This window comes from Parambassis ranga, chromosome 9, assembly GCF_900634625.1.
Source record: "Parambassis ranga chromosome 9, fParRan2.1, whole genome shotgun sequence".
In the NCBI taxonomy this organism is placed as follows: Eukaryota; Metazoa; Chordata; class Actinopteri; family Ambassidae; genus Parambassis; species Parambassis ranga.
Window position 1 is genome coordinate 11,036,268 of NC_041030.1, and position 71,575 is coordinate 11,107,842.

The 71,575-nt window shown below is 40.7% G+C and overlaps 3 protein-coding genes across 7 annotated transcripts in view; 1 reads left to right on the forward strand and 2 right to left on the reverse strand.

Moving 5' to 3' along the window:
• Positions 1 to 343: 343 nt before the first annotated feature.
• On the forward strand, positions 344 to 22,232 carry rasa1a (RAS p21 protein activator (GTPase activating protein) 1a). 3 transcript variants are annotated; one of them, XM_028413524.1, is made up of 26 exons: positions 344 to 1,593; positions 13,264 to 13,416; positions 14,449 to 14,584; positions 15,473 to 15,543; positions 16,145 to 16,262; positions 16,489 to 16,520; positions 16,868 to 16,920; positions 17,056 to 17,206; positions 17,326 to 17,404; positions 17,502 to 17,625; positions 17,734 to 17,890; positions 18,015 to 18,102; positions 18,601 to 18,636; positions 18,710 to 18,790; positions 18,906 to 19,063; positions 19,210 to 19,286; positions 19,398 to 19,570; positions 19,665 to 19,824; positions 19,912 to 20,054; positions 20,163 to 20,278; positions 20,386 to 20,472; positions 20,593 to 20,660; positions 20,739 to 20,827; positions 20,908 to 20,985; positions 21,067 to 21,201; positions 21,300 to 22,232. In XM_028413524.1, exons 1-26 carry the CDS (start codon positions 1,058 to 1,060, stop codon positions 21,381 to 21,383), a joined length of 3,183 nt encoding a protein of 1,060 aa, XP_028269325.1. In that variant the 5' UTR covers positions 344 to 1,057; the 3' UTR covers positions 21,384 to 22,232. The 3 variants fall into 3 exon arrangements, with proteins under 3 accessions (XP_028269325.1, XP_028269326.1, XP_028269328.1); XM_028413525.1 differs by having other exon boundaries at positions 18,601 to 18,624; XM_028413527.1 differs by lacking the exon at positions 18,601 to 18,636 and having other exon boundaries at positions 1,058 to 1,593; positions 21,300 to 21,383.
• Positions 22,233 to 22,341: 109 nt separating this feature from the next.
• On the reverse strand, positions 22,342 to 26,879 carry ccnh (cyclin H). 3 transcript variants are annotated; one of them, XM_028413528.1, is made up of 10 exons: positions 26,713 to 26,879; positions 26,505 to 26,629; positions 26,296 to 26,418; positions 26,139 to 26,212; positions 25,752 to 25,965; positions 25,492 to 25,655; positions 25,328 to 25,398; positions 25,104 to 25,209; positions 22,630 to 22,693; positions 22,342 to 22,535 (listed from the first exon to the last, which is right to left on the reverse strand). In XM_028413528.1, the coding sequence occupies exons 2-10, from the start codon at positions 26,619 to 26,621 to the stop codon at positions 22,509 to 22,511; spliced, it is 960 nt and encodes a 319-aa protein (XP_028269329.1). In that variant the 5' UTR covers positions 26,622 to 26,629; positions 26,713 to 26,879; the 3' UTR covers positions 22,342 to 22,508. The 3 variants fall into 3 exon arrangements, with proteins under 3 accessions (XP_028269329.1, XP_028269330.1, XP_028269331.1); XM_028413529.1 differs by having other exon boundaries at positions 26,505 to 26,640; XM_028413530.1 differs by lacking the exons at positions 22,342 to 22,535; positions 22,630 to 22,693 and adding an exon at positions 22,726 to 23,050.
• Positions 26,880 to 61,112: 34,233 nt separating this feature from the next.
• tmem161b (transmembrane protein 161B) overlaps positions 61,113 to 71,575 on the reverse strand; it is a 15,238-nt gene continuing 4,775 nt past the window's right edge. The window contains exons 2-12 of the mRNA XM_028414843.1: positions 71,093 to 71,196; positions 69,889 to 69,969; positions 68,449 to 68,546; positions 68,155 to 68,311; positions 66,694 to 66,845; positions 66,528 to 66,588; positions 66,272 to 66,412; positions 65,360 to 65,473; positions 64,316 to 64,490; positions 63,870 to 63,966; positions 61,113 to 63,779 (exon numbers count right to left, since the gene is read on the reverse strand). Coding sequence (XP_028270644.1) covers positions 63,484 to 63,779; positions 63,870 to 63,966; positions 64,316 to 64,490; positions 65,360 to 65,473; positions 66,272 to 66,412; positions 66,528 to 66,588; positions 66,694 to 66,845; positions 68,155 to 68,311; positions 68,449 to 68,546; positions 69,889 to 69,969; positions 71,093 to 71,196 — 1,476 coding nt within the window. The 3' untranslated portion in view covers positions 61,113 to 63,483. The remainder of the gene's footprint in view (positions 63,780 to 63,869; positions 63,967 to 64,315; positions 64,491 to 65,359; positions 65,474 to 66,271; positions 66,413 to 66,527; positions 66,589 to 66,693; positions 66,846 to 68,154; positions 68,312 to 68,448; positions 68,547 to 69,888; positions 69,970 to 71,092; positions 71,197 to 71,575) is intronic.

Genomic DNA, 71,575 nt, shown 5'->3' on the forward strand with positions numbered 1-71,575 from the left:
ATTTTTAGCTAAATCAATAATTATGCTTTTATATAAAATACATAGATTTAAAAGTGTGCTAACCTAAGAAAATGACTGCAAGGGTGGAAAGACTAACTAATATCAATATGATTATATAGAATAATTAAGTTGGTTTTGATGAAGCTGCCTATCTGACAGTCATAATCTACATAATGTGTCTACAATGAAAAATCATTTGTAATATCACTTTTTAAAAGCAAATAAAACGCACCATATAACAGAGGAAAACCTTCTTACTCGGGGTCTGATCGAAGATGTCATGGATTAAAGCTGTGCCGCTCTGTGCTCAGTTAGCCGTGTCTGCTCGGTGGCTGGAGAGGAGTGGGAGAGGGAGGGAGAACGAGCAGCGCAGCAGCGGGCAAGCCACCAGCCCTGAAACCCAGAAATAAAGGCGAACTTAGCTTGTATACGCAAGAAATTTTTACTTTGCTTTACGACACGGTAGTTCGCACAGAACAACACAGCGCTCCGTGGATATAAGAATTAAGGCTGGGTCGTTTGTGGACTCTACTCGAGAAGGCTCGAAACTCAAAAGGAAAGAAAACAACAACACTGGAAAAAAGACGAGGATTACACACAACAGTGACAATAAAACAACACTCCTCGACAAGTGGTCTGCCTGAAGCCGAGGGTGAAGTCCGAACACAAAAACACAGGAAATATTGGTGAACTGATTTTGTATTTGAAATACAATGATTGTTAATTTTCAAATAGCCTTTATGTGTGAACTTTAAACTCAGGAAACAATGAAGACATAGCGAGCAACAACTCATCAAGTGTCTCGGAGCTGCTAGCCGTCCTGCTAGCGTTAGCTTGGCTATCCTGTAGCAAGCGAATGCGAGGTAAAGCTAACGCCTCTAGTGCAGCCAAGTAAGCTAAGTTAGCTGTCGGCTAACGTTAGCTGGCTAGCTAAACGCGTTTTTGAGAAACTTTTGGTGTTGTTTCCCCTGAGCTCAAACACTGAAGGATTATTGCGGGAACAGAGGGGAAGGGCAGGTTCCCTTCTGGACTTTTCTCCTCTACGTATTTTTCTAATATGATGGCTGCGGAGGTCAGCAGTGAGGATACGGGATCGGTCACGGCAGGGGCAGGGGTGGCAGGCGGAGGAGGCCCTGAGACGGCCCCTTTCCCTTACTATTCCAAGCCGAGTAGAGTGCGAGTCCCTGATTTGGGACAATCGCCAGCACCAGCCCTCCGCCAACATTCAAACACCTCTCCGGACTCACTTCCCGACGTGAGCATGATCTATCCCGTGTCTGGTGGGGAAATGATCGGATCAGTGCTGTCCGCAGCAAGGAGTGGCGGAGCAGGAGGTGGACATTCAGTGTTTCAAGGAACAAGCTCAGGGACAGTGTGCTGCTCTCCTACTTCGGAGGGTCCAGCTAGTCGGATTTCACCCACATCAACAGGCCCGGATGGGCCCACTGTCTTCCCCCCACTGCCACCTCCTCCTCCACCCCCTCCAGGCTGTGGGGGGCTCGGCGGCACCATGGATGAAAGCGACATGCAGGATGGGCCGGAATACGAGGAAGAAGAGGTGGTGTTCCCCCTCTCTGCACCTCCCACAAACCAGTAAGTATACTACAAATAAAACTACGCCTTCCTCACTGACACCTAGAATTTAACATTTTCAAGCATCCTGTACTTTTTGCTGGGCTCACTTCCTTCCTGCTCTTCAGCACTTGAGGTTTTAACAGTGTTGCTTATAGTAGGTGGTAACTTGTGTTTCTTACAGCTGTCCTCAGTTATGATCTGTGTTCACAGCCCAGGGCTATTGTTTTTCAAAGTGTAGATTTCTGTAACCACCAACCAAAAGTTCTTGCAATGAAACTGAAGCAATCCTAGTACAAGACTATTAAATTATATTGAATCTTTTGCAGATTTGCAAACGCTTGTTATGTTCATTTAGAAATGCACAGTTGAACTTGAATTAGCAGGAGAAACTGACAATGCAACAAGTCCTGGATAAAACAGAGGCTTAAATTGCCATGCATAACACGCTTTTTGTTTATGAAAAGGTGTGCATTAAAGACGCTTCAAATCTAATGTGGGTTTGTATCAACAAAACTGTGCATCCCATACTTTATGTTGGGTGGTGTCTGTTCAAGAAAATATTCTTAACACCCAATAGAAGTGTTTATTCTGAAGTCTTCCACCATAAAGAGTGTCAGTTTCATGTTTAGCAAATAAACATGTGGAATAGTTTGATGGCAAGTCATCAGTGACCTGCTCTAACTTCAGCCTGGGTAAAGCTAGTGCATGCCATTTATGCCAACAACCTCTTTTTTGTACCTTTTCTGTTGTATCCAAAACCTGTTTTGTCATGCCTGCATCATGTGCTTAGATTACAACTGTTCACATCTGCACGGAGATTAGCTTGATTTTGTGCACTGTGGACAGCTGCATAGACAGTCTTAATGTTCAGGGGATGCAGTAACAACAAATTCCTAAAAAAATCAAAAGCTCATTTTGATGCAGTGTGTTCCTGAAATATGTCATTTTTAGTGACGTGCTTCATCATGCTGCGTGGGAAGTGGAAATGTGTCTAAAAATGTGTTTCTGGTTTCAACATATTTGCAGTTCTAAGAGATATTATTTAATATGTCTTATGAGTTGCATGTTCTGTTTGTGATTAAAGTGAAACAGGATATTTTTTTTATTACTTTTTTGTTGTTGTTGCAGCATGGAGAATGCACTCTAAGCTTTGAGTGAATTTCATCTGTAATTATAGGTATTTTTATGAATTGATCAGACATGCACACTAGCACATGTCCAGACCTGTGTGTCTGCTGGTTTTGTAATAACCTAAATACAGCCCTTCCATTTGTTACAGTCTCATTAGAGAACTGCTGAGCTTTGTCATTTCTGGCCCATACTGTGAGATATGAAGGGACTGGGCTTGGAGTGTGGATTCAGCTCTTATTTTAGGAGCCACTCTATATCTCCCTGTCAGATTACTGAGTAAGTGGAGGGCCAGCATTTCACCGGTCTAGCCTGTTTAGTAACAAATGACCTAAAATGAAGTTAAATTCAAGTTTTTACAAGTACTGTGAAATTAGTAGTTTACCATTATGAGTTTGTCCATCTCAGTTTATCAGTTTACAGTGTGGCCAATGAAGCAGTGAACCATTTGTCACTTGTGAATAAATGGTTTTCTATGGTTTGCCTGTTTATGCTAGTTACTAACTTTACGTTTTAGTAGTAGCATTAATGAACCTACTCTATTTCTCACTCTGGCCTATGCTCTGATAAGTTACTCAACCAAGTTGTGCAAGGTACCTTAGCAAGAAAAACTTTTCCTCTATTGGGTTTGTGGTTTTGGTGAATTGCTTGTATTGGTAAAGAATGCACTGGAAATATTGACCACAGTACTTGTAAGTTCCTGCTTAATATTGGAGTATGTGAAGTGCATGGTTTGATAAACTTGGTGCAAGTCTGGTTTTAAGGCATTTATGGACATTGAATTATGTCATTTCAAGCTGAAGGATGTTGACATGTAGTGACACAATTCTGCTCTTAAATACTTTATATTTTGTTGTTACACTTTTAAAGTATTACCTATGTACTTTATATGGTTGGGTGATATGATAAAATGTTCCAATGGTTTGGTGTCAATCCATCAAACGGTGATTGCCAGTGGATGCCTGGCGTGAAGAATCCACAAGCAGTGGAGATTTAACAGTATTTGAAAAGACTCTGATCAGATAAAGGACACCTGCATGCAGCGTGTAAATGATCAAAACAAGGGGATATACATAATTAAAGTGCGCAATGTCACTTCTTTAGTGTAGTTTATCAAGTTGATTTACGAATTGACAAGTCTATTTCAGCGCTAATCAATCAGACAGTGATCACCAAAAACAGCTTAATTGTTATTAATCAGCTGCACTATTGTTCCATTTCACAACCAGTGTACTTGTTACTAACCTTATTGCTTCTTACTAGGCACTTGTTAGTAGGGTATTTTTATTACTAGACATTTAGATAGATGGGTAATTTATTGACGCATCATACAAACTGTGTGTACTATATACACACAGTACTAGAAACAATAAGCAAATATACAGAGTATGTTTATAGGCATTGCTAGTCATATTAGTATGTGCTGTTATGTTGCCCTTTAGATCTAGCCTTGTCTCATCATAGTGCAATTACAAAGAACAAATGACATTGATAAAAATGCCACCTCAGGGGCACGTTCAAATGGCATGCCTTAGGCAGTGCTGGATCACCTCCACACTTTTCTGTGTGAAAAGTGCTGAGGATGAACATGTGCTTGTACAGTCTGACATACACTTTTCTTAAAATGGCCAATTTCTCTCGTACAATTGGTTGATAAACTTTGCAGATGTGCATGGGCATAGACCTAAGTGCATGTGCAGCTGTTGGAAAGGGTCTGTTACTTCTTCAGGATGTGCCACTGACACATTGTGATTGTGAAGACTTATCTAGTCATGCCCTGCATGTGATATCTACCCTATTAACTGTAATTGTGGCAAATGCATCAGAACTGTAGTGTTGTATCTGTGTGATACAAATAATGGAAACACCTATTCCCTGTGTTTGCCTCATATACTATATGCCAGTGACAAATTCACTGTTGTCAGCTCCAGGCGCTATATTCACAGCTGACTGCCCTAACTACCCTGTCCCTTTTGGCTGTGTAGTTATCTTGTATTCTTTGTGTAATCAGGGTCCAAGACTTATCTTTTGTTCCCTGAGTTATTTTAGCATCATGCAAAGTGCATTTTCCAAGAATGATCATAGAAAACTTAGACACTTTTCGCGGTAGTATGCTAGGTGTGCACACATTTGCAAATATCAAAAAGCAGTGATTCACACAACACATTGGTGTGTCATTCAGAGACAATGGCTGCTACAGTGTGACAATAATTTCACCAGTAGTTGATGGCAACTCTAGCAAAAGGTGAGAGTGCAGATGTCAGGTAGCTCCAGCACTGTGTTCCTGCCACCTTTAGAGACGTCTGGCCCGGAGCCTGAGCTTAAACAAACAGCGCATTGGGAAATGAGTCGTTGATTTTGAGTTTCCACGAAGATTAGAGGGGATTTTAAGTCATAAAGCGTTTCCCTGAGGACGTGGTGGTAAGAGGAAGGAAAAAAAGGGAAAAGAAAGTTGGATTTGAAGATCAGTGGTCGTGGGAATGAGTTTACCAGATTTGGTAGCTGGCTATGGAAACATCTGGTAATTGTGCTGTTAATTTTGAACGAGCTCTACCTAATTGACCTTTGTAAAGGGTGGTAGAGACAGTGGAGTTTTGAAATGGCACAAGGATAGTGCCACATTGTTTTATTAGGTTACTCCCTAAAGAAGGTTGTTCCTTCTATCCAAAATCTTACAGCACTTTTGTTTTATAACAAAGCAGTTTTATTAATGAGACTGGATCAGTCAGTACACAGTTTAACTGACTTGTGAGTCCATCAATTAGAATTAAGTCTGTGATTTCCATTGACACATTTTAAATCACTGTAGTACTTCTAGCTGAAATGCTATGTAGTGTAGCCAGTATTACACTGTAATTGCACTTTGCCCCACAGTACTCCTTCGGCCTCCTAACCATTATAGGGGAGAATGTAGAATTGGTTTACTAGAGCCTCTGATTGAAATACCACTTTACCACATTGATAAAGCAAAGCCTATAGTTTACATGCATTTCCAATGGGTTACACAATGTCCTGTCATGCCCTTCTGATACCCACAATGCTTTGCCTTTTCTCTCCTGCATCCTGTTTTCAAGACTTCTCAGCCAGTCATTGTGGCCTTAACAGGATCCTCAGAAGCATTTCAGTTGTGTTTGACAATACCCAGGATCTCTCTCAGAATGACTTTTGTCTTTAGTAAGGTTTTTTGAATGATTGGCTGTGGAGTTTGAATAGTGCTGTCAAAGTTCCAGGTAAGCCTAAATGCAGTAGTACTTCAGACACCTACACTAAATGCATAATAAAAAGATTAATTTTAACATTTTACTATAGGAATGAACATGTCGGCAGATTTCGCATGTTCCTCTTTTATAGCATTGCAGTGCCTTAGTAAGAAGAAATTTCGTGTTATAGAAAAGATCTATGTCCCTGCATATAGAAATCAGAAGCCCAGGAGGAATATTATGGGTAGATGACAGTAAAGCCTATTATCACTGATGTAATGATGTTATTTCAGGGAGGCTGATTCACAGCAGGAAAGTCGAGATGTCGGCTTCGGTCCATGCGTGTCTTGCTGGGCCTTAATGGGTGGCATGATGGCTGGTTAGCATTGTGAATAAGCAAGGCTAAGAATGCATGACTTTTCACCATCTCTCCATCAGCATGGTGTTTGTTTTCAACATAAAGCCCTGATTGACGTAACAAGTTATGATCGTTCATCATGAGTAAAGTGCATCATTGTCCTGAATCTGAATTCTATTCAAAAACTATTTCATGCTTTGAATGCCTTATCATATTTTTTGATGCAGTTGGTTAAGTTGACAGCTTTGTTTTTTCTTTCATTCATTGTTTCCATTTATGTAAAAATAAGGGTGCACCAATCAATTGGTTGCAGATCATAATCGGCTGGAGATCTTCTGTCATTTGAGTAATTGGTTGTCCCCAAAAAGGCTGATCAGAGGAGCCAGTGTAGTGACGCAGTAGAAGCCCCTGTTATACTGAAAACGTTGCAGTGTGAAAACATGTGACTGCACTGCTCAGAGAACCTATTTATGACTCATTCTGGCCAAGGGACGGGGCTGACTGCTCACTACAGCAGCTTCATATCACTCTTCTCCTGCCAGCCTGCTTAAAGTTTAACTGTGGCAAACTGTTAGTGTGTAGGCTCCTATCACTCAAGTCTATTTTGTGGCGTGATTAAACCCTGACCAGCAGTAGTCCTCAATTCATGACAAACATCTTTTAAAGCCAGGAGAAAAGGACTCATGAAGAGTCAGAAGGGTAAAGATAATAGTGGTGTAAGGGAACATGCAAGATGCATGATTAGCATTTCTGTAGACCCTCAAAGGGAATGCATCTAAAAGTATCACTGTTTAAATTCTTAATCTATTATTATTATTTTAATTATTATTTAAAGTATAAATTGAATCATTGTGCTTCTCTACAGCCTCAGATAATCCTGCCAATAAGGTATTTGTATCAGTTTTGTTGATTTTGTAACAATTAAGCTGGTTTGTATCCTAGGCTTGCCAGCACCTGTTACATCAGAGAGATAGACAGATAAAAGACTAAAAAGACTAACCCAACAAAGAACAGGAAAGACACATTTGATCAGGTAGTTGTTGGTGAAGTAACTTTCATGTTATGCAGCCATATTGGTCTCAGATCTAGAACAGCACCATTATTATTCTCAGCTCTCCTTGTATTTTCCATCCAATGTGGAAATTTGAACATGCAAACACAGGAAATGGATCACTAACTTGCCCTTTTTTTAACATTTTTTTAATTTACAAAAAGAAAGCCAGGGTTTGCAACCAGTTTTGCATGCCAGACGTGCATTTTGATCTTTAAACATGGTTAAAGACAGGTGCATGTAAACTTGTGCTATGGGTGACAAGGTTGTCCTGGTCATTTCTATTATGTAAGTCTGTGTAATCGAGTGCTAAAGGGTAGCATATGAATGTGTATTCATACTGTTGTCTGTGTGTGTGCAGATATGCCACTCCCTACCCTTGCTGTCCCAGTGCTTGAAAAACCAATAGGCAGCATGCTCATGATGCGTGTTTTTATGAGAGAGAAAGAGGAGAGATTTAGAGAAAGTCAGAGGATGAAGTGGGAGCAAAGACCACAGGAGTACAGTCTGCCTCAGCAGCAGAAAGATCAGCTTGTGAGAAGAGCTTCTAAAGGATAATAGTATCAGACATGATCATCCATTTCTCATCAAATTAGTTCATGCATGTGAGTTAGTCTGTATCTCTGGGTCCTCCTATTTATCTCACTTTCATGGATGTTGCTCATTGACCCAAAGTACGGAAAATGACTGTATCAGTGCTGCAACACGGTTGCATTGTCATGCCTTATACGGATATAGAGCTGCCTTTGCTCTGCTTTCCACCTCGGAGCTCACAGTTTTTGCCTGGCCAGCAGCAGTATTGGTGGAGTGGGTGCACCTTGTGAGACCACGGGACACAGGAGGGAGATGCAGCAGAGGGTGAACTCGGCGTAAGTGGGGCATCTAATCACCCTGCAACTGTTTCTGTTTCATTCTTACCAAAGATGGTCTGATAGAAACAGCTGGCAATTCTGATTTTCAACTTTTTGTATTTAGTTCTGTTTTAGTAGTTAACCAAAAAAAAAATACATAAACAAAATCGTGATTCTTGTGGAAAATATTTCACAATAATATGCTATGAGTTATGTCAGTACATCAAACAAAATCATTTTTCAAAGAAATGCTTGTGCTTAGTAAATTTAAAAAGCAGAAGATGGCAGAGTGTTTTTATGCACAATAATAGTTACAAGGTCCTGAATCAGAGTTTGTGGTAAGCTTTATTTGCTGACATATGAGCAAAACTGTAACACGGATATTCTGACTGCTGAAGTTGGACGTTATGCGATCTGCCAGTGGTTCTGCTGGGAAAACTCGTCTCTCAGTTGTTGGAACTACAGAACACTCAGTCCAGTCGGATTCTACAGCAGTGTTACAAAGTGATGCTTCTTTTAGTTTATAAGTGCTGAGTATGTTAAAGCCTTTTCCCCACCAAAGTGCAGGTTTAAAGTGGGAAGCCACTATGTGAAAGTTTTATGCTCTGAGCTTTGCTAAGTGTCAAAACTGGAGAGACATTGATGCGTCCACAGAATTTGTCACCTGCGCAGTGCTCATACTGTAGACTCATGCAGAGTGTTTTTTGACTATTATTTAAACATCAGCTGCCTTCAGTATTTATTTCTATATTGGATTGTTATGTGACAGTACGTGTTTGTTAAATAAGCAGCAAAAACAGAATAGACTGATAGGTTTGCAGCTGTGTGAGGCACAGTTTTTATTTAACTTAATTGCACCACTTTGTGGTAATGTAATTGCATAGACTGGCAATGTGATTACAGCAGTGATTAGATTAATCATGCTTAAGAATAATCACATGTCGTGTGCAGTTCGTTAATGTAATGCATACATTATGTATGAGCCTTTTCTGTGATATGTTTCATCCAGTTCTGACCTTTCAGTTTGAATATCGCAAGGAATTCACTGTCGATCTCTCACTGTTTTGCTCATGTTTACTGGATATTCTTATACAAGCACCAACAACTGTTTAATTCTAAACACAAATTCAACTGACACAGATAGGTCATGAAAGGTATGTGTAAGGTATGTTAACAAAGCCTAATAACACTGTCTTTATTCAACCTTAGTTGGACGTCTGTGGGGCGTTTGTGTGTATAAAATATGTTGCACCCAGTGCCCCCTATAGCCCCACTGAGGTGCATCGCTAATGTACAGTAATGCAATGTTTCATTACTTTTTGATACTAATGTGGGCTGACAGTATGTCTGTGGAGATGTTTGAGTATGACTGCATCCATCAAGACAGAAGGAGATGAAGAAATGAGATGTGAGCTGGAGAGAAAGCTCATCCAAGGAGGCTAATGAGAGACAGACAGACTGGCAGAGAGACAGTTTCAACTCACTCCAGTCTCAGCAATCTGTGTCTGTCCTGTTAGTCTTCATGCCCCCAGAGACTTGACTCCTGCAACAGAAAAAAATGTAAAAACATTTTGTCAGATGGTCATGCCCCGTGGTAACACTAAATCCTTACATGGATGGGCATACATTGTAAAGACCGTGTATAGTAGTTGAATTTATCATATATTATTAGAACTTTAAGGAATGGATAATATGCAGTCTATTCACTAAGGCTTGCTAAATGATTAAGTCCTTCTCAATATACATTGGGTATCCCTGTTTTTTTTTTTAAACAATTTTGCTTGAATGATTTCGGTCAGTGGAGTATTCAGTGACCTCCTTTTGAGCTCAATTTTTCAGACGTGCTCTATTTTAGAAATAGGTCCACCTTCAGATGGCATGCTTTTCATTTATATGGTAAACATTGACTTGTATAAAAGTTATTCAGTTCAGACTTTTGTTATTATGCTGTCCTAAAATATACCTATGAGTTGAGTGCACATTAATAGCCCAAACAAGCATCATTAGTTGTTTAGCCTGGAGTTTGTTTACATGGCCATATTTACGGTACATCATCAAATCGTGTCTGTACAAAACTAAACTTCCCATTAACCCATTAAACATTTTAGAGTGGGAAGCAGAGGCTTATGAAAAGACACTGTTTATCTGTGTTAAATGAGAAAACCATCGTGTCCTTCCTGAAGCTTTATGGTCATGCCGGTTGTATTTTTTTCATGATAAAAGTGGTGAGACAGTATGTTGAAGGACTTGTGATGCAATATAAGGCATTCAGCCATGTATTTTGTCATAGTGCCCACTGCCCAATTTACTAGGTGCGGGCATGTTAGCAGTAACACATTGTGATTGTTTTTAACAGGATGGCACAGTTGAGTAAACTGTCCCCACAGTTCACTTTCACATTATTTGCTAACGGCCTTGGGTACTTTTATCATGATGATGTGACAAAATGTGTGTCTCATGTGGGGAAAAGGGTGAGTTGATTTTGTGGGTGACACCTGCACACATCTCAGCAGTTTGAAATATGCAGTGCTGTAGTGTTGTTATTAACATGTAGTTACATAGTCAGTCAGGAGAGTGTCCGGAATACCTTGCATTACCATAAGTGATGAGCTGAATGCCCACCCCAAGTTTGAGCCTCGGCTGTAAAAAGACGTCATTGCACTACTGTTCATGTACTGACATGACGGGGCATTCCTGAAACTAACAATAGCACTGTATCTTATCACCACTGCCATGGCCGAGGCTCATACTCTGTTTATCTTAACACCCTTCTTGCCTCATTTATCCTTTCATACCCCATGCCATTACAGATGGTGAAATTTAAGAATTAGGTGTATAAGATATCACACCTATCAGCAGTGAAAAATAGTTTCTTAAATTACTTCTAAATTGATTAAACCCCTTTTATAGTATGGTCTAGTTCAAATTCAGATCTTAATTCTGTTTGCGCTGTTTGTGATCTGAAAGCAGCCAGACTAACCACAGTATTTTGTGAAAGTAGACCTGTGGTTGCAGCATGTATTCTAAAGCAAAACTATTGATATACCCATGCGGTGTCTGTGAGCTGACGGGGAAGTGATCTCATAATAGTATTACACGGTATATAACAAACACATTCTTGAATGAGGGGATTTTACCCTTCTCTATCAGACAATATGCTTCCCTGTCTGTATGTTAACCTATAGATAGATGTTAGACACCCATTTTGTATACTTTAGACAGCAACAGCTAGCAGCCAAGAAAAGGCTAGCAGATGCAGCTCGTTGACATGTTTACCAAAGCCTGTCCTGCAGCAACATTACCAGCACACTGTCAGCACAATGCACAGCCTCAAGTTGTTCAATCAGTTTAAATCAGCATTTTGTTGAATCGGCCTGCTTTCCTTCTGTAATTATGCATAATTTTAGCCAAGTAGGTTGCAAGTTTATTATAGTCAGTTGACTGAGCCACAGTCTTAGAAAAAGTAAGGACAGTTTAATTTGTTTGCCTTATAACTATGTGCAAACATGAATGAAATCACTCACAAGTGTTAACATCAGAAATGTCTTAAATCAGTCCTCGCTCATCAGAAGGGGAAGGTGACATAAACAGAGCAGGAAACCAGAATCATACAGTAGACCCGCTTGTCACAATCTATTGTCTTGCTGTCAATTGTGATCTGTGCAATGCTTTGCTCTGCTTTGCAGCAAAACATAATGGACAGCAATGGACGTTTTAAATTGTTTTTCATTGTGTATTGTATCTTATGATTTAAGAGTCTATCTTTACCTGGCTCCCCATTAGTGACACTGGTAATGGTATCCAGTTTATACGTCAGTTTTTAGGTTCACCGTTCACCGTTCTTGGCTTCACTCTTAAACTGTTCTCAATTGCCCTCTTCAGTTCTCTTATCTCCAAAGCCCTCCTCATGGACACTCTCCCTCTTCTCTTCAGCAAGCCTTCTCCAGCGTATTGCACGATAGCAGACCGCATCATGTTTCCTTTGCAAGTACAGACCTGTACTCCCCTAAACCAGATGGGAGCCATTTAGGTCTCCTGTGCAAAGACCTACTGCAGCACCTCATTCATCCTCTCACCACTATATAATTTTTCCAGTCTCTGTCCACTGTTGTGAGAAGCACCAGTGGCCTATATTTGGAAAAGCATGTTAATTTTTTACCCCAGCTGGCAAAGCCTTGTCAAATACAGCCTTGCTTACTAAAATTTTAACCAATACTGTTCCTAGTCATCTGTATAATTCAGAAAGCAAGCCTTAAATGGAGCGGGGTAGCTCAAAAAAGTGAGTGCCTTTCCTTTTTGGATTTGTTCTTAGAATGTTGGCTTGATGTAGGGGCTAGGCGAAAAAACGTATCAATTAAAAATCATTTACTGTTGCTTGTCCGTCATTGCTTGTTAGGGTGAACCCTGTGTACAGACTGTGGGCCTGATTGTAAGAGCTCACCAGTGTTTGGCATGCTTCAAGTGAAACTGGAGCAGGCACAGGGCGACACTCCCTTCTTTAAAAAAGAGCCTCAGTCCAGTTTGTTTGTCCGTCAGCATTCGAATTTAATATTTTCTGCTTTGCTTTATTTACTGCTTACAGTTTTAGAACCGATGGAATACCGATGTAAAACATGGCTTAATTTATCAAGGTCAAAATGGCAGAATGCTTCATGTATGTACTTGCTGTGTAGGTCATCTATGTTGATGTATCATAACATTTGTCACAATTTTCCTGTTTGTTAAAAAGCACTCTTATTTTTTATTTTTAAAAATGAGTCTTTAAATTGAACAACATACTGTGTTTTTGGAAAAGAAACTATTTAAGCATAGTTTTGCCCAGCACTACAGTGTCATCATTCAAGCAGCTGAATTTATAGTGCATTGACTGTTCAAGAGTAATGTATGCTTCCCTGCTTACTGAGCCCATGACTTTAGAAAACAGCTCCTTTCAGCTGCACCTAATATAGCAGGGATTTTTCACAAGACATGTTTTGTTCATACAACTCACAGCGATACGTTTTCATGCTATTTGTGTTCATAATGTGTGTGTAGTGGCATACCTCGTCATCAGTCTCTCACCCACTTGTAATTATTTTCTTATTGTCTGTTCTCTCTCAGGTGGTACCATGGTAAGCTTGACCGAACCATTGCAGAGGAGCGTCTGCGCCAGGCCCGAACTCCTGGCAGCTACCTCATCAGGGAGAGTGACCGCCGGCCCGGTTCCTTTGTCCTGTCTTTCCTCAGTATGACCAATGTGGTCAACCACTTCAGGTACATGCAACAAGCAGAAATGTGTTAGACTTGTTTAATAAATTTAGTTAAAAGCACACAGCAGTATGCTATAATTTAGCAGTCATTTTAGCTGAGATTTACATAAAATTGAAAAGTCTCAGCTAACTTGTCTAGCATGGTATTCCCATCACCCTTCAGCTTTGTGGGTATAATGGTTGGCACAGTCTCCCATCTCTCATAATAGGCAGCAGCAAGGCATTCTTAAGATAACAAGCAAATATTACAACCCATTTGCCTCTTAACCAAAATGACACAAAGGCACAAACTGCTAATATTGGGCAACATCCTCATAAATGTGTCAGAGTTTTGAAGTGATGCTTGACACTGTAAGATATAGTTCCTAAGCAGCTGTCAACCTATTCCAAACTAATTTAACCTACAGATATAACAGTTATTCAGAAATGATGAAAAACCTGACAGCAGTAGTCATTAGGATTCATACCAATTTGTACACGTTTTAACCCATGACTGTGTGTTTGACTGTGTGCGATGCAGAAGACTTTTTTGATGTCATGAAAGAAAAAAAACAGGTCAGTTGTTAAACAGCAACAGCCTCTGGTATTTTTCAGGCTTATAGTCAATGTCATATTTAGCATGATTCAACCACTCAACATCAACTGTTTCCCCCTTCGAAGATATTACCACTCATTTTTATTTTCAGGTTTTTAACTGAATTACAAATTGCAAATGTCCGCTTTGATTCAGTGAGACAGCCCTGCGTTACTGAGTTCCTTTAGGTTATGCACTGAAGTGGCTCAGATGTGATTCTTTTTTTCTTTGAAAACGTGACTCACATCTGAGATTTTTTAGTGTGAACACACAAAATTTAATTCATGTCCAAGCCATGGCTATGTGTCCACTGTCAGAATGAGTGAGATGTGCTGTAATAAATAGAAAAGTCTTTAGATTGATATTTATTATTCTCAAGCTTTTAGAGTAGTGGTCTAAACCTTTAGACATGCTATTGACTGTCTGAACAATTAACATTTTTTGTGCTGCTGTTTTCAACAGGATAATCGCCATGTGTGGGGACTATTACATTGGTGGGCGGCGGTTCTCTTCTCTGTCAGACCTGATTGGTTACTACAGCTATGTGTCTTGTCTACTAAAAGGAGAGAAACTGCAATCACCAGTGGCGCCTCCAGAGGTAAGAGTGACTCCCTACTTGGAGTATGAAGAAAATGTTTTCAATGATGAATCTTAAATTGGATTGGATTGTTTGGATCTTCTTCCTGTCGCCAGATTTAGCGAAAATGTGGGCAGGCTGGCAACACTGTGGCGCTGTAAACTGATGTATGATTGGCGCTGTGGCTCATCTGTCACAGGGAGCAAAACATTCTAAATTATAGCACATTATTTGTTATTTACATTTTTAACGATTTATGGATATCATCTCAACCCGGCCCCCCAGGGGTTATGTGGCCACAACCCACAGTGATTGACTAAAAAAAATCAGTCAAATGATTTTTTAAATTTTTTTTTGGCTTTAATCCCTGATTTTCTTAAATATGCCTTTTATGTCTAAATCATGACCAAAGGAATCAGCAGCATTCTGTGCTGATTTGGAAATGAAATTAAAATGACTATAAAAGCTTTCATCCTTTCTGTGCACTAAAAACGTGACATTCAGGAGCACAGTATGCATGATAAAACCTAATCTCCTAAAATGTCCCAGTAGAACTACTTTGATCTGACAAAATGCATGAAAGTTGAAACGTGTGGAAATACGTACCTTTCGGAGATAACCTGAAGTCAACCTTGATTCTTTTATTGAGCCACTGGCTCATTCCACATAAGAGTATTTTCACATCTTCCCCTTTTCATATTTTTTTCTTTTTGCCTTCCGGCAGTATTCAGAATGGTTTAAGCCTGCGCTAATGCTAATTATGTTTTTTAGCTGAGTGTTATATCTCCCAGTGGGAGTTTTTGTAGAATACTTGATTTTGTAAGATAATTAGGGGGTTAGCATGAATGTGGTTCTGGAAGGGCATGGCAAAAAACGGGTTTTTTATTCTTTGTGTGCATATTTTCACAGCCTGTAGAAGACAGGAGGAGAGTCAGGGCCATACTTCCATACACCAAAGTGCCAGATACTGATGAGATCAGGTAAGCATCTGCATGTATATTTCTTGTCTTACACTTGTGGAATGACCTGTTTATTTTTTTTTTTTACAAATTCATTGTATTAAAGGGGCTTTTATAAATAGCATCTATAATCATACTGATCTAAATGAGCACTTGCCTTAAAAATAGAGTAATTTCCTATATTACTAAAACACAGCAGCCTGGAAAGCACATCATCTGAAAAGCAGTCTTGCCCCTGTTATTAAGCTGCAGTAGGCACACTTACTGATGATCCCAGCTATCCCCACCATCCTAAATCTGATAAACATCTGTCTGAAGTCGACCTCAATGCCGAGCCTACAATGGAGCCCCAGGCTTAACTGAATAGATAGACGTGCATATACACAGAATGTTATGAATCAGAGGAGACACCTGCTGGCGCTGCTTTGGTATTAAAATGTAGGCTAAATAAAAATGGGTCTACTCGTTTGGCTCATCCCAAGTCCCCTAATACTATGGTCAAGATAAGAGTACTTTTACAGTGGGATGGAGAGAGAATTGTCATTTTTATTATACAATCTTTACAGTGTTGCATTAAATAAAGCCTTTCCTTTTGATCATGTGTTGATATTTTATCCCTTAGCTTCCTGAAAGGGGACATGTTTATCGTTCACAATGAACTGGATGATGGCTGGATGTGGGTGACCAATGTCCGCACAGAGGAGCAAGGGCTCATTGTGGAGGATCTGGTAGAGGAAGTGGTAAGTACAACACAACACAACATTTAAATGATGTTTATCAAAGTAAATGCTATTAAATAAAGATAAAATTGATAATGGCATCAGTATGCTACAGTGCATGTAGTGTAAATCAGGATATAGTATATGGGCCCCAACTATGTTGGGTATGTGGATATACAACATAACTACCCAGAAAGTTGCAGCCTCGTGTTAATTGATGCCATGATTTTTTGTTTGTTTTTACCAGGGCCGAGAGGAGGATCCACATGAGGGAAAAGTGTAAGCTGCGTTGCACTGAATTGTCTTTGTGTCTAATCAGATCAGAAATTCATATCCATACATTTTCATCACATTGATTACATTGTGGGACACAGCACCTTATTACATGTGAAAATGGTTACACCATTATACTTGAAGCAGCCTGTCACTACAGGATCATGTCTACCTTGTTAGTTCAGCTTTGTTTTTGGCATTCTCAGCCTGCTTTGCTTTGTCCTTAAGACATACATAATGTTTAGACATTTGCCTGAACAGACAAAATAGCATGACATCATATTGTTACTATATGAGTCATCATTTCCCCTTTCCTTATCATGTCCTTCTGTTGTCTCTCGGATCCTTTACAGCTGGTATCATGGAAAGATCACCAAGCAAGAGGCCTACAACCTCCTCATGACAGGTACCATTTCTCTTTACCTTTCATTATGCCAAAGTGATTAATCACTGGAGACATTACCAATGATTATTTGTCAGAAATACATGGTGAACATCAGAGTTCATTTATCAAAACCTGTCCCTCACTGTGATTTCATAGTTGGCCAGGTGTGCAGTTTCCTAGTCCGGCCATCAGACAACACACCTGGAGACTACTCCCTATTTTTTCGCACCAATGAAAACATCCAAAGGTTTAAGATCTCCCCCACCCCCAACAATCAGTACATGATGGGAGGGAGGTACTACAACAGGTACGTCTGCCAATGTGCCGGCCTTCAATTGTAGCATCGTAGCCAAATCATATAGTTTTATTTTAGGTTTGGAGTTGCTGATGTGCTAAATCTTGTCTGCTTTCTTTTGTCTCTGGCAGTGTTGATGACATCATCGATCATTACAAAAAAGAACAGATTGTTGAAGGCTACAATCTGAAAGATCCAGTTTCAGTGCAGGTAGGTGCAGAATTGTGTAGTGTTATTGCTGAGCTCGGTTGATGTACAATTTCCTTTCCTTTTGCTTTTGTGGTAATGATTAACCTGTTTACTGTAGCACCAGGAACAAGTACTTACTGACACAGTGGATGGGAGAGAAATTTATAACACTATCAGACGGAAAACAAAAGACGCTTTCTACAAAAATATTGTCAAGAAAGGCTACCTCCTCTTCAACAAAGGTACATTAACATCTGTCTTTTATGGCACTTCTAATATCACCTTTTAGTAGATACTCGTTATGTGGTCAGGTAAAGTTCTAAACTTCATCTGGTCTTTCTCACCCACAGGCAAAGGCAAACGGTGGAAGAACCTATACTTCATCTTAGAGGGTAACGATGCACAGCTCATTTATTTTGAGAGTGAGAAGAGAGCCACCAAACCCAAAGGGCTGATCGACCTAAGCGTGTGCTCTGTGTATGGTGTGCATGACAGTCTGTTTGGCAGGTGGGGGAGTCTAAATTTTCTTATTATATACTCTGAAATATTCTGTCACCCAACACTTCGCCTACAGCAAATTGTAAATGTTAAAAAGTCATTTAAAATCATCTTTTTTAATTTTTTTTTTCAGGCCAAACTGTTTCCAGATTGTTGTCCAGCACTTTAGTGAGGAGCAATACATATTTTACTTTGCGGGAGAGGCTCCAGAGCAGGCACAGGTAATCACTGGCAACAGTTTTATAAAGCAAGTCACAATAACATGAACATTAGTTCAAAAACAACACCTTCGTTCTTAAAGAAAGAAACAATGTAATTTTGTTTTTGTTTTGTTTCAATTCAATAGTTTGATATTATATACACTCTAAACTACCAGGGGTCAAAGCTCAGTTACTGCTCATCTATACCTAAGGTTTGGTTCAATCAATATGACTCGACGTATGCCAGTAAAAATATGATAAATGTTTGCTGGATCACACTTCAGTTTGACCTCATGGGGGCAGTATTGCCTTACTCTCACAGTGTCTAAACCCTGTACAACAACACAGGGGGTCTCTGACTCATTGTATTACTATAGTGCTGTGGCTGGGTTTGTTTGCAGCAGCATATTAGCTGTCCTAGGAGACCTTAAAAGGGGGAATCTTGCATAGTATATTTATTGTAGGAGCTGTATAGCTACAGAACAGAGAAGCTCTAACTGTCATTTTCATCCTGTACAGAAAGAAGTACTGCAGGCACACACCGTATGTGTTACAGTCAGTGTTACAAGCTTTTAGAGTGAGAGATAATGTGTCTTTCAGATGTTTTGACCATGTCCTGTTTTTGCAGGATTGGATGAAATGCCTTCAAACTTTCTGTAGTAACCTAAGGAAAACCACTCAACCCACCTCCAACAAGAGGCTTAGACAGGTGTGTATATCCCTACATACTGTGTTTTTGCTTTGTATAGCACATATACAGCAATGTGTGTGTCTCATTTCCTTTGAGATTTACCCATCACAAACATATACTGATGTTCTTTCAGGTGAGCAGCCTGGTGCTTTATGTGGAGGAGGCCCACAAGCTGCCGGTGAAGTACTTCACTAATCCCTACTGTAACATCTACCTGAACAGTGTCCAGGTTGCTAAAACGCACCCAAGGGAGGGACAGAACCCCGTTTTCACTGAGGAGTTCATCTTTGAGTAAGTCTTTTTCCTCATTTGGAGTTTCATTACTGCTCAGAATTGTATATTATCCTCAGCTTTATTGCTATTATATTTTCTGCTTGTACTTGTACTGCTTTCTACTTGTCTGCAGAGTTATAAAATGTGTCCATCTGTTATTTCAGTGACTTGTCCAGTGATATCAACAGATTTGAAATCAGTCTAAGCAACAAAACAAAAAAGAGCAAAGAAAGTGACATCTGTAAGTACATTGTTAAACTTTAAAACCAATGTTAACTCTCCAATCCTGCATTCACCATCATCTTATCTTTTTTTCTGTTTTCTTCAACATCTCAATCTTTCTCCCCTTCAGTGTTCATGCGTTGCCAGCTAAACCGTCTGCAGAAGGGCCAAATGATTGATGAGTGGTTCCCTCTCAGCTCCCATGTCCCTCTGAAGGGCATCGAGCCGGGCTCCTTACGTGTTCGTGCTCGATACTCAATGGAGAAGATCATGCCCGAAGAGGAGTACAGTGAATTCAAGGAGGTCTGATCCACAGTCAAGTGGCTTTGATTGCTGTGTCTGTTACTATCTGCTCTGCCGTTGTCTTAATCTCCACCATATTGTGTGTCCACTGCAGATGATCTTGCAGAAAGAATTCCATGTCATCTACGCTTTGGCCCATGTGTGTGGTCAGGACCGCACCTTACTGGCAAGCCTCCTCTTACGTATCTTCAGGCACGAGAAGGCTGAAGCCCCCCTTCTCAGGACGCTCAATGACAGAGAGATTAACATGGAGGGTAAGAAACACAAAGAGTTCAGCTTATTGTTTTCTGCATCTCAGTGTTGAAATACATTTGGATAACTTTTTTCTGCACTATAACCAGATGAGGCCACAACATTGTTCAGAGCGACCACACTTGCCAGCACGCTGATGGAGCAGTATATGAAGGCCACGGCCACGCCCTTTGTCCACCACGCTCTTAAAGATACCATCCTTAAGATCATGGAGAGCAAACAGTCCTGTGAGGTAAAGACCAACTTCATCTCATTATGGAAACATACAGCTATTATAGTCTCAAACATACATTATAAATTTGAATTAATTCATTTTCATGTTCGTCCTTTTTCTCTAAAGTTGAATCCTTCCAAACTGGAAAAGAACGAGGATGTGAATCTGAACCTGGATCATCTCCTCAACATACTGTCTGAGCTGGTGGAGAAGATCTTTCTGGCTGCTGAGATCCTGCCACCGTAAGCTTACATAAGTTGTCTGTAAATGTAGCAGCTTTTGAAACGGAGAGTAATAAAATCCAAAAGTATGTGAAATCCATGACATGTTTCTGTGACGACCCCTCCAGGACACTGAGGTTCATCTATGGCTGCCTGCAGAAGTCTGTGCAACAGAAATGGCCCACTAACACCACCATGCGAACAAGAGTTGTAAGGTAAAAATGAAGGACCTGTTTTCTTGTGAGAGCTTCAAGCTTTTTCTGCATTTATTACCTTTTAATGTTAGCATGTTACTTATTATGCTGACACACTCAAGGGATTTTTCTTTTTTATAGTGGCTTTGTCTTTCTACGGCTGATCTGCCCCGCCATCCTCAACCCCAGAATGTTCAACATCATAGCCGGTAAGCATCTGCTAAAAAGCACGCACCTGAATCTTTCCCTTAACCTTGTTACAATGTGCGCATCATTTCTGTTGGCAGACCCCCCTTCTTCAACAGCAGGCAGGACCCTCACACTGGTGGCTAAGTCTGTCCAGAATCTGGCTAACCTGGTTGAATTTGGTGCCAAGGTAGGAACCCTTCCTGATATTCAGGTCAAGTATTGTTTTCAAAGATGTGTTGATATTTAGCAGCTGGCTCTCCTGAACAGGAACCCTACATGGAGGGCGTAAACCCTTTCATCAAAAACAACAAACATAGGATGATCATGTTTCTTGACGAGTTAGGGGTGAGTCACATTTCAGAGTCTGAATCAATGTTAGTGCAGCTTTAATGGGGAGTTTATAACAAGTGTCACCTGTGTTTCTAGAACGTCCCTGACCTCCCTGAAGCCACAGAGCACTTTAGGATGGACCTGTCCCGAAACCTAGCTGCGCTGCATGAGATCTGTGCCACACACTCAGATGAGCTGCGGACGCTGAGCAATGAGAGGGGCGCACAGCAGGTCAGAGACCAACAACATCACAGCAGTAGACTCAGAGGACAGTATATGCTGTCCTGTTTTTGAAGACTTCATTCATTTTTCCTTTTTCTTTTCTGCAGCACGTGTTGAAAAAGCTGCTGGCCATCACAGAGCTCCTTCAGCAGAAGCAGGCTCAGTATGCCATGTCCAACAGCAACAGGTAGTACTGCACTCCTCTTCTCCTCCCATCCTCCCATCCCCGCGCCAAGTCTCTTCCACCAGAGTGCAGCCCAGTGCAACCCATCCACCACCCTCCATCTTGTCTTCCTCCGATTGTCCCGCACCATCCCACCCACCTGCCATCTTGTCTCGTTCACCACAAGAGAGCTATGCAACAACAGAAGCTGAGTACAACAAGCAACGCAGATCTAAAATATAAAGAAAAAAAACTTGCACCAGTGACTGAGAGCTGTATGCACTAGAAAAACATTTTTCCTCATCAACCGTGTTCGGACTAGGGTACATGTCAATCCCTTTATTACGAGGGCCAAATATTAAGATTTCAAGAGGTTTCTTGAAACCCCATGTTTTGATAGCACAGGTTGCCAAAGTGTACCCCTACCCCTTCCTGTTCAAATGAGGAAACTGACATGAAGTTCTCTCAGTCCCCTTTACTGTTAACTGGATGAGCGATAATGCTTTTTATACTGTAATTAGTGACTGATTTATTTTAAGGTTGTGACAATATCTGCAAAGGCTGAAGCAAGCATTTCTGTCTGTTCTTTTTTTCCCTGTTTTTTAGATTGGAACAAAGTCTTTCAAAAAGTATGGTTATTTTATATTAATAAATTCTCTTGCTGGAATCATGAGTATATAAGTGAGATGAGCTGAATTTTTTTTTCTCAAATGTATCGGCTATTTTTTGATTATTTGGTTGAGGCTTTTTTGAAACGCCAGAAAAGACACATAATCAGAAAAACCAAGTAAAATAAGTGTTTACAGCAGTAATTTTTTTGCAATAGTACAGACTGTATCAGACATGCATGCACTTATTAAACTGTTTTTGTAAAGTAGATTATCGAGTCGTTCATTGTCCCCTGATACAGGTGGAGAAATGTATTCACATAGTGTCATGGAAGGAATTATTTGTTTTTGTGTAACACGTGTTTCGTGTTTCGAATGTGTAGAAAAATATCTTTATTTTTACTGCAGAACAAATGCAACCCAAAGAAAGTATCAGAAAAGTAAATGACATGTACATTTTCAGTGAAACTCAATGGTGTTTTCTGTCATAATTTAACAGAAAAGTATTTGAATTAAGTTGTATTATAACTCTTGATTTCACACGTTCACATCAGGTCTTCATCAGTCCATTCCTTCAGTGAAACAAAGTTTATTTGATTTAGAAGAATTGTACAAGAAAACTGGGAACTAATGTTGCTTGTAGCTGATGTGAGAATATGGCCTTACCTCTTCAACCAAGCGTGGTTCTTTTGCTACATGGCCGTCTTCTTCATATCCTCTTTTTCGTTTGCTGCAGTATGAAAAGTATTTCAGTTCAAAATCGGTCAACATCACATGTTGTGTTTGCAAGCTATAAATGTTGGTGAACTGTTTATGCAACCAAACCATTGTTAACACTCATTTAGGTGTGACATCTGGTGTCCATTACACCTTCATGATCACCTTTAGTAGTTAACTGTGTCTCTTCATTTCCGACTCCATTTAGACTAGCTTATTCATGTATGTTACAGACTGATAGCTCTGCTCTCAGAAGTATTTTAACACACGTGCCTTTCACAAACATGTCCGCTTTATCTTCCAGGACAGAGTGCACCATCATGTCACTGGCTGCTGCCATCCAGGTAATGTGAGTGTTACGGATTTCCACCTGAGAATCAAAGTGTGGTAGTCAAGCCAGCCAAAGCGAGGCCTCATGAGGTGCACAACCAAGGACTGAAGCATGGTTGTACTTTTAAGCATGTGGCCTAGAATCCTGGCAGTACAAATGCAATATGGCTGTTCTCCATGGAAAACCACTTGCTGCATATCTGAATACTATCCTTCCAAAGTTTTTTTTTCCCCAAAATGCTTCAGAGGGTGTGTTGACAAGAAGCCTTGTCACATAAGACAATAAGGAGATGATTTTTACGAAGAGCTGAGATACAAGTGAACTGCAAAATTGCCTGAACTACTTATCCTGGTACTTTCTGCCGCTCCCTCAAAAGTCTGAGTGATTTTTGGTTGGTGATGGGAGCCAGACCCTGATTGGCTGCTCCTTTCTTTGGACAACTTGACATTAGAGGAGAAGCAATCCAAAGCATAGAAGTAGCATTTTCTGCTGTCATCAGGGAATTTAAACAGCACCTCTTTCCAAGACGACACAAGCCTTAACTCCCTTTCTACTCACAATCCACTCACATCACCCGATTTTATGATAAGCTCTTCTTCCAAACCATCCACTGCTGTCTTTGTGTATAAACTTTCAGCACTGTAGCCACTTGTTACGGTTTTATAAGTATAGACATGTATAGAAATAAACTGTGTTTGTGTATGATATAGCTGAAGACTATATAGGTAGAGTCTGTAGGAGATACGTGTAATCTGTCCTGTGCATGTGTTAACCCTGAATGGATCCTGCTATAACCTGTGGGCCTACATACAGTATATGCTGCTCTAACAACCATCACCTGAACTCCCTCTATGCCTTTGGATGTAAATGAAAGCTTTCATGCATTGCAGTCTCTCTCGTACTCTCCTGCTGTCACAGGTGGTGTTTGCAGTTACACCTCTGCACTGACTGTTTTTTTTTATAGCTCCACCCTGAGAAGAAGTCATGCCATGCACAGATTTATCAAAGGGTTGGCCGCCTGTGTGCCTCCTTAGGATTCAAGCAGCTGCAAAGTCTGAATCTGTGCCTGTCATCGCTCAGACGTTTACCAAACTGTTTACTGTAGTTGCACTTAAAGATACCACGGACCTCACCAAGTGTTAACAGACATTTACTGGCAACAGATAATGAATGAGCCTAAAAAAATCTCCTTATCAGCTATACCGGTTATCAGCTGAGCTACATGGTATGGATGATGCAGGCAGATGATGTGGCGTGCTGTTGTACTTCCTTTCTGTCTTTCATACAGCTGATGATGATGTGTTTCCTTTTATTTTTCTACCTGATACTGAACCTTGAACCTTTTGCATCTTAGATACGACAACCTGGCTAAAATAAAACTGTTACTACATAAGACAATGTATACCTGGTTCTGATGTCTTGGGTGTGTGGGGAAGGACATTACAGAAAGCTTGTTATGCAGATGTTTGTAATTTATACAGAGTAAAATTAGTATTGTCACACTGAAATAGGACAAGTATAAGTATGAGGAAAAAAAATGTTCCCCGACTATTGCCCCTGTGTGTGAGAGAGCACATGGCAAAGATGTGGCTGGAAGTAAGCCAAGTATAACATGCAAGTGAACACACATTATTTGAAGAGCTGCCTCTACATCTCTACATCACAATCTACAAAACAGCTCTGTCCAAAGTGCCTTATCACTGCACTGAATCCTAACACCTGTGACCACATTAAACACAAATCTACAAAGTGCATTCACATTCTACACGGCATCACAGATAACCAAATATAAAGCTTGTCTGAGCATTTATCACAATTTTCAAGGACAGGGAATAGGCTACAGATCCCTTTTCAGATATTTATATAGATATATATTTATTTTATTTCAATACATTTTGAATTCTAGTCTTCAGAAGTCTTTATATTTATTTATTTTCTATAAGCTTTTGTACTCGGTGTCAAAGAGTGCTCTGGAAATCTGTTTTGAAATTAGATTTAAAAATGTGTAGAATTCTTCAAATACAGATGGTGACATTCATCTATAGTTAAAGGTGTCACTGTAACACATCCCATAAGAAAGACGCTCACTTACTTGTTCGAAGTGGCAAATTCGGCATGAATCCTCTCCAGTCTCTGTTTGTACACATTCACCTCCTCTGGTTTGGGGAGTTCATATTTTTTTAGGAGGTTTTTCATCCCTGGATGAACAGATAAAACACTTTAGTTGCCCACTCACTCTGTATATGCTGCATTGCAAGCTCACGCTGCTCAACATCACCATCTTGTGGTGTCAAGGCGAAGGTGCCGTTTACTCACGTCTCATTGTGTCACACATCTTTGAGAGCGCCTCTTTGTCGTCTTTCAGTCCCAGGCATTCAGTCAGGTAACTAGATGTAGAAAGAAGTAAACCAATCGGATTAAATATATTTAAAACACACACACACACACACACATTGTAGAGAATTATAGAGATGACCTACCTCATCAGGTTGAGACCAGCTCTTGAAGCGGCATTCAGGATAGCTGTCAGAGCAATCTGGGATGGGGAAAACAGCAGTCCTGCATCTGTCATGGCTGCTTGTGTTAGAAAGTCATCGGCACTCTTCCTCAGTGACTCTGGGCTCTCCAGTACGGGGTATCTAGTCTATGGGACATCATTAAAGCCATCAATTCATTAACAACAAGACAAACAATTTAATAAACTACAAGGAAACTGTGTCAAAGATTAACAGCCGGCTACCTTGAGGTCGATGAGCAGACCCTCCATGGGTCTGTAGGGGTTGTGGACCACCAGGTGAAAAATGAGCTGCTGGATTAGCAGCAGCTCATACTCTAGGATTTGCTCCAGAACCATTTCCTGTCCTGCTGGGGTCTCCTGCAGCAGGTTGCCCACAAACTGGGTGCTGGACACATTAAACTCATCCACTTTACAGGACAGGTATGCACATGTCAACCTAGAACAAGAAGAGAAAGTGAAATAGGCTGTAGAGACTAATGTGAGGGATGACTGATTAGTTTGTTGTCCTCTCTTGTCTCATTTAATCTGTGGAAAAAATGTAGCAATATCTCCTCATATCACATGCAAACAAAGCTCATTTCTACTTACCCAACCACTTGCATTACTCACATGATAATCCTAGGGTGGTACTCCATGATGGAGTTGTTCAGATAGAATCTTCTGAAGTACATGGCGGCTGTACCCTTTATAGGTGAGACACACATGGTTCACTGATCAATTTACACTTAATATTTTTGAAATAAATGCCAACAATTTAAATACATACCACAACAGACTTGGGCATTGCAGGTTTGAAGGCATTACAAAAGTCCAACAGCCTCCTCTCATAGTGACGAAATAAAACATCCTCCTCATGGCGCTCCAGGAACATGGACTCAGTCACCCCATGCTGACAGAAGAGGAGCAGGTGAAGTAAACTGTCACACGGTGGCCTTTATTACGCTTATTTAAAAATGTTTTTAGCGTGTTTCTTACCTTCCCGCTTTCCAATGTCTTGTTACGGAATTTCTGATTAGCTTTGCATCTCATCTGCTCAAGTTCTTCTTCACTTTTAAATATCCAGTACTTTCTCTGGGAACTGTTGTGGTACATGACGGCGACTGTAAGAAAACCCAATACAGACTAATGTTAGCAAACTGCTAAACGTGTGACAGAACTGCAACGACTACATTAAATCACTTACCTGTTTTTGTGCCTACGTATACGTCAGTCTATCCGTGGCATCGATATGTTGCAGAAATTGATATTTTTGTACAAAATACAGAGTTTAATTTATAGTTTAACCCCCATATCCTAGAAACAACTGTTAGCAATAACAACACCAAGGCGGGTCGTTATTCTTTGACGTCAATGGTGTCTGCTTTTGATGACGTAGGTCTACCGTAATTTACGGCACAACGTGCATCCTAAATTTCACAAAGCTTTCTCAGACATTTTTCTTTTCTTTTCTTTTCTTTTCTTTTCTTTTCTTTTCTTTTCTTTTCTTTTCTTTTCTTTTCTTTTCAAAACCACAAAATCAGACCTCACATTTCGTAGGTCTAATAATAGTATAATAATTGAAATGGACTAATGAAAATAGCCTATATGTTATTTATTTTCAAAAATGAATGCATTGTGGACTTATCTGCAGAGTGTTTGTGCCACGTACCCAATAAATATATAGCAAACGTACTCTTAAAAATACACAGGCTACATAGCTGTGAGTTGTACAGGCCCAGCATTGTATGCTACTCTGACCTTTCTACTGAAACAAAAACAAAAAAACAAAAATGACCCAGCCCAAGCCTTTCTGGAATAATGTGTCTGGTTCATGTTGGTGAAAATGCTTGGATTTGGATCATTTTAGATGAAAGAGCATGACAGAAATTGAATCACACACAGTGTGTTTAGACAGAGCCACTCAACCCCCACGGTGTTTCCTTATAGGCTACCGTAATTTGCATAAACATGAGTAATTTATGAATAATAAATGCTCTTGCATGCAGCGGGAGCCGTTAATTTGCATATCACCAGAGCTACAGTTTTATTTCCTTAGTGCGGTGTTATCATGAAGCCCTTCAAGCCCGCATAAAGCAGAATCAAAGAAATAATGCTTTAACAGGTATGTACTGAGGACTGTTTTATAATCTTATTCTGTCTCGCTAAAGATTTGAACTTTTTTTCCTGTCTGAGCTCTGTCTGTGATAGGCTTGTAAACCGCTATACGTTCAGTGTGCGCCGGGCTTCTGCAATATCCGTGGCTCGGGCTTGCCCTGTAAATTGCATAAACATGAAGTGCCGATGCATTATTGATGAGACCATTGCGACGTTTACTGTATGTGCGCACACAGATAGCACGCGTGCGTGTGCTCGTGTGTGTTGTCAGTCTAACACCTTCCTCTCTGCTATTTCGCATAATTCTGACGTGTGTGATGACTTATTTCTGTCTGTCTCTCTCGTGTTAGACTGTCTTGGAACATGTGTATATTTTTTGCATTTCTTTGTGTAGAATTTTCTATTTATATATTTCCCCCCTTGCTGCCTGCATGTGATTTATTTACAGACTGTGTACCAGTGAAGCAGTGAGAATAACTCTCTCTGTGAGTGTGTGCCAGGAGCAGACACAAATTTTAGGTCAGGCATGTGTGTGTGTGTGTCCCTGTGAGTAAAGGTTGTTCATATATAATCTGACAGGCAGTGTTTTATGGGAAATCAGACTTGGATGATTTTGTGACAGATTGAACTGAATGATCTGTGAGCCTCCCTGATCAAGTTAGTTTCATCCTTCCCAGAGTCTGCTCCATATGAAAAAACCTTTGCAGGGAAATGATTGCAATTCATGGACGATTTCAGGTCAGCTAAAATTCAATGCTGTGTGAAGCATCACCTCGGCTGTACACAGCTTTGTAAACTATTCATGATGATGATAATAATGCAGAGGAGGGTGAGGAGGAGCAGGATAATCTCCCTCCTTCCCCACCCCGTGGCCCACCTTCCTCCTGTCTCAGCTATGAAGTTACTTTCTTATATAAAAAGAAAATAATATGGAAATAACCTTAACACCGATGCAAATGATTTCTTTGACCAATGAGCTCTCTTAATCTCATTTTTTTCTCCCCTTGCTCTGATATTCAATCATTTCAGCTTCACACCAACAGTTAAATCCTCATTCAAACTCCCTGCATGTGCATATTAATTTGCCCTCCATCCTGCTCAAATGAACCCCCCACCCCCCACCCCCCACCCCAAGTCATTGGTACTGCGGTTGCCGTGGCAACCAGGGGTGGCACTGCTGATGTCAGAGACTCTTTCAAGGACATTCATGCAGGCACCAGGTCAGGTGATAGCTGCTGCTGCTGCTGCTGCTGCTGCTGGGCATCGGCTAACACCCAAGAACAAAATGGCCGCCATCTCCCTTCATATTTTTTTATGCCGCATAGGAGAGACTCTCTCTCTTTCTCTCTTTCTCTTACACACACACACGCACACATTTGTTGAGCTTTAAAAAGAGGAAGTGCAGCCGTGATGCCTGCTACCTTTTGTTTTGTTTTGATGATATGTGTGATATGGATGATCTGGGATATTCTCGATGTGATTGGTGTGACCAAAGCGCATCACAAAGCTGAGCTGTCTGAGCCCCTCAGAGATCAGCTGCCTGTCTGAAGAATTCAGAAATCTGTCTGGCTATTTAAGTGCATTCATATCTGTGTGAGCCTTTGTGTTCAAATGTGTCCGTACACTGGTTTCCTCAGGTTGGCATTAAGCAGCCTCCCTCTCCTCCTCCTCCCCCTCCTCCTCCTCCTCCCCTCCAGCAGACACTCAGCGCTCCCCCACCGTCTCTTTCTCTCTCTGTCTCTAATTGAGCTTTGTGTCTACCTCCATCTCCATTCAAATCCAGGCTCATTTGCATACTGCCGCTGCGTGCTGGACAGCTCCCCAGCTGTACAGTACAGAACTAAATGAGGAACACAGACCCACTTTACGTGATGTGAATACTAAGCAGCCAGGATAGTCATTTTCCTGTTTCCTGGAAAATACAGCTACCTGAGAGATGAAGGGTAAATAGGAAGGAGTACGGCTGCATCAAATCAGTGTATTCATAGCAAGACAGGCATTACAGACTGAAAGAGAATACTGACATAGAGGCAGAGTTTATTATTTGTAATAAAACAAGACACTGCAGAAGGTATCATACGCTCTAATTTGCCAAAGGAATGTGGTGATAAAAGCTGCTCCAATTTCAGATTTTACCAGTCTCATTGGCAGCTGCCCCCTTGGCCTCTCTCTGGCTTTAGTCCTGTTGAGACCTCTCTTCCATTTCACCAGGGTTACATGCTCAGCATCAAGGAATTTTAAGGAACTTTTTTTTTTGCTTGAGTGCAAGGAGACACATAATTATGTTGTATTTTTGATGCACTCCAACCACACTTAACAGAACGTGTTAAGCAGACCCTTAATGGCAACCTTAAAACCCCAAGGCCAATTTTCATTTCAAGCATATTGGTGGAGATTTTCTGACATTTCAACTCATTTCAGTATTCAATCAAAGCCATAGCTCTAGGGAGAGCAAATCTGGAATGCTCTTTACAGCAAATCCACCTGTCCTTGGCTTGCTATACGCCTTCTCTCTCCACGCACACAGACCTTTGAGAATTGGATGAAATTTGATGACCCATTTTAACTTTACCTTGAAGACAAAAGCAAAAAAAATGTTCTTGATTTTTTTTTCCCCTCAGTGAGTTTAAATATTTTATTTAGAAAACAAAGTCACTCATGCTTATTTGTAAATGGCTGGCAGGATTTAAATCACCGGGGAGTGAAAAACACATTTGTGCTCCATCATTCTGAGCACCTTTGCTGTGAGGGAGGACAGACAGACAGAGGAGTGATGTTAAGGTGCAGTCATTCTGGTAAAAAATCCAATCCCTTACAGTACAATGCTCCAACAATCCCTTCAAATGACCCCTTATATCTGCACTCACCTTCCCAGATAGCCAGGCCCTTTGGGTGTAATGCTGTACAGGTAGAATAATGTTTCTTTGTCTTACTAAACAAAACAAAAGAAAAGGTTGTTTGACTGAGCATGGGTTGTATCCGTTTGGGCTGTTTTTGTTATTTTGATAGATAAAAATCAATGTAATCATATAGTTAATTTCAATAGTAAAGATCTAAAATTCTTAAAATTAAATAATATCATGATGTCTGCAGCATCCTGTGTAATTGTTACATTTAAAAGACGTTTTACAAATGACTTTAGAATTTTGATGCCTCCATAAAAACCCGAATTTCTCATCAAATAGCTATTTTTTTTAATTGTGTGCTCACCATAACTAACGTATTGTGCATGTATGTGGGGGTTGTGCATCTTAATCTAATTAAAGGACTAGCCTGAATATAGATGAGGAATTATGAGCTTCAAATTGGGGGGAGGGGAAAGTGCGTTTGATCAAGTCAGGTTGCCCAGCAACCCAAACCATTTATTTCAGATGAAGAAAAAAAAAAGCCCTCTAAGATTTAATAATCAGGTTGTCGGCATTAAAATGCAAAAGAGGATGGAAGGCTGCACCTGAAGGACGGCAAAAATTAGGCAGGGCCAATCCTCAACTTACAGGTGAATTGTCGACCATCTGCAGGGAGCGCCTGTCAAAATGAACCCTCAAATACTGAAAATCAGCTTAAATATCAGCTTTCAATTATATATATATATATATATATATATATATATATATATATATATATATATATATATATATATATATATAATGAGAAATTAAAGTGGCATGCACGCTCACACAGTGTGTGTTTTTTTTAATTGAGCGTGATAAAATGAAACTAAATACAGTCATTATAATTTAACCACAGCGTTCCTTTTCAGTTTTGTGCTCACTCATGTATTACGGAAAATATGCAAATATCACCACTTTTTTATGACACATTATATTTTACCTGAATGTTGTTTTATTATATTTCTGTAACAATAATCAGTGGGTTTTCATAAAAACATATTTAACAAATATTAACCACCAGTGGGCATATTTTCTGACGCACTTTGTGACGACCGTAATTGACAACATGAAAGCTGGGTGTTGAAGTGCTCCTTCTATAATCACCAGCACCCTCCCCTCTTTTGTTTTCCTAATTGCCGTCGTTCCTTTTGTTAGAGAGCATTCTTATAAGTGCATCAATCCCTGCTGGAGAGCACTGAAGGCTTCCTGTGGACTTTCCTGTGGTCTCCAACAAAAAGCCCTGTCAGGTAGATCAGCCATTAGTCCCCAGTCTACATTGTCTCTGACAAATCTGACGTTTAAAGTACACGCATAATTCCAAAGCACTCACTGTGCGGCACAAATTGCATGTACTTTATCCTTGACATGTCATAAGCGTTGAGTTGAACTTTTGCAGTGAACGTGTTGATGGAGAACCCTTGGACTTGGATCTTTGTTCTGTGAATCTGGATTCAACACATGAATGATTGGTAAATATAGCACTGAAAAATGACTTACTATTACATTATTATTATTGTGATTTATTTTTCTAAACAGACTGTATTTAACAATATTTGGTCACATATACTTCATATGTGTGACCATTAAGTCACATGTAGTTTAAATGTTAACTGGGGGAAAAAGAAATACCAACAAAAAAAAACACTGCTACAGTAGCAAAATATTACAATTAATGAAACAGAAAAATAAAAAAATATAGTAAAATATGGAGCAAAACACTTGTAAATTATCCTCCATTTTTTTTCCTTTAAACTTTTTTATCTGAAACAGAAAAAATGACATTTAAACCGTCATGCCACAATGCTCTGATTAAATAATGCCCTCTTGTGGACCTTATATAAGGAATATTGAGGCAAAGCAAATTCATAATTAATGTAATCAGTAGTGAAAACAAAGGGTTAAATGTTCGTTCCTTTTCTTTTATCTCAAAACACACACACTCCCTATTTTTATATTTTATTTATAATATACGTCACATTATAAATAATGATGATACATTCAATTCTTTTTTTAGTTGTGTTCCTTGAAAGGCTCATTTAAGGGGTCCCCAACTCTCTCCCTCTCTCTCTCTCTCTCACACACACACACACACACACACACACACACACACACACACACACACACACACACACACACACACACACACACACACACACACACTTGATGATGTGAATTACTCTTTCTTTTCACTAGATGGGGTAAGAGCATCATTTAATGTGCTTTGAAAGTGGGCAAACATTTCCCCACTGCAGCTTTGCAAATAACAATTTCTTGATACAACTCTCTGAACTAGAAATATATACATATATATATCTAGTATTTACTTCACCTTTGCAAGTTAAGTTGAAGACAGTATTTTATTTTTTTTCCCTTTCAGATTTGTTTACATGCTCAGGTGGAAGTAAATACAAAGAACAATCCGAGTACCTCAGACCCAGAAATATTGGTTTAGCTTTGTTTTCCCATTTTTTATTTCACAAACTGGGCAGGATTAGATGTATGGATTATTTGCGGTGGAGTCTGAGCCGGCATATTTTGTGGAGTTGTAGTGTTTGTTTTGAACAAAATAACTTTCTGAAGAACACATCTTCCCACTGTACAATATTTTTGAATCTATTTTAGATTTCATTTCATTCCTTTTCTCATATATTCAGACTCTCAAAATTGCACTTCTCGACAATTCATAAAGTCCCCCTCCCACCCTCCTCTGTCCTTCTTTCCCAGTACCCTCCCTCCACCCTTCCCTGCTTCATACATTCATTTCGGAGTAGCATATCATTAGCTCATGGTTGTGTTATGGCCCGCTGTTGTTCGTCCCAGCCCAGCTCCTCAGTGTGTCTGAATTGGCATGGGAAAGAGAAGGGGAGAGCTTAACCACCAGAACTGTGAGACTCTGTGAGACTCTGTGGAGATGACAAGTAGCTCCTTGATTAACCCATGGGCTGGTTGAGCAGGCCCACACTTTTTCTGTGTTCTTTATTCATTTCCCTTGTCCCTTTCTTTCAGAAAGAGACCCAATAAGGCCCAGCAGGTGAATGTAAAGAAACGCGAGAGGACTCCCCTCCGATCAGCCTTTCAGAGCCAGACAATGGGCCGGCCCACCTCTTGTACTGCTGCATTAAAACCCTGATTAAAGCTCTTCCTGTTAGCAATTGATTGAGGATGCAAAGCTAAAACCAACAAAAACCCAGCGCTGCTGAGGCCTGATAATGACTGGGCCCCACCTACAAAGCACAGGCTTCAGATGATTAGTGGGGTTTTGTTTTCTTAGTAGGTGTGTGAGTGTGTGTCTGCGAGTAAGTGAGTGTGTGTTAGAGAAAAGGAGAGACAGAGAGAGAGGTGAAGGAGGAGAGGTTGTCTAACCATACCAGGAGGTCTTCAGACAGATAGCTGTAATTAAGGGAAAAAAGACAACAAAACAACAAAACTTTCTTTCTTTGAAAATTTGTATTTCATTTAGCAATGACAGTGTGTGTGTGTCAAGAGCATGTGCGTTGTTTTGATTAGCTGGCAATAAAAAATACAGCATTTGGCGAACGATGGATTAAACACAAAGAAAAAAAATCAAGTCGTCAATTTCATTCAAATATTTTTTATTTATCCAACACAGGATTTGTATAATAATGATGGAAAAAAATGCAAATAACTTATGTATTAAAACACATAATGAATCTAACAGCTGAAAGGCATTTCTTTTAAAACAAATTAAAGGGGATAGTGCTCTAAACTGTGCTTTTATTTGTAATCAATAACCTCATACGGGTGGTAAAATGATCAAACTCGTCATATGTCAGAGGTCTGTTAAAACTTTCATACACTCATCATAATCACGTTTTCAACACTCACACTCTTCATTGTTATGTAAACAACCTTTTTTTGCATGTTAATCCTTTTATGGGCGAACATTAGTGAGATGCATGACGACATGGGAAATGATTTGCAGAGAAGACGCAAAGAAGATTTTAACAATGTGCATGTCAGAGTGTGTGTGTGTGTGTGTGTGTGAGAGAGAGAGAGGTTCTTCAAGAATCCATAAATATTGCATTTCTTTGTTTGACGGATGTTTGACACATTTTCATGTTTCCTCAACAAATTCTACTGTCATATTTTTCCTTTTGTCAGTCATCCTCCAAACAGCACATCCTGACAATTATCCCAGAGAAACTCCTGATCAAAACCTCCTTATTCTCTCAGCTGCTCAGCTTCATCTCCTTCTCTCTCTCTCTCTCTCTCTCACACACACACACACACACACACTCACACATCACTCTTCTCTTTTTCCTCTCACACTATCTTTATTTGATTCTAGTTCTGTATATTGCACCGCCACATAGTTCAAATGCAAAAAATTACATTTACAAAGCGTTTGTGTCATGTGTGTTTCAGATTTTGTAATGCCTGGTTGTTTATGCATGTGAGTTATTGCAGCAGTGCTGCACAGTGATTGTCAGACAAGCTTCTCTCTGTACTGTAATGAAGCGGCTAATTCACAGCTTCAACAGAGGGGGCATTTCACTTAATTATGGGCTTCTCTTAATGACAGACTTGTCACAAAAATAATGGCTTACACGGCATTTGGAAGTCTTAATAGAATAATTTTGGTTAATTGTTTTACCTTAGTCATTCAAGTGTAAATTTGAAGGGTTGTTTTTTTTACACAAAATAGGAACGACATGAAATGTTTAAACTTGTAGCTATTGTTTATGCATTCAGTGTGGCAGTTTTTTTTTTAAATCACATGTTAAGATGTCAAATTTCATACTACAAGGAAAAAAATATTATTTATGAGTGGGAAAAAAAAGTCAGACAGGTAGAGGAAGACACTGAGGAGGCCCTCAGGCTACAGAGAGGGTCCTGGGCAGATTGGCTCTGGGGCTCCTCACATCCCACACATTGATCAGAGTAGGGTTAGCACACTACACGGTGCTTACACCGACACATGCCAAACACACACACATACAGACCCAGACATCCGCCTACACCCACTGTAAGCCTTATAGCCCTTTTAACTTCTCAGTGCACCTCTTCCTCCTACTCTACTGTTATTAGCCTCACACAATCATCAGACTTTGTGGCTCCACCTTTCGACGTGTGTATGAGTCAGAATGACCTGCAACTATTTTCAAGAGTATAATTGCTCCAACAAATTGGCAGTGCAGAATCAGAGACACAGCACAGGAAAAGACATTTTATTAGAACAATTTACAAAATGCAGATTCTGTGGGAATCATGCACTAACAAATATCTCCACTATGGTGGAACAGTATATTGTCAGAATGCACTCACAGGAGTTTCAAAGGCTTTGCAGCTAAAACCTATGATTTCTATTTTATATGGTCAGGGAGTCTTATTTAGTTTTACATGAGGCAAGTGTGGCCTCAGGCGCCCAGACAGAATATTCTAAGTGGGAGTCCATCTCTCTTTCATTTGCACCATGTACACCGCTTTACTCCTCACAACCTTTATGCCTATAGAAATGGACATTAACCTGGCAGGCAGTGAGAAGGATAAGAGCAGGGGTCTGTTGGTAAATCCAGTCTGGTGGGTTGCAGGACTCTTAACAATGTCTGCACCGAGCCCTCAGACTCTGGAGCTATGAAATACAGTATCTGTGTTTCACCGCTGTTCTGCATTCACCCCGGTGATTTATTATAGATAGAACACAGTGTTACTCTCTGCATAGAAGTCTGCTTTTCATGTGAATTTGTAGCAGCATACAAATGAATGACCCAAAAGAATTACAGAGATCAGTAACACATGGGTAAAAAGAGAGAAGAGAGAACAATGACATGTGTGCTTATTTAAATATATGCATACATTCTTACATTTTTCTGATTTATGTGTTTTCATGTGTAATAAATCTGCGAATCGCTGTATATTAAAGCTATGGGAAAACACACATCGGTGGGCGTACTTCCATGCCCAACAATAACCACAAAGACTGGCAGTCTCGACACAACCTCTGTCTACAGCTCCAACCCCCTCCTCCTCTTGTCCTTGCCCCCACCAACCCACCCTTAACAAACTGTAGTCCTCACAAAAGCGGCACGTTGTCACACACTCGACCCTTTGTGACAGCACCGGGTCATAGAAGCTGATGGCGGGCTGTGTGTGTGTATCATCAAACACACATGTCATTGTGAAGGACTGCCAGATTGTCAGTAACTCTTCTCATCCAACCCTAAAATATCTCATAGTCCAACTCCCGCTCCTCACACAGACTGGCTCAGTATCCTGGTCTGTGTGACCCTGGTGGATGTGGATCAGTGCAGAGGCACTGACAACTCAGTCTCCGGCATGCCATCACGTCTGGTGTCGATGAAGTGATGCTTTGAATTAAAAGTGTGTTTGATGCTAAAGAGGAGCTAACCTGATTTGACTGGCTAACGTGATTTGAGTGAGCTCAGACAGAGATAGAGAGCTGCAGTGAGTGTGGAGAGAAATGGATCCCTGCCAGCCAGCTCTGCTTATTCAGTTGATAATGGAAGCAAATGCGACTAAATGAACCCCAAGGTTCAGCATGGAGCTAATCTGAAATGCTAACAGTTGGCCTTGCATTGATGCTATTCCTGGTTTTTATCACTATGGTTATCTAATAGCCTCAGCTAAATGCTCCTGAGCATTACAAGCATTTAGCAGAGTAATAGTTCTAATGCGTTCTCTGATATTCATCGTCAGCCAGTAAAAGAAATAAATGAAATGTAATCTAAATGCAATTATGCGTAAGTGTTTTCTGTTAAATGATTTGAATTTTCAGTCCCACTGAACATCTGTGTTCATCTCTGTTTGCCATATTTGTTTAAAAATGAATACACCCGCTCTACTTTTTTTTTCTTGCCAGCCGTACAGCTAATTTTGTTGTGAGAAAAGCATTTGATGAGGTCAGACTGATGGGGTGTTCCTAAAGGTGAAAGTGTGAGAAATGGTGAGATACAAAGTGCAGAAGCGTTGATTAGGCGGAGGTGGGTGGAGAAAAAAAGATATGACTGTTAGCGTATCATTTAGATCTATGTGTCTATGTGTCTCTGCAGCACTATTGTTTGTGTGGGAAAATGGTTTTTGATTTGTATATAAAGAAGGCAAGGTACAGCTCCCCAACCCTATCCCATAAATAGCATTAATCATTGGTTCTCAAAAAAGACAATTAAAAACAGTCTCTCTGAGAATGTGGCAATGATAAAAGGAAGGCCTTTAGATTAAGGTAAAGAAAAGCATCCTGTGAGGAAAAGCAGGATTTTCTCTGTCATCAAAGATCAACTGCTTGCCTCTCACCTAACGAGAACTCCTCCTTGAACACAAACAAACAAACAAGAACTCGGCGAGAACCATAATACGGAGAAGGGGATCGTGCACAATGTCAACTCTGCACATTCAATAAACACAACAGTCACACTTGTCAGCATACTTTGTTGTGGATATCTTTTCAAGGTCAAAGGTGATCTCCGTAGGGATGAGACCTAACGCTGTGTCTTCTTCTGCTCTTCTCACAAATGCCTTCATGATCTCTTGGCGTAGGGCCCTCACTCCTGTAGACCCACCCCTGTTGGCCCTCTAATCCTGTCTAAATGAACCAGGAAGATGGCTACTCTGCTCCATCCCTGACCTTTGGGTCCTCCAACACCTCCCAGCGTGTGAGGGGATTAGTAAGGCAGGCCTCCAGCATCCCCGCTGTCTCAGTGTAGAGCTGACCCCGTGGCCCTTGTGGCCAGGTGGAGCTCGGTGATGGGTGGATACCTGGGACTGAATTAGCTTCAGTCTTCCTCTTTAAATGAGGTGTCTTGAGGGGCGCCAGGTAAGACAGGTCACAAGGGGTCGGCGCACCCCTGTGGTCTGGCACAAAAAGAGGCAGAGGATCACCTGCCGCTCTTCAGAATAAATGAGGGCTTAAATAGGGGGCTCCTCTCTTGTCAAATCTCTCTCTATGAATACTCAGGAAGGCCAAAGTCTACTGTATAGCCTCACCCAGTTTTGGCCTCCTGTAGACCCAAGACCCTGTTGACTGCTAAAACCCCTGTACTTCAACCCAGGTCCCTTCACAGTAGCCATCAAGCTCCTAATTCCTACTCTCAGCCCATCACTAAGCACTTTGTGCATAATGGACCTATAATCAACCCCTGGCCAATGGAGCCTTTTCTCTCAGCATGTCTGCACTCATGTTGAGCTTGCATGTCGAGTTGCAATGAGATGCTAATTAGACTTCATATCTACAGGGCTAATCTGTGTGTTCACATTCAGGTGCTTTTAATCCACTCCATGGCCGAGCAGCTTGCTAATTTGCAGGTAGTATTACAATAGTGGTCAAGGCAAAAGGGTCAAATTATCTTTTAAAATATTGTGATGTAGACATGTTTGAAAGTGTTCAGATGTGACAGGAAGCAGTCATTTCTAAGCTTATCTACAGTGTGTTCTGTGGCTCTTCGTTATTTGATAGATCCTGTTCTCTCTCTACCAAATAACCTCATCAAACTGCACCGTATGACAGGGTAAGTGAGAGGTGTGGCGATCTAGGTACCTAACACAATACCCCTTGTCAGTCAGCTTCATTCCTGGGGGTGAAGAGGGGAGAGGGAGGGTGCAGCAGAGGCAGCCACAGGCCCTTGGGTCTCTGCGATTGGCCTTAATCCGCCAGCTAATAAGTTCAGAGAGGAGCCATATGCTGCGGTGCAATGTGTGGGGAGGGGAGTGTTGCCTCATGTTACTTACACCAGGCCGGCGCTTTCTTAGGTACCGCCCTCCCACGGTCTGTTCCTTTGTACTGGGGGATCAGCCCTCTCCACGCTGTGAATGGTCCGAATTGATTAAACCCCACCGTATAATTGTCAGCAAATCCCAGCGAATCATTTCCCATCCATTTGAAAACTACAATGTGCATTTCTCTTTTTCTCCTGGCCTCCTTTCTTCCTCACCTTCCCCACCCCTAAATGTCCTTCCCCTCCTGTTTTTCTTCTTTTTTTTTTCTCCCGAGCAAAGGTCTCAGGTTTGTCCCTGCATGCCACTCTTGGTCCCCTGCATGAGAGAGAAAGGAGAGGCAGGAGGAGGAAGAGGATAAGAGGAGGCAGGGGTAAGGAGGCATAGGGTATGCTTGGCTGGACAGTTGGCCATAGATGAAAGTGGGCAAAGGGGAGACGTGTTTTAATCTGTGGCCCAGGCCAGAGAGTGGGGTGCTTATCTGAGCTCACCTGCCTGGACACAGGCAGGGCTGAGTCTGGTTCACAGCAGCAGGTCAGTGCCAGGCAGGAGAGGTTTGAAGGAAAACAAGAAATCTGCTTTTCACCTCACCTCATTTATTTGCGAAAAGAACAATATGTTTTACCCAAACAAGCAGTTACGACCACAGACGCCTAATCATGGCTTATATTTATTCTTACCTCTCCACAGACCTAACCCATAAAGCTATTAATAGCATCGCCGCATCAAATTGTGGATTTGTAAACATTGTTTAAAGCACAGACAAATGATGACAACAAACAACATACAATATTTTCCTACTCACCTTAATGTAGCTTTTTTTTAAAGAAGCTGCCTCTCTCACTGTTCTGCCCAGTCTGAGTGCACCCACACCTAAACGTAAGGTGGATTGTCAGCAGGCCTGCAGAACCAGCATTTTTATGCTGTCTGTCGTTGATTTTGCTACTGAAATTCTGTTTTATAACTTGTCAGTCTGCCCATTTTTACTTGAATCTGTTTAGGTGTGTGAAGCATTTTTTTTCTGAGGAAGTGCTTTTTGGCTTATTGTTTTGGCCTTGAAGGCCTGTATGCCTTATTTGCTTCAATTTTCCAGCATATCTTTACTAATTATGTAAAATAAAGTCATTCAATGTAAATATTTCATCCACATTTGCAGGTCTTCGGAAAAACATGTTTTTTTTTCTACTACCTGAACATTAACAGTCACAGTCAGTTGTTGGTTTTTTACTTGATTGTATATTTAGGACAAATTCAAACTCATATGTATTAGCATAGCCCAATCAACCCATCTAACACTTGTCCTTCCTCTAATCTGTCAACAAGCTTTCATGGATCTGAGAGGTCCCTCGACACTAGTCTCTCTGACCTCAGTCATTTAACCCTTGACCTTGATAAAGGCTGGAAGCATGTCCCAATCGGGGCTCAGTGTCTTTCAGTTGGTGTGTGGCTAGGATATAAGCCCATATTTTGCAATTTGCAGTTTGAAGCTTCTCAAGTCATGGATCATGGTGTATTTCACCATTTTTAAAATCAAGATCTCTTGAAGATCCTCTTTATAAGAGGGGTCCAGATGAGCAGGCCCTATCACCAGTCTCATCACCTGGCATTGATCTTCAACTTGGATGCTTGGCTTTCATTACTAGCTGAAGGGCGTTGTTTGTGAGAGCGATCTTCATGTAAAGTGCTCATAAACGATCACAGGCCATGCAAGCAGATTTATGATCATGGGGGTTACAAGGAGACATGGGACAATGCAGCATCTCATCTGTGCTCATAAATTGTGTAGGTTTGGGGTTTGCATGCGGTCATGGCGGTGGTGATGATGGTGCTGATGAAGATGAGGCTGAAATAAGGTGGCGAAGGGCAATAAGCAAGCTGGGCGCTGTAGTTACTGTGCTGTTGGATGGATAATGGAAAACCAACCAAGTTGGTGCTAATTCAAATGAAAAATGCCACGCAAATGCACATATGGATACAAAACATATATTAACATGCTAATCCTGAATGTAGCTGGTGGTCAGGAAATGCTGCCCCCTTGCCCCCTTATTTCCATGCAGAATAGTTAACCTTGAGATCAGCGATGGAAAATGCAATCCTCAAAAGACTGTCTCTCTAAAGACCCCATCTACAGAGTTAATTATTGTTTCGCGCTCACAGTTCTGCATTGTTAATGACTTGCCATGCATATTTTTACCCACTTTATAAAAGTAAAATGCTTTCTATCTGGTTGCTTTATGTTAGAAGATGGAAGATTCAATGTGGTCCTATTCCTTCTGTGCTTTTAAACCTAATGTATTTTCCTATACTGTAACATCACAGAAGGGCACTAGTAGTTCCTATTGTCAGCAACAATGGACATGTGCAACTGGTGTGTTGCTATTGTTGCACAGAGAGCCTGAACACATCCATGTGCATTTCTGGCTTCAATTTCCTGTCTGTTTTATAAAAATGTTTTTCTTGTTGAGTTGTGAATCTGACTGCTAGACTGGCAGCTCGTAGCATCCAGGGTCATTCATCCTTCGCTTGTCCAACCTAAGACCTTAATGATGTCCATATAACTAGCACGGGAGTCCATCAGCAAGGGTCTCCTGGGAACGAGGTCATGGTGTTTTAGTTTGCGAACTCTGACCTCCAGTGACCACAGTGGTCTGACCCACACATGTGATCTTGTACCAGCGAGGTCATCAATAGGAGCTTGAGCAAATAGATTAGGGCCATTGTTTGTAAATAGGATAACCAGCTGCCTTACTCCCCATCACTATAATTATGTGACCCGTGAAAAAGAAAACACAACAGTGACCACTTTATGGGGATCGCAAGTGGTGCTGACACACTTTTACTGGAATTACTTGTCTTCTTTTTTTTGCTTTAACACATTTTTAACACCATGTGTACAAAATACACAACACCATTGTTTGACGCATTAGTATAATATTATGCAATTATTTTTTGTAGTATCATAAGTAAGAGTAAGATTAAAAAAATGAAATATGATGAATAAAAATATAATACTGATGCAACGCATTCATATGACAAAATCAGCCAATGCTTGAAGGGTTAAATCGGACATTGCTCTGGAGCAATCATCCCCTTGTTAACCCCACTTCAGAACAAATTGCTCCCCCCTTGCCACCTTGCCTGTGTCCACTCAAGTAGTGCAACCCCCCCCCCCCCCCCTTCCAAACCTCTTGGAGGGCGCGGCATGGCTGACCATATCCTCAATTGACCTGCAGCAGACGGACTGACACTATTGGGAGGTCAGAGGCTAAATGACCAGGACTGTTTACAAGGTGATGGGCAGTTCAAACAGCTTTCTTTTGTCAATTTTTGTCCTCAGCCTGTTAGTTACTCCATTAAAACTTGGTGCATTTTATGTGTTAATGGTAAAGAGGATTCACTTAAATAATAATATAGAATATTTGGACTAACTTATGACGTTTAAGTAGCTATGTATTGTTTTTATTTTTGAAAAATGTATTTTGCATACTGTGCAAAATAATATTTGTATAAGTGGCTGCCATTGCAATCCTGTCCACCACACCTTAGCCTCCATACATTTTCTCACATGGGTTATGAATCTGATTAACACAGGGTTTGCTTTTCTTCGGACACCCTGTGTTTACATAAAGAGGCCCTGTGGGACCAGCCCTCGAGGTCAGGGGGTCGAACCTTGGTTGTCAGAGAGCCTTGTGACATTTCTTTCCCACGTTTCCCAGCAGCCATTGTCCACAGCGAGGAGCCCCCGTTAACGTTTGGCCCTGGGAGGTAGTGTGGCGTGAGAGGGAGGCCTCGGGGCATTGGACCCTCAGCGGGTCCCTGGGAAACGGGCGTAACCAGGCGGGGCTGAGACGAGCGGGGACAGCATGGGGTCATTTTCCGGCTTGCTGCCCCTCTAAAGGGCTTTGGAGCACAGTATTGGCCCCTAGAGGAGTGCTGGTGTGGAAGACGGTACAAAGGGCTTTGTTTGCTTGTGCGTGTGTGTCTGAGAGAGAGAGAGAGAGAGAGAGAAATGTGTGACTGACTGCACGCCTCAGCAAGTTTATCATCGTATCAAAATTAATTTTTTACATATTGCTTTCTCATTAATTGTGAGAAGAAAAGAGCGAGAAATTCATTTTAGCCAGTCAAATTCCTAATGATCACATTCTTTCCATATTCATACATATAAAAAATCTGCCCCCGGATAATGAACTGAAATATTATTCTGTGTGATTTTAGAGGTCACATGACCAATTAATTGAGAAAACAACATGCGATTATTTAGAAAATATGCAATGTACGACATTGTTTATGTTTATTCACTAAACAGATGCACCTTTATGTTTTTCCTTTGGTAGTCTTTGGATGTCATTTGAAGCTGTAACACACCGAGGTACTGAATAATAACTAGACATTAGCAAAATGAATAAATAAAACATATCATCCTGCCATTATCACCTTTTTCTCTGCCTACATGCCAGAAAAAAATATAACCCACATTCCTGCTTCTAATAAGGTCATTCTTTTTTAATGTTAGCCTGCTCGGATCTTCAGGGTCTCTGACAGGTTTGCAGGAGTTGTTTTTTTTTTTCAGCGGCAGAATCGACATGTACAGTAATGTGTGACTAGGTCTTTGTTGATCTGAGAGAAGTGCAAGCTTGCTGGAGAAAGACCCCCTCCACCTTAACATACGCTTATACAGCACGCACACACACACACACACACACGTACATGTACACGTGCACACACACTGCTACTACTGTTCCTGTGGAGAGCAAAGCGAGAAGCAGCAGGGGGGGGGGTAGTCTCTGGTGTACAGTATAGAGGATCTGTGCCATTCCTCTCCTCTTGGTACAGTGTTGTAATGAATGGCAGCCATTTTGTTTTTATACATTAAAGATAACCCCTTCAAAATGTTAACAGTTTTTTGATTCACCTTAATAAAATATGATGAATGTAAAAAAAATAAATATGTATAAAGTTTTTTATTAAATAAATCAAATTATTTATATATTTTTTTGTACACAGAGCATTGACAAACTGCTCAAGGTTATTGGGGGGGGGGTGTAGGCAGAGGTTGGTGTTTGCTTTACACATGCATTGTGAGACAAAAAAAGTAAAAAGCACAGTTTGTTTGTCTCCAATAGACCGTGCAAGCTCCTGAGTGCTACATATAAAAGTTTCAATAAAATGTCTATTCATCCCATTGCAAGTTTACCTGGGCTGAACGTATTACCAGTAGCATATCAGCCACAAGAACTAGCCTGATAGAATCTCTCCACTCTTCCAAATCGCAGACAAAACATTGCAATCTAGTGGCTGATTGCAGCTATTTTCTTGCTTCTCTCTTTAGCGGAATTGTTTCCTGGCCCCTTTCGAATTGAGTTTATCAGGTGTTGAACAATGGAATAGGGATGGTTTATCAGGTGTTAAACAACTGAATAGAATATTGTGGGTGAGGTCGTAACTTTTTTCACACAACTCGAAACCAAACTTTGTTTCAATTTCATTGTGGGAAGAGGGCACGAAACCTTTAGATCTGAAAAAAAAGAAGTAGTCCTGGGTGTTTTGGATGCACCGCCATGTTTCCACATGTCTCTTGTTGAATAGCCCTGACGCGTGGGAGGGTGCCATTTTATTTTCAAATGTATTTATTCATGGATCTGACATTTTAAACAACCTCTGCGTGCCTGCAGAGTTACAAACCAAGCTAATTTTCTATCATATTCCATATGTTTAAAGCCCTATCACATTCCATAGGCGGTTAGATCTGAAGACTATTCACTCGCCTCTTGCACTCCCAAAGCCTGAACCTGAACTTGGGAGTGCAGGCATAGATTTATATGCATGCCCCTCCTTTGATGACAGGGTAAATATTCACACAGACAGCCAAGGTGCCCCCTTCATTACCCATGTGCTGTGTGTTTGCCCACCAGTTAAATTCTTAGGGGGATTGTTTGGTGAGATGAATGGGGCCAAAGTGCTGAAGGACGTATCGGAGTTTAGCAAACAAAAACTCTCCTGATTGGCTCAGCAACAGCAGCTCGGTCCGGTGGGCAAAGTTAGCAGTGAGGAGGTGAGAGTGTGGGGGGGGGGGGGGGGGGGGAACGAGCTGTTGTAGGGTCTTTGCCTGTCAATTAAGGCTTCTGTGAATGGCTGGGAGGTGGAGAGCGCCCCGGCTGTGCCTGCCATCTCCTCGGTCCTGTTGGATCTGTGAAGATAGCTCAGGTGCCGTTCACCTCAGAATAGGAAAAACCCTGTCAATATTCATCTATTTAATAACCCTGTATGTGCTCACAGTGCCTTTTGAAGACTGTGGGGTCTGCATTTGCCTTTGATGTACTTTCATTGTCAGACTCTCTATCTGAAATCTTCGGAGATGGAATTGGTGACATTTTCTCTTTTTTCATTCATTCAATCCAACCTCAAAGGTTTCCAGCAGTATTTCTCTAGTCCAAGATGCTTTGTTGTATGGGGGGAGGGCATTCAAGTTGGCTGTAGTTCCCCACTAGGATTTCTATCAGTAGGTAATAGCAGACCAAGAGATTTAGGTGAGGATGTTACTGACTGAAAATATATATTTTTATGTGCTTTGCCTACTAAAGCAGAGACCTGACTGGAGTGCTACAATTTAGCTCCTAGATACGTTGACACACACACACACACACACACACACACACACACACTGATTGATAGTTGACATACATACTCACCTTAACACCATAACATGCTACAGTAGCCTTCACACAAGGACCTTTATAGACTGTGACAGTTATATTGTGGTTCAATCATATTCGCTTACTTTGACTCCATCAATTTTCCTAATTTCTTTTATTCCGCTGACTTTGCTTATTTTTTTGTTTACTATGTAATATTCATTCTTTTGTAGCATGCCTCAAACTGTGTAGATTTCTATTTGTATTGCATGGAGGGAATACATTCATTCACAGAGCTCCGTTTTGTGTTGTAATACCAGTTATATTTACGGTACATGTGACATGTCACCAGTGCAGCGCTAGTAAATAATTTGTCATGAAGTCACTCCTGCACACAGTTTGCACCATAATGATACTGAAGAAAATATCCACCATGATGTCACTTATTTTACTGCAATTATAGTCTAAATTTATGTAAGAACGACACATTAAGAGTGAGAACCGTGAATCAAACATCACACTGCAGCTGCTGGTTTCTTTGCAGTACATCTAAAAAGACTGTAAGATTTGGTGGCAAACTATCAGTGAGGAAAAAATCACAGAGCTCACCTGGTGAAGCAACCACAAATCTAAAGCAATTCTATCTAATCTCTCCCTGTGTGGCTTTAATGCCACTAAACCACTCAGTAGGCTTTATTTCAAGCATTTACAGCGAGTGTTGAATAAAATGTGACACTAGAGTGGGTTTTGTCAGACTTTAAATTTGAAACAAACAAACTATCAAAGAGGAACCGCCAGTGAATTGAGTGAGTGGGTTCAGCATCGATACAGGTTGACACCAGCGTGAAAAAAATATTGTTAAAGTTTACTGCAGTGTGTTTGTTTTTGGTGAGACAATTTAGGGATTGTCCATCTTTATTTACAGTCAATAGGTGCCGCCTGCCAGACAATTCCTTTTGCTAACTAGCTACTAGCACCGTGTGTGGCCACAACATAATAGTGGAAGAGATGAAGGACAAAATTAAAGATGAATTTGACTGACATGTTTGACAGATATGGCAATAATAACACCATGATGGATTATTGTGGCCGCGATAACTACAGTGAAAATCTGATATCATAATATAGACTCTACAAGTGCAAACAGAGTCCCGGTGTAATGAATACCACGGACTTCCCCTCAATTTAAAGTATCTTTCAAGGTCTGTCTGGAGGAGGACATAACTGCAGAGCCCACACTCCTGAGCATGCAGCTGTAATGTCTAACAACTTCCTCCGTTTCTCATATTCAGCTAATTTGAGTCTTGCCGTCTCTCTGTGGTGCTGTGTGCTCTATACATCTTCACCCACCATCCCCTCACATTTTCACTCTGTGCACTCTCACTCTGGAGGACCTATACACTCTCAGATAAGAGGAAATGAAGTCTCGTCGGCACAATTTGAAGCGCTGCTTTGAAGCTGAATGTGAAATAGCGGCTCCGCTCTTCTCTGCTCCTCTCCGGCTGGTAAAATAAGGGCCCTCTCGTTAAAAGCACTTTACCTGTGCTCCCTCTATGGATCATTGCTCTCATTAAACAGATTTGGGGTTACATTCAAATCACAATTACTCTGAGCACTAACTGTTAATGGGCACAAGGGTTGAGAGAGTAAGAGAAATGTTTCTGACATTTCCTTTTATATCTCTCTTTGAGCTGGGATGAGAACACATCAAAAGGTGTAAGGTGAAACATAAACTAACCCAAACCACAATGAGGATTCATTTCAAAGATGTGCAATATACCAGAAATCATGGGCCGGATGGACAAAAAAAAAATATCCCAGATTTTAATCATTTTATCTGATAGGAACAGTTTTTTACACAATAATTATATGTTTAAATGTAGAAATGAATCTTTGCTCAAACTAGTAACTGAAGCACAGTTTTTGCCCTTAGATGACCTCTCAGTTCTTATACTCAGTAAGTTTTTCTTGAATATGTAGCACACACATTACATGTGTCTGCGCTGCAAGTGTGTGTGTGTGTTTGTCTGGGGAGCGTTACGTACCACAGAATGCCCCCTGGGTCCTGCACAATGCCAGGAAGAGCACAGGCAAGATACTTTCATCTGTTCACCACGGCGATCCTGCTGCGTGAGCATGTGAGAGGGCCTACAGTAATGTGTGTGTGGGGGTGTATCTGAGTGGTAGGCAGATATGTCACCTTGGGCACTGCAACACAGAGAGGAAACAGTAACTGCTGCGTTCCTAATATGACACTTGATTATTTAGATTTCACAATATTTAAGATTCTGTTTGAACTTTGCATCAATTGTTCCTCAGATAAAAATAAGTATCTTTAAAACTCACATAGCCTCCTCTGAGGATTGCTTTTTATTTCGTAACCTGCTGACAGCCTCAGGAAAAGAGATGTGTATATTGAGTTTTTCATTAATGACTAAAGAAAGCCACAATGCGGATGCTTCCTCATGAGTGTGTTTAAGAAACACAGATTAAACACTATTGGCGAGCATTAGCTTCTACTGAACATTGTGTATGCAATTTTACTGTATGTGTGAGGGCCTCTCCTGGTGACTGCCTTGGGCAATAGCACAGGATGTAATCCCTTGTATGCCTCCAGTCTCTTAGCTGCCTGCGTAGATGTGGAGGAACGTTTTAGCCCCTGCAGTGTGCCGTAGGGCACGAGCGCTCACCCTCCCGTGCTGCTAACAGACAGCAGCTGGATGGTGCAGTACCAACACAGTCTCTTCTTAGCTCTCACCATTTATGTGCGGCTCTTTCTGCACTCTGTATCTGTGTGGCACAGTTCAATTTGCAGCAATAAGAGATGGCTTAAGAAGGGAGAAATTGACTTTTGACAGCCATTATGTTAAAGTATATGCACACTTTCACAAATTTGTATCAGTGTCTGGAGGTGAGGAGCACTGTCTTGCCGGAAAATCAAATCATCTATTTAATGTATAGCCTTATCTTGATTGGCAGTTGGTTTGTGCGAAAAAGCTGAGAAATATAGTAAGTGAAACATACTTCTAGTGAAGCCCACTGTCATGCAGGCATCTTTAGTGCTCTATTCAAGCCCCACGACAAGCAATCAAATCACATTTGACAAATGAATTCAAGGAAACAGCCTGACGTGAACAGCTTTGTTCAGGAGGTGCATAGAAATCGCATCACTTGAAATAAACATCAAGGGGAATTATCCAACATTCAGCTGTGTTCTTAAAATAGCTGAAACACATTTTCTGGTTGTAAAAAAAAAAAAAAAAATAATCTAACCCCATACGTTTCCCTAAATGCATTATTCTGCCGTACAGTTACAAATAGTAACTGAAGGCCTAAGTATTACTGTGCTATTCTGAGAATGTGTCTTTAATTTCTGACAGCTCTTATCATTCCTGAACCATTTACAATAACACACAAGTTCAATTTCAGGCTATATTCGAGGAGAGACTGAATCATGTGGGTCACAAAGCTGTTCCTGGATTGCAGCCTTATTTCCTGTTTATGAAGCAGTCACCTGTAGGTTCTTTAGTGATCCAGATTATCCCAGATTTCTATGCATGGTGGAGGATTATCTTTTTAGCGGTGACTATCAAATGCAGCATGTAAACCAAATAGACCATTATAAGATTGTCTCATTGGTGGTGTACTAAGGCCACACCTGAATAGTCTGTACCTCCTGAAGTACGGTGTGGTTAGTCATTAGTATCTGACCAGAAACCAGAACATATTACACCATCTTTTTTACAGGAAAAAAAATGTCAGATTTGGTCGATAATAGGCTACATGTGTCACGCACAAATGGTTAAGTTTATGGAAGCAGAATATTTGTCTGACAAAATGGCCGATGACTGACATTATCTGATCATAGGACTGACACAACCCCAAAAGTCAAAGTAAGGAGGTACGTTGGGAAGGGTGGTGACCTATGGAACACATTGGACTTTTACTTAGCAGTCTGAGGTTGGAGACCCCTGACACTGACACTGTTTTGTTTTCACATGGGTTTGGTTTTCACCCGTGGTGAGTTTTGGTTGTAATTACTGTTGGTAAGTGAGTACAGGGTTAGGTACAGATCATCTTAAAACACACAAATTCATGACATTAGTTTACACGGATAGCTGTTAAGATTGTGTGGTAGCCATTTAAGACTACCAGCAGGATGAGCCCTCACCCACAAGAACATGTAGAGATTTGGCTGCATGTGTTGCATTTTCAAGGACTGAAATATTTAGGTCGTGTTACATTTTGGTGGTGAGGATAGGCAGTCTTTCTTTCACCAGGAATAGGTAATGGGATGAAGGGCCTTTACCATTATCAGTATTATTATCCAGTACTGCCAAGGCTGCTGGTCTTCAGAATTTAGAAGATGGGAGAATTGTATCATGGCTGCTTTTTTTGTGTATGTCCTTTTCCTTTCAGCTGGTTTATTATCATCATGGCTGACCTCCTGTGGTGTTTATTGAGACTTCTGATGAGATTCTTGAGGAAGGCTATAGGAGTGACAGGTGGTCTTCATGATAACTATCCATCCACCTCCTTCTATCTCACCATGGTGCAACCCTCAGTCACTGATCTCATCCACAGCTGCAACAGAACACAGCAGAAAGGTAGATCAATAGATGTCATAATCGATAGGTCAGAGTAAAAAAAAATGCTGAAAGGTCGGCGCCAATCGATTCCTACATTATTGCCCTACAACCCCTGTGCTGTTGCACGTTGTTGAGTGTTGGTCATTAACCAGGAAACCCTGCAGGGCACCAGCACCCCTGTCCAGTTTTAATAACATCAACTAATCCTAATTATTAGTTCCGCTCTGGCTGAAGGGGCAGACGATGACATTTTCTTCATCGGTGTGTGTGATGTGGTATGTTACGATATCTGCCCAGTCCTCACACCCCTGACCTGCCTCTCTGTGACAGTTCCTCGTTAGGAGAAAGTCAGCTCGCCCCCTGCTGCATGTAGCTGCTGCCATATAACCATCATTAGTGAGTGGCAGTGGTGTATGTGGTTGTCTCAGCGCAAGCTTCTATGACCGGCATTCTTGAACTCCAGGAGGCTATCCTGAAGCTTCATGGAGTCCAGATCACAAATATTACACCACTCAGCTAAAAGCAATCCTGCTCCACTGTAGAGCTTAGCAAGACATCCACCTGAGCTCTCAGCTCTGCAGGGGATGAGGACAGGGCCAAATCTGATTTTCACCTCTGTCTTGTCTGGTGTGAATCTATGATGGAGTTTTGACCGCTTTGAGAATTGCCGTGTCATGAGGGTGATGAAATAGATGTTATCAGTACACTTAGGTAAAAGTGCTGTATCTCATGGAATGCAGCCATTGTGTATTTTTAAGACAGAGGTGGGACCAGTTCCCCAAAAAACTCTGTCTGCTTTTCTTCACCAAAGGATCATCTGGTGCACCAAGAAGTGCAAAAATGTCTTTAATCAACTGAGAATTAGTCCAGAAATGAAATTAAAAGAATCTACAATACAAATGGAACAAATTGAAAACCAGTTACTGACATGCAACTACACAGCTCCTTTTGACCCTTCATACCCATTTGGTCCAACACTTCTTCCCTGAAATGTAATTAGCATAAATCTCCAGCCCATAGAGGTAATGATGGCATGAAATTATGGCTGCCTCAGCAGACCCTATTCCCCTCTCTGCTCTCCCTCCCTCTGGGTCCAAGGCCTCAGCCTTCGACTGAGACTGTCTCCCATGCCTTCTTTCTCTCTATCCTTTCTCCCGCTCTCTCTTCTCCTTTGCCTTACAGTTCCATTCAAAGAGAATGTGTAACTGAATTTGAAATTGAGTGCCCTTCTTTCAAGGACCACGGCTAATGAGACGTTTTGCCTTGAAATCCAGGCTGGATGGGGGAGACCCTGATGGGCAAGGCCTGGAGATGATAGCCACCCTGTACGTCAGGTGTTAGTCTGTCCGGATCGCTCACCACTGAGAAGGGGGAAAGGTGGTTTCAATAGGAGGGAGAAATGAGGATAAGCCTTCATAGAATGAGCACTGTTCTCTGGGTCACCTGGGGCTGCCATTGTGAATCCAAGAGCCAACCTGAAATAGTATGCCTGTGTGATCTGCATCTATGGGCAAAGAGAAGACCGACACCAGCCAGGCCTCCCCATTTTGCATACATATATTAGAAAAAACGCCCACAAGGGTCTGCACAGAGATAGGAGGTGAGGTGACAATTAGACACAGATGGAAGAAAGTATACTGTAGTAGGTCCAAGTGAGTCGAGGAAGGATGTAGCATGGAGAGATGGAAGACAGAGGCAAAGAAATGGAAAGAGGTTTGGGCCCATAGAAACAGGTATACTTGACAGTTTGCGGTCCGGGGATCATCCACGAGACTCCGCATGGGTGCGATGATGAAAGGAATTCGGAGCTTTGCATCCTAGGGGTTCTCCCTTTAATCAGGGGCCCTGAGGAGAGAACCTTGCAGCCTATGGGCCCCTGGCTGCTGCTAGCCACTGTCATGCTAATGAAAGAGGCTCAGGGTGTGAATGGAGAGGCTAGCTTGTTACCAGTGTGCTAATTAATGCATGTGTCAGGGGGGTGTGCGTGTGTGTACGTGTGTGAGGGTTTTTATGCATTTTAATGAGGTGTCTGCGTATGTGTGAGAGTGTGTGCATACATGTCAGGATGACAGGGATTTGAAGCATGCAGTGAGACGGATGTGCGACCAGGTTTAAAAATAGGGCCTCACGAGTGCAGCAGATGCATCCTGGAATAATGTGGAGATAATTTGTTGTAAATTACCACAAGACAAGACTCTCCAGTATCAGCTCACTGCCCAGCAATAAGATGCTTTTCAGTTTTGAAGACTTGCACCAATTGTATGTCCTAAATTTCACCCTACTTTTTCATTAATTGAAACTAATCTTATTTAATGTTATTGTTAATACTATATTATTAATTCATTCATCTTCACCGTAACTTGTCACTATCAATGTGCGATGGCTGCTTCACTTTCTCACGAGTAGCTGCATCACATTAACTGCTGTTTATCGGCGCTCATGTGTCCACCACATCCCAGACTACATGACCAAAAAATCAACCTCGGAGACGTGTTGAGGGTCTCAGTCCAGACATCCCTTTCTGTCTGGCCTGCGTTCCCACGGACGCATAGATGGGGTTGGAGGGACAGACTTGTGGATGGACGTAGGCGCAGCATATGGCCCTTATAGGCCGCAGCATTGTCTGGGCTGTTTGGCTAAAACCTGCATTGTTGCAAGTGTCACTCAAACAAGACATAGGGGCGTGTGTCACTGCAAAGCGAGAGCCATCGAAGTCCACGACCTTTTAATTTGCTGGTGGCCTCTCCCACAGACCTCTGTGTCGGCCATACACGCCCTACTCTGTGATTTGGGACTCTATCAATCTCATTGGTATTGACAAGGGATATGTTTACTAGATTCAATTTGTCTAATGTAACTCAGGAGGAAAATACATACGTAAAGGTTTTTTTTTCACTGTTTTCATAGACACGTGTAAAATATTATTTCCACAACAGAAGCTGAAAAAAATAGGGTAAATATGACCTGTGACAGAATTACAACCATGCCTGAAATGTGAACCACCATCTTAGAAGATGCTATACTTTTCCCATAACAGTTACAGCATAGTCAAAGTCTGCTGAAACAGTAGAATTACAGAAACAGTCAGATGCATTTGTGGTAAAATAAGATACCCTGCTGTGAGTATTGTTTTTTTTCTGTCCATTTTCAGTGCAGCATGCTGAATATCAGTACAATCTACAGGTCACTGTCTTACTTTGTGAGATACACACACTAGACGTCCCTATATTTTGTTCCACTAGTGCTGTCTGCCATATACCACACTACCCCCAACCTTGTCCACCCTGTAAAGTGCCATTATAAAAATGTCAAGGGGTCCCTCTCTCTCGTCCTGCCTGTCAAAATCATGTGCCATTATGCAAATCACTGTGTGAACACACATTCTGAAAGATTTACATAGGCTATATGGGCTGAAGGCATTGACCAATTCAGATGATTACGGAATTAATCTTACAGATGCATATTGCATATGCACATTTATGAAAATACAGCAGTGTTTTACATTTGCCCTTGACATACATACAGTAACTGTTTATTTTTAATTCTTTAATATAAGTGAAGGTGATTAATGTAGCATTTACATGAACAATATTTTTCCAAAAAAATTGGTACTTATATTCAAAAACTATCGATTTTTTTATAGCTTGAACTAGTCTACATCTGTTTAGCTTACAGTACTATTGAAGTTAGCCAGACTCAAATTCAAGTCAAGAGGATTTTCATTCATTGATACGTTTTTACTGAAAAGATCATGCTAAATTGTCCAATGGCCGTCCCCTTCTTAAATTGGATTTAAAGTGATTTTCTCACTCGCTATTAGATAGAAGTGCATATGTGATTTTATCCTTTTTATATTGCTTAACTCTTGCCTCTTTCCACCACTGGTCTTAAATGTCTGTGTTTGAATTGCAGTGTCTGGAGTAGTTTTGCAGTTCTACAGAGATGGAAATTGTGCGTGCGTGTGTGTGTGCGGAAAAAAAGGGAAGAAATAGAAATATGTCATTTTTTTTGGTGGAAAGCATGAATGTAACCTGAGATGGAAGGTCAACCCTATAATGTACCCATTTGGAGGTTGGATCATTAAAGCCATTTACCTTGACTTTCACTACATTGCTTCTTAAGTAATGACAGAGGTCCTCCTATTGAGAGCCAGTAAAAGGAGCTATGTGTATCCTTCTGCTGCACCTGCACTATAAGGAACGTTACATTACAGGAAATCAAGAAAGGGACGGATAACTTCACTGCTCTGTGACACATCAGGGTATCCATTAGCTGCAGGGAGAGCGCGGGAGCAAATGAGACACAGAAAAGGGAGAGAGAGAGCGGAAGAGAGATAGGGCCTTCCTGTTTTGACAGCCATGATCCAGAATGTTGCTCTATTGTTTGTTTCTCAGAGACGAGAAGTCATGGATGTGATTTGAGTGACAGTGAGTGTGATGTACGCTGACACGTAGAGCTGCTTCACATTTCCTCTAATTGCGCTGCATTGCCCGAGCTTGGCACACATGTAGAGCATGGTAAGAAGCGTCTCTTTTTGGGGGGGTCGTAACAGGGGGTGCTGTGATTTGGCATACAAAGAGAAAAGAAGGCATGGTGTAGAAGAAGAGCAAGGAGGAGGAGGATTTGAAGAAGAGGCATTCTATTATTCCTGATAGACTACTCTGAAGGACAGAGAGGTGATGGCCTTGTTTGTACAACTCTGTGGCATAATAATGTCCTGCATTAAATCTCTGGCCAGTTAAAGCAAAGATATAGTACCAGCACACTAGATTGATGACATCAGGAAGATTCTACCAATCCACGAAGCCACACAGTTTTGTAGAAATAAACAAATGCAGAAACAAAGACGGGGTACAATACAGAGGCAGACATGGCGTCACTTTAGATTCACGGTGTGCTGAAAAGCATTGAGATTGGAGGAAATCCTTGCAAGGGAGGGAAAAAAGCCTCTATCCTTGCTGATGCTATTTTAATTAAATAGTTGCTAGGTTACACATTGCAGAACGATAGAGGTGGGTGGTGTGGCACAGGCGCCTGGGCAAGGCGAATAGTGTGTGTGTGTTGATGTGTGTGAATATTCGTGTGTGTATGATGGAACATGTCCCTGAACAATGAAAGCACATCCCATTTTTTTTCTTCATACCCAATCTATAATAAGGATTTCAAATGTGAGACATATTGACATGAAATACAGTGAGAGCGATTTTACGCTCTCTAAAACTCTCCCTCTCTCACTCTCTCCCCATATTCGTCTGTCTTTTTCATTTTTCTCTCACAGATCAGAGGACGAGGGGGGAAAGCCCCCTTTCATCTTTGTGACAGTGCTTTTCACCTCCACTGGTGACTACTGCTCCTATTGCACACTGGGATACCCGACAGTGCAGAATGCCACGGGCCTGTGTGCCCTGGCAACCACTCCTGTTTTAGATGCCCCCCCCACCCCTTCCCAACAACATCAGAAACACACACACACACACACACAAACACACACATGACTCCTCTAGCCTCCTTTAGCTCACCATTCCAAGCTTTCGTCCACAACTCTGACCACACAGACGGGGCACTGATGGATGGGGTGGGAGAGAGCAGAGAGTCCCTTGATGTTGGAAATAAATCTGACAGGCCCTACTGGATAAGGCCAAGCATAATCTTTCCCATTGACTTCATGCTGAACAGCAAGAGAGTCAGTGTGTGTGTGTGTGTGTTTAAGGGTTTGTCCCTTTTTCCCTACACCATTTTCTTTATTTTCAACACTCTCAGTCCTTCTTTTTCTTCTCTACTTCTTTCCTCCATGGCAGCAGAGATAATGCCATAATTTACAGCTATGCATTGTAGAAGATGAATGATAGTTGCTTTTCTTGCTTAATATGCATTCACCACTACCAGATAATAGTCTTCTTTTTTTTCTTCGTAGGAATAATAAAAGAAATGCCTTCAAAAGAAATAGGGCGTTTTTATGTTATATTCTCTGCCTAATGTGCTAAAAGTGATATATAATTTTCAATCTTTCATTAGAAACAAAATTGATAATGATGAAAGTGTGCTACGTTTTTCCATAGCTGTTCTTTTTTTATATTCTTGAGTGAAATATTGCAGGGTGAAAAAAGTTAGCTTTTCTTTCTTTTTTTTCCGCCTCTTGAGTGTATGTGGAGCTAGCTTAAGAAAAAGAAGGAAACACACACATACACACATACTCACACATAATTTTGCAGACATCTTTTGCAAAAACATCCACTCTTGATGCATATACAGCATAAATATGTATTCCATGTCTTCGTCATAAACAGCTATTTCTTTTGTAAGTTCAGACTCCTGAGTCTGCAACACTGACAGACAGAATAGGAGAGCTACTATGTGCGTGTATGTGAATGTGTGTGTCTGCAGGGAGAATGGCCCTGTGTCCAGGGGCCGCTTCCCCTTGGGACCATTCTTAAGGACCTGCATTGACCCTTTCGCCTATCAGGTCGGAGGCCGAGGTCAGAGGTTGATTGAAGCAACATGTCATCAATGTGTGACAAACCGGATCAAACAGCTAATTTACTCTCCGACCAAGGCGACCTCATCCATGGTTATTTCTGAATTCAATCACAATATATGTGACATGATATTTGCATGATCTGGTTTTAGCCATGTACAACAGGTTTCATGTAACCAGACTGAATGTTGTTTTTTCATCATATCTCCCAAAGGAAATATCAGACCTCCATGTATATGGTGTGATTTAGATCTAATTTATGAGGACACAATGTAGAGTCCACAACCAGTGAGGTGCAAACCAATCAACTGGCTTTAAATACATTTCTCCGTCTATCCAGAGCAATGTTCAGAATTTGCCACCTTCATTCCAATCAGTTTCACAGCTGCCGCAAACAGCGAGGAAGTTTCATTGTCTTAATTAGGAGCATAGGCTGGCTTTATAGCAATGTGTGGGAAGACCTGGGGGTTGAAGTGCTCCATGAATGCAACGTGCATCATCATCCTAATAAAATATAACTGTGAAAATTAACTCTGTGCGACCTGAGGCACGCAGAACAATGGGGTCCGTGGAAAAAATGATGCTGGTGTCAGTCTTATGCATGAATGTGTATATGTAAGCACACAGAACCACAATGGAAGCAATTATGGGGGGAAAAAATATCTGTTACTGTATTAATTCTTTTATTGCAGTAGAAAGGAGAGAATCCCTGAGAAGAAAATGTGATGTAGTCTGCAATGCCTTTGTCCTAGTTTTGAGTACCAAAGTGCATCAAAGTGTCAGCAACTCACACATGAAAAATGGATGAAGACAATGGTGCATTTCTCACGAATTTTCTAATAATCTGTCAATCAAACAGCTGCATGAATGCAGCATTCTATATCAAAGATCTCATGGATACTCGTACCCCCCCCCACACACACACACACACACACACAGCACCAAACCCCCTTTCTTGGCTCAATCTGAGGCCTGTCCTCCCCTCGTATTGTCACCATCATCATTTGGACATGAAAGGAGAGAAACAAATGCTGCACCATTGCCAAGGAGAAACCTTGATCTCAGGGCATTTGCATTCGCCACCTTGTTTCACTGGATGTATGAACAAGTTACCCAGGTGCTCTCTGATTGGATGGCACTGGAAAGCAGGCATTCTGCTAATGCTGAAAACAAGCATGCTCTCCCCCTCCCCCTCTCTCTCCACACATACACACACACACTGTCACACTCACTTAGTGGCACTAGAGGGCAGTCCACTCTGTTGGTTTTCACTGTTAAGGAGGCAGCTACAGTCGAATTTTCATCAAGGGAAATGAGACACATGACAATGTTTCCCCTTAAATATACATACTTAATATATTTATTAATGTGGATTCCTTTGAAATCCAGTAGGTTTCTGTGAGCTAAATATTCGGCCTTTTCAGTGCTTGACATTAAGCTTCTGCTAATTAATTTGAAATGCAGCATTAATCTTCAACTGAGCATATTTTTTTCTTCTAATAAACCTGGGATTACTTATACAAGATGAGGAATTTAAAATACATTTGTAAAGAATTCATGTCCAGAAGAGAGTATAAATAAATTGAACACATCATTGCATTTAAAATGAGTTAAATGACACTAAAATATTGTTAAAAAGCTGATCCAAATCTGTTTATGAACAGAAGTTTCCGATAAGCCGCACTATCAGCGCATTACAGCGTCATTTTCAAAACAAAATGAAAAAATATGTATCACATATAATATGGTTAAATATAAACTACAGTAACTGATAAAAGAGGGGAAAATGTAAATGTTATTTTACATGAAAATCAATTCATTCATGTGCTTAATGCATGGACACACACACACACACTTTTGAAGGAGCTATACAGTGGCAGTGTGTCTGTGCTACAGTGTCTATCAGGATCCTGCTAATTAAAGGCCTACAACAATGAAGCATACAAACCCCAAAGGAACAATGTTCATCTGAGATGAATTAATGTAGGAGCAGTGGTGATTACAACGAGGGCACTCAGCCATTTCATACTTCCAGCACGAGGCAGTGGACCTCAAATTTTAACCATGACAAGATTTAAACTTAGTTTACACGGCGGGAGGCTTTCTCTTCTTTATTTCTCCTGCTCTGCTGCTGTAACTGGTGGATGTTTAACTCTGTCCTGTCGCCATACAGGAAAAGCTTCATGAAAGAACAATGAGGACGATGAGCGTGCTGCATCTTTAACGTGCCCTGCTTCTTGAGTCTCTGTGTGTTATGATGCTGCTCCTTGTCAAAGTGACACAGAGAAGAGGATGGATTCAAACAAAATCCCTGATAGATGATTTATCTCTGCTCATTACTGTTAACCCTTCTGACTGTTGTATTTTAAAGCAGCCCTCTCTTTGCTGTGTTTTTCCATAAGCTGTGCTTCTTGTCATTTGTCAATAGATCTGTTGTTTCAATCATTTTGTTTTGTGTCGTTTTCTTAAAAAATAAAGGTGCTTTGTGAAATTATTTGAAAGTGATTTTTGTTATTCGCTGAATAAACTTTTTTCCTATTATCTTTCTTCTAAAATGTCATATAAAGACACTTTAAATGTTTTGTGCCACCTTTTCAGCTGTTGTCATGGTAATGAAAGGATGATAATTGCATGTATTACTTTTTAAGATGATTGCTACATGCTGATCTCCGTCAAGCAATCTGTAATTGGCACTCAGTTCAGCAGGGAAGCTTTTCTGTTTTTTTGTTCTTATCTGTAACTCAGAAATACGTAAAAAAAAATAGGTCAGGAGAGTTCAAGTAATGTAAAGTGCTCTCTTTTAGGCCATTCATGATACAAGGTCAGGTCAATCATGTAAGTATAGCTGCTGCTTCTCACAATCAGCATGAGGATGGGATCACTGTTCTGTGTGTGGGACAGAAAGCCCACTATTATAGCATCACCCCTTCAGAAGCTTCTCAGTTCTTCAGGCTGTGTGAGGGACTGAGAGGCGGGTGGGGCAGGGTGGGTGGGTGTCCTCTCTGCTCCCTGTCCTGAATCGGAGCTCCACGCCGCTCTATGGAGAAGGGACCTCTGTGAATAGGCCCCACTCAAGAGGAATAATGGAACCTCTCCACTGGTTTGTTTTGGAAGCTGTCTTATTGATCTGTCTACCTATGAATGAATGCCTTGGCCCAGTTTTCCCGCTCATGTAGACAATGGTACTCAAGGCCTGTATTAACTGGCCTGATGTTATTCCCAGAGAATGACGTGCATTAAGAGGAGTTTGGGAGTGTTTGTCATTTCATCCCTCTATCTATTCCTCTAACCTTTCCCACAAGAATGGAGATGCCAAACGGAGAGAAGCAAATCGATGGCCATTGACTGCCTGAATCAATGCTAGATTCAACAAGGACATGTTTCATAAGCAAAAACACAATTACAGTATTACCGAGCACCATAATACAAAGACCATTAAGTCTCAAAAAAACAATTTTTAATCTTGCTTGAGACCTTGAAGATGCAAAAAAATGACCCAGAGAAATACTTCCAAGTCCAAAAGCAATGCTAGCATAGATTTAGCAAGAGGACCAATACGTATTACAGTAGCAATAAAGCTGAGAGGCTTCAGAAAGGGGCACGGGTTTTTAACTAATGTATGTTGGGCCACATCAGCCAAAAAAGGGAGAAAAGAGAAATAAAAAAAAATCAGCTTGGCAGTAAAAGATGTGTAAAAACACCTTTTTATTCAAGTCATTTGACAGTTTTCCACTCCAACTCAATAAAAAAACCAAAGACTGTTTTTTCTATAAAAAAGTTGTCATTTACCTTTTTCCAGAAACACAGAACTAGCACAAGCAACACACATATCAAGAAAGAAAACACTTCTTCTTAACCACATTTATAAGAGCAGTGTTTGAGAGCAGGGTGAATCAACAAGCAGAGTGATGAAGTCTTTGGTGAGGAGTAAACTAAAATAGTTTAATAGCATGAGGGAGCTGCTTTATTTTTAAGTGCATGACTCAGAAAAAAGCAAAACAGCTGTAAAAAAAATATATATAGTCAGGAAACACAGGCCAATAATACAACATCGAGCTCTTCCTTCAACTCTTAAATTCCTCCCTTGCTCTGAGTTTTGACCTCAAAGTGACCTTAAACTGCATCTAAAGCTTAATAAATGCACTGTGTTAGCGCTAAAGCTACGTAAAAGTCAGGTAGTACACTGTAAGAAAAAAATATAAAGGACAACGTAAAGAACATAATTTATTTAAGACAAAATCTAGAGCAGAAATAAATACATGAAATTACAACAATGTGGCAATTTACTTTGTGAACCCACATAACAAAACACTTTCAGTGGTAACAAAGTGAAAAGACGATGCATTCTGAAAGTATCCCAGCAGTTTCTCGACTGACCAGACCACACCATCAAAGAAATGATTAATCAGTAACGGATTTTTGTCAAACACATTATCAAAAAAAATGATTTTAAGCCTTCATGCAGTCCAACAACAAAATAAATGGTGTGAATTAGAAATGTTTACAGGCCTCAACATGTGTAATAAATACCATAACAAAAACTCAATCAACAAAAATAGTCATTAGGACATATTAGATTTTTAGACAGTATTAGACAGATTTTGAGCAGTGCAGCGGATGGGGGTGGGGGGTGGGGGTGTTTAATCAACTCAGCATACAAATCATTTTCATGAACAATCTAGAAATTAGGCAGGATTGATACATTCATTATGTGCATATTCTCCATCATTGAAAACTAAGACTTTCGACATCAGGACTGTAGAGATATTGATATGATGCTGCTGGACTTTGTGAAATTATGTACAAAAAAAGGACATAACTGCAGTGATGAGTGGACATGCCAGAGAACTACAAGATTATGTGATCCGTAATCAATCTGGCACCATGTGATGTACCCTACATTCCTGAAGAGGCTGGACAATCATATGGCCAGAGTGCCATCAGCTCAATGACCATTTGTGCGTACTTTTACCCTCTGCAGAATTACAGTATATATATATACCAAGACACAGGAAATGTCCTTTTGTCAAGCAAAAGTAATTCTCTCTCTGTCAAGATGAATCTACAGACAACAGAAGGCAGCAGAGATGAAGTCCAGTTTCAAAAACTAACCTACAGCTGTTGGTACAGACTGGGGGCAGACAGACTTGGCACCATTTTTAAAAAATCAGAAATTTCACAAATCTACAATTTGATTCATTAGAAAATTAAAAACACACAAAAAGATTGTTCTCAAATGAGTTTGAAAGCAACGGATGGGCAATAGTAAAAGAAAAAAAAACAGGAAAGCAGAACATAAAGGCAGTAGCTTATCAACAGTAGCTGACATCTTCTCTTGATCACAATGCCCTTTCAGATTACAGCTGACCTACAGCAGCGATCTCATACATGTAGACAGACACATGGATACACAGTTCACACTGAGGCCAAACCCTGCTTGTTGTCGTCCCTTTAAATCATCAGCTAAGAATTCTCCCATCGCTGCTAAATGGCTCAGTTAAAACCAGTAAGGTTACAATGCAAATTAAACATCACAAATCTACTGGAACGTCTTTCTTTTAAAAAATAAGGTAAGTTTGTCCTCTATGGCAAGTTGAGTTAGACAAATTTAAATACATCAGCTTCAAGTCAATGAGTTAACATCTCCTGCTCCTCTGCAAGTACAGCTCTATTGATGTCCGCTCTATAACCCAGCTCTTCCTAAGCAGCCTGACGTCACAGCCCAACTCTCCCTCCTTTTTTAAGCACAGTGGTCCTTACAGCAAAATCTTAAGACTCAGTCTGTAAATTTGAGGAAAAACAGGGTATAAATCCTGATCAAGAGACAAAGGTACGAAGGGCAGTTTTCCAAAATAAAAAAAGTAGAAAAAAAAGTAGCTTCTTCACAAGCATCAATGAAAAACTGAGCATCATGTCATGTTTATTGTGACTTGTAATGCCTGATCTTCATTTAAGGGTAATGTTTTAAGAGGAATAGAGGAAATTTAAATAGAATGACAGTCTACCAATCAGACTCCTATTCACATGCTTGAAGCTGTAATGAAGCTTTATGCAGAAATCAAACTAAAGGTGCTGGAATAAACTCATTGCATGTGTTCTGTTGTGACCATTTTTTTAACAACTCCTATAAATATGGTGGAACTGAGCAGAACTGCCACTCCACATTTCAACATGTAAAATGAATTTTAATCTTCATTTCAGACACAATATTTAACCGTAAAATTTCCAACAGAGGCCTGAATTAATTATTTTTACTGTGCCGGTGCACTGCTGGCACTGACTGATGCTCCTAATGATAATTTATATGGACTCTTATTAAGGTTTAGAAATCTTGCTGCCCAAATAAAAAGCAGTGGTCATAGAAGTAAAAACACTGACAACAGTTCACAGTCATCTGTGGAGGAAGCACTGGAATTTGAACCAGGATATCTGATGATATGATAAAAGTCATTCTGAGGTGGAGGAAATGTGGGGCAGAGTCCTGTGTAGGCTTCTGTCGCCCCCCCACTCAGTCCTTTCTGATCAGGCTGAACATACGGTCACACTGTGGGGGCTTTGGATGCCACTGCTGGATTGGTGGTGCTATGCCGCCATGAGATACTGATGGTAAAAGAGGCCAAACAGGGAGGTGGAGAAGAGGCAGGCAGCAATCCACCAAGTGAAGAAGGAGAAGAGCCCCCGGAAAAGTAAGGGGCTAAAAACAGTCCGCAGGCCTCCCAGGGCCACCGACAGCTGGGCTACTGATGCCCGTGCTCCCGTTTCTACCACTGAAGCTGGTGTTGGGGCTGCTATAGGTGGTACCCCCATCACTGAGTCAGAGTTTATGTCATGAGTGCAAGGCAGGTCTTCTTCAGGGTATACCCACCAGGAGTGACCACCTATGACAAATGAAACAACACACATGGTCAGTATGTAAACACAACACTACATTCTAAAACTGGGAAAGGAACAAGATGTGGATGCCTCACCTAAGGTTTTTAGCAGCAATGTTGTATGTAGCAGCATCACCAGGGGTGCCACATACTGTAGTGCGATTACACACAAGTAGTAAAAAACACGTGCAACCTGATGGAAATCAAACACAAGCATTACAATAAGGTATTAAACAAGAATTCAACACTGAACCTTAAGAGATGCAAATGTTATGTATTAGGCATTAGTAACTGATCTGTCACTAAATATGTTTAACATAACCTGATTTAATGGTGTTAATGAAACAAAAAATCTGATTGGCCACAACTGATGCCAGTCTTGACCACACCCACTGACAATGTACCCAAATGCTCCACACATAGACTCCATCAGAACAGTTCAGAAACAATATAGCACACTGTATCATTTCCTGTATGATCTGTGCCACATGGGCACATGTGAACTGTCATCAATAATACATGGGGGAGGGGGGAATCCTAACCATCTTCTGGAGGTCAACGGTACTTATCCGCCCCGCCTCCTTCTTCATCTGTTCCACACTCTTCTGGGCGAGGTTGAGGTAGGCCTGCAAGTGATGTCTCATCATAGTGAGCCGGAGCAAACACATCAGTATGATGGCCCATAACCGTAATGTGTCATACGTCTGTTCAGTCATCCTGACACAGAAACAACAGAAAGACAGAAGTAAGAGAGGAAAGAGTGGTAGAGTCTGGTGGCAGGTCTGATACTCATGTAACAGCTGTAATTAAGTAAATTTTAGCTAATACACTGACAGAAAGGAAAGGTATTGGGAGCAAAAGAGCCGTAAACAATTCAGAGGGGAAGGTAGAGAGGTTGACTTAATCAGGTTGATAATATCACCGTCACTGTCATCAGCAGAAAAAAAAACAGCTAAGACACATGTCAGAATTCAAACTCATGCAATAAATGGAAGATGTTATCTGAGAATGTATAAAGAGAGAGGATGGAATAAAGAACTTTTGAAATTTGTTTACAGTCTAATTTAAGTGTGTATTATTGTCACTTTATCTATGAGCTGAACACATTGCTTATCTCACTAAATCGTGGTAAATTTCATTCTCATAACTGGTGTTGCTTTGTTTACACCCGTTTACCAGCAGAAAAAAAACATCACAATTACTTGTTGTTTTAATGGATTTACCTTTGTTTGTATTTTGAATTTATTACTGCTTAGGGCTAGAGTATTGCGTGTCAGTATGTACACATAAAATGACAACAAACAATATTTAATTCTTCTACTTTCAGTGGCTGGTAATTAGATATCAAGTGAGTCCAACTTGACAAGTACAGTTCAATCCACGAGAGGTGTGAGAGATTCAACATATTGATCTGTACTTGCAAGGTAATTGATCTGTACTTGCAAGTACAGATGACCCTTATTATAGTCTTGCACATCCTGCTGATTGATCTGCACAGATCAGTCAAAAGGTGCAAAAAAAAACAACACAATCAATTTACAGTATGAACACATAGTATTGAATGTATATCAGTTATTTTTACTCACAAAGGCACACTCTCCTTTCCCAGAGTGGGGTTCATTATGTAGTCCTTAGTAATGGGTTTCACCCAGAGCAGGACCATGATGAGAGGGGACAGGAAGTTGATATGAAGCAGGGTCCTACACACGTGATAAGAGAGCAAGTAAACAAAACAACTTCCCACATTTTCTCATAATTAAAACATACTCTCAATTTAATGCAGCGAGAAATAATGGTCCATATTATCAATACAACTTTCCCTTAGAGGGGTGAGACGATAACCAAGGCATACAATTTGAAGGGCTGGGTGATAATCCCTGCTTGTGACAGGGTCTGAGGATGTAAGCTTGTGACACTTAGAGGGGGGAATGGAAGAGGAGGCCATTTTGGAGAGCCTGCTATGCCAAAGTGGATTATCTGAATGCAATGCGCTCCCTTCTCTGCACCCCACATCATGGTCGGAGACATGCCACCCATTGAGTTCTGAAATAGAAATCAGCCCCAACTGAGGAAGTCTTCATCTGATTCGTGGGGTGCTCTCTTGTATCTGACACACTCTGAATAGTAGGTGGTAAGAACTACTATGCTATACTTGGCTCTCATGTTAAATCTCAGCCAAAGATAGGATGGTGCGATATCTGAACACCATTTGAGACCAATTACACGTACAATGGGTAATATATTGTTTTATATTTTGTTAATGCAAATGTGACAAATTATCCAATACATCTAGGTACAATAATACATTAATTTTTATCATGTTACAATAATGTTATTTTTAAGCTGGAATGTGGAGTATTTGATAACTGTGGACACGGTTTGTGAGAAGAGGGGTTTATCACTTATTATAAGACTCATATCAAATGTTATGATTTTTATTGAGAAGAAAAACTGATGTTTATCATGAGTAAACACAGGATTTCATGCATCAGACTCACTGTGTGAATTTGGCTGTGGTTAGATTGAGTGCATCAAGGTGCATCTGGGCCAATCGTAGACCCGGAAAGGTTAAAAATGCTCCAATCAGGGAGCAGAGCAGGGCCAGGATCAACTTGAATGTGAGCTTAGATATGGGACCCCTGTGAAAGAAAAAGCACACACTGAGGTACAACAGTAGATTCATGAAGAATTCATGACAGCAGAGAAGACAGAAATGATACCATGGGAATACTGATACACTGATGCTGTACTTACTGGGACTCCAGGCCCTGATGCTCCAAAAACTGTTGAGCGCTGTCAGAAAAGTTTGCAAAACCTTGAAAAGAAAGAAGAAGAAATGCTCAATAGTGATTCACTCACAGGGGGATAAAAGTTATACAACATGTGTTGTTATAACCAGGGTCATTTGTGACAAACTGACCTGTCTCTAGACCAAACTCCAGGTAGTTTTCAGTGACGATGAGAATGGCCATGGCTTTGACAAAAAAGAAGAAAGCAAAAGTAATACAGAGTGAGCGCTCGCCTCCTTCCTCCAGCTTAAAGTAGTGGGCCGTTAGAGAGAAAAGGTTTTTACTGTAAGGACAGAGTCAAGGAAAAATGTCTTGAGGGGGAGACTGTTATATAAAAGGTTAATCCAAGCCGCTTTGTAAAAACATTATGTTATTTTTCACATTCATAGGAAACAGATTATCTGCGATAAGCCTGTGCAAAAATTAGCTATTCACCAAAATCAAAATGTTTTTCTCTAACTTACAGAAGAATAATAGTTTGTGCACACAGGCCATGTGTGAAATGTTGGACCCACAATGTCGCACAGCAAGTGTAGGTACAGACTGTGTGCTACCTTGGCACTAGTGAATGCCACTGAGGTCATAAACAGCATTTTACTCTTTCCCTTTCCCAAGTTGCCACAGAGATGAGCCTCTGATTTTACAACATTTCACCTGAAAGTATATCATTCATTTCCTTTGAGTCCAATTCAAGAATGATATTCAAGCCAGTGGACTCTTTCTTCCTCTAACCCTGATTTGACACCGTGAAGGCAGCTGTATAAACATCCACTAGCATGAGGCTGAAAGGGAAATTCTAATGTTTGAGCATTCATGTAGTGGCCTACAATCAATACACTGCTGAGCTGGCCCCAGCACTGGTCAAAGGGGAGGATATCCAGTTAAGTTGATAAATTTCAGTAAACATGTGGGGAAAAAAGGCGAGTAAATACTGTTAAGATACATATACTTGAGGAACCCCAGTGTTCCAGTGTTATCAGTAAAAGGTGAACAGAGCAGTAAAGCTGATCTTCAGGGCAAGAGTCTTAAACATGTCATCAGCTGAAATGGGAAAACTGAAATCAAGTGTCCCATTAACACATATATTGGGCCAACATATTCCCTCATCTTCATCTTCATAGTCCAATTTCATCAGTTCCCCCCAGCCTGTCCTTTTCCCCAAGCCTATCAGTCTGTTGGGCTGTGAAAATTGGGCCTCCAATCTCCAACGCTGGCAGGAAATGACACACCATCTGACCGCGGTGAGCCAGGTCCAACCATGAGAACTGGAAAGATTGATCCCTTTGGTCGGTGGCAAGATAATATATGTTATTTAACCATCATTCAGCATAGCAAAATAGAAGGAGGAGGATAAAGGCAATAGCAGTCAAGGCAGTAGGAGCTTTAGCTGTCATTTTATAGCCTCTCATTGCCACTGCTGCATCCACATGAGATGAAATGATTTGGCCTCTTGTATGGACAAAAACATATTAACCTATGACTTATATATAGTTAGTTATATAACTGAAAGGTGAGAGTCAGAAACTGTGAGTTACCAGTTTACACTACAACACTGAGGACGCTCGCTGAAGGGTAATGGATAAAAAGGATACATTACAAAGGCGAGAACAAGTAGGCACCAGACCACACTGATGTTCATCTCTCCTGAGGGCTGAGCCACACTGTAGTAGAGTTCTGTTATCAGATAGACCACTGTTGCTGCCACTGTGAAATCCACCAGCCACTGGAACTCTGGGAAATAGTGCAATGCTGCAGGACATAAGGGGATAAAATGAAAGTAAATAAAATTAAGTCAAGAATATTTGAGCATCATTTAAAACTGTACATAGTAAAGTATTTATTGGTACAGTACTAAACATGCTGTTTTCTTCCTGGTGAATTTATACCTAATGTGTCGACTTCTGTAATGGATTTTGTCTCCAGTTGTAGGTCTATGTCCTTGGGAACTGTTAGCGGCTTACTGTCTATGTGACCGTTGTACTTCCTAGAAGAGAACAGAGCAGCAAAATAACCAACTATGGTCAGAAAAGCACAGAAAAGCGAGTTAATGTACATGGACTTGTATAAAAAAATACAATACAAACCATGAAAGTCAGATTTATACTGAAAAAGTGGGGTGTATATTAACTGACATAAAAAAGGATAGTCTTACGCTAAGTTTTAGCTTCTAAGCTAAAAATTATGTTTATTCAAACTTAATGTTTTTCAGTGGTGTCGTTACTTTTATTACGAATACTGTTTCATTTCAAAAGGGGGCAACACACAGGCAGCCCAAAATCACTAACAGCAGGTGAACGGAGAGCTTTTTCTTTGAGGCTGAAGAATTGTCTGCTGGGCCTCCTAAGTTCTGGACTTTGTTCAGCTCTGTGTGTGCACTGGATTCATAGGACAATACCACTGTAAGACTCTAAGGCCAAACATGCCCCGGACAGATTTCATCTCGGAGGCACCTGACAGGAAAAAAAGGGGGCTCAAATCCACCCCTCACTGAGGGAGTCAGTCGGTTAACAAAGGGAGTGAAGCTGCATGGCACGAGCTGGCAAAAGGACAGTGGTCCATCTTTTTCTTCGGAGGATTACTGAGCATGTGGTGCCAGAGAGCCTTGACCTGCCTCACACAGGGTCAGAGAAAGGGCTGCACTGTCAAACAGCCTTAACTTAGGAGCAGGACACCATGTGGAACAGTGCGGATTAACAGCAGTGACTTTAATTTAAATTCACATTTGGGAGAGTACAAAGGAAACAGCACTAAATTCATATGTCCAACATATGGTTCAGCTTCCACCTGCAGCTCTAAAAAAACATGAACAGCAGTTTTTTTTTTTTTTTTTTTTTTTTTTAAATTGCAACTTAGTCTTGAAAATCATCTTCGAGAATCAAAGCTTGACATCTGACCACTTTGAAGATATAATGCTATTTGGAAAACTTTGATTTCAGAGTGGATGCAATCCTTTTAAACTGTCATCCCCAAAATAGCCTAAATAGCGACAGCCCCAACAAAATAGGACCAACTTCTCTCACATCCACTAGACAGGACCACTTCTAAGCCGAGTTGCTCTGAGCCTCAACGAAGAGCCATAAAGGAACAAAACAACAAAAACAGACTTCTGTCTCCTTACTTCAAACAGCCCTTAAATGACTCACATAAACACATCAGCCTCATCTTTCAGTCAATGTGCCTGTGGTCTGCATCCATCTCAAATGCCTGCTTCTCATCCCTTTCCTCTCTGATGAAAGGGGTGCCTTTTTGTACATCCTCTGTGCCACTGCATTTCCCAACTCTCAAACAATAGCCCCTCTTCATTTCTGCCCTGCGTTGTCACCTACCTGTCTTTCCTCTTCTGTCCTTTTTGCTTCCCAGCTAAGCTCCTCAACTCATCTTCCGTAGGGTGCTGATACCACCGCAGACTGTGAACAAAGAAAAGGAGTAAGATGTGGAATCAGATTTAGATGCAGACAGCAGGAAAGAAGAGAGAGAAAAGAACATAATAAAGAAGATATTTTAAACTTGTGGACAAAACAGAAACCAGATTTGTTGTCCCATTTTGTAACCACTACAACATACTGTATAAAATTATGTTAATTCTACAGTATGGCAGGAGTGGGTAAGTGATTTCAAATATATTGTACATATAGGTATATTTATAAAGAGTATATAATCACATGTATGTTCCCTTTCTTGGATGAATAAAAGGATGCAACCTTCTGTTAAAAGCTTCAATTGCCTTTTAAAATATCACAGAAAAAAATGTAAGTGGTGACATTAAGTCTTGATTCTGTGAAAATGTCTCCAAGCTCTGAGCTTTATGATTAACTTCCAAACAACACACATTTCCCAAAGCCTTACTTTGTACCAACGACTGATACACTATCTAAAAAGCACTTGTAAGATGCTTTACTCCTGCAAGGTTGTTCGTTCTTAAGGACTCAGCTTGAAATACAGCTAATTTAAGAACTTCTTTTTCAATTTCAGGCACCCTCCTTCACTTTGTGAACACTCTTGTCAGATTATTTTAAGAAGTACTCTGTATGGAAGAGGAGGAGAGAAGGAGCACAGCTTCTCTTTTTTTTCCTTATGTATATTTATTTATTATAGAAAATGAATTATGAAATATTCTGAGGGGACATGCCAAGCCTCTAGCTAAGGGCAGAAGTTCTCAAAAATGTTTCAACAGTGCCCCGAAACGAAAAATGAATGAATTATTAAATGTGTTCCGAGATGCTGTTTACTGAAAAAACATATGTGGCACTAATTAGAGGAAATAAGGCAGGAACTTTATTTTTATGCACCGGCCTCTTGGGTCATCCCAATATTTTGATACCCTTTGGTTCTGTGTGTTTAATGATTCTTTTTCTTCTCCTATCCAAACCCTTTTGAAACATCTGCCATTTGAGTAAACATTCTGATCCCCATTGTTCTGGACTAGTTTTGAAATAAACTTCTCAAGAGGCAAAAGCAAAGTAAGAAAATGAAACAGCAGCATTTAGAGTAAACAGAATCTGAAACAGCATGTAAAGGATTCTACAATACCTGCCACTGCAGAGTAGCCATCTTGCGAAGGAATAATGAGGTATGATTTTCTGAATGACACTGGCCATTACCATGGTAACCACCAGCTGCACACCGATCACACCCTGTAGAAACACAATAAAGATGGTTTAAAAATCACATTAAAGCAATAGCCATACATAAGGTAGTAACGTAAAGTTTAGACAGACACATTCTGAGGCATATCTTCTTATAGCATTTACAAACAAATCCCATAATAAGTGCGAATGCTACATTAAAATTCTCTAAATGTGCACTCCAGAGACCAGCAGGCGAACATGTTGATGCAGATCATATTCCCAGTGGCCAACTAAATCTTCCAGTCTACCTTTTACAGCACCCACGATTACTCTTTTTAACATTTTATTTAGTTTGCAAGGATCATATAAATGTATAGACTGTGTCAATGTTACAAAGGTTCTACAGATAATAAACAAGGGCAGCTAAAAGGTCACAGAATGACCT

What these genes read in the sequence shown, in the direction of transcription:
- rasa1a (XM_028413524.1), top strand. Translation starts at nt 1,058, where the DNA reads ATGATGGCTGCGGAGGTCAGCAGTGAGGATACGGGATCGGTCACGGCA. An exon ending in TCTGCACCTCCCACAAACCA is followed by an intron (nt 1,594 to 13,263) that starts GTAAGTATACTA and finishes GTTCTCTCTCAG; the next exon opens with GTGGTACCATGGTAAGCTTG. An exon ending in GATCCACATGAGGGAAAAGT is followed by an intron (nt 16,521 to 16,867) that starts GTAAGCTGCGTT and finishes GATCCTTTACAG; the next exon opens with CTGGTATCATGGAAAGATCA.
- ccnh (XM_028413528.1), bottom strand. Translation starts at nt 26,621, where the DNA reads ATGTACCACAACAGTTCCCAGAGAAAGTACTGGATATTTAAAAGTGAA. An exon ending in CAATGCCCAAGTCTGTTGTG is followed by an intron (nt 26,213 to 26,295) that starts GTATGTATTTAA and finishes TCACCTATAAAG; the next exon opens with GGTACAGCCGCCATGTACTT. An exon ending in AACCACGCTTGGTTGAAGAG is followed by an intron (nt 22,536 to 22,629) that starts GTAAGGCCATAT and finishes GTTTCACTGAAG; the next exon opens with GAATGGACTGATGAAGACCT.